At 48.1% G+C, this 72,089-nt stretch overlaps 1 long non-coding RNA gene across 1 annotated transcript; it reads left to right on the top strand.

Moving 5' to 3' along the window:
• Window positions 1–27,980: 27,980 nt before the first annotated feature.
• On the top strand, window positions 27,981–46,742 carry LOC116970717. The gene is made up of 3 exons (XR_004411284.1): window positions 27,981–28,093; window positions 34,983–34,990; window positions 46,725–46,742. It is a non-coding gene; the product is annotated as an uncharacterized LOC116970717 (long non-coding RNA).
• Window positions 46,743–72,089: the final 25,347 nt, after the last annotated feature.

Genomic DNA, 72,089 nt, shown 5'->3' with positions numbered 1-72,089 from the left:
TCATTTTAATCACAAAAATGTGGCAAAAATGCTGGAGGATTTACTTTCGACTATAGAGATGCAGCGCGGAAACAGGCCCTTCAGCCCATCACATCTGTGCCGACCAGCGATCGCCCTGTGCACTAGTACTATATTACATACTAGACCAAGTGCAGACCCGTTGGGTCTGTTCCCCGAACGTGCGGTTGTGGGGGGGGAGGCGGCATGCAGCGTCACACACACTAACAATCCCCCCCCCCCCCCGCACTCACGCTAATTACCCCCCTTGATATTATATTAATATTATTAATTTGCTCCTTTTACCCCATAATAGCCCTATCTACTGACGCATAGCCCCCAACTTGCAGTCACATCTAGAGAGGGGGGGGGGGGGGGGGGGGGGGTAGAGAGTGAGGGCAGAGAGAGAAGGGGCAGAGACAGAGAGAGAGACAGAGACACAGAGAGGGGCAAGAGGGATGGGGGGTGGAGAGGAGAGGGGGGGAGAGGAGAGGGGGGAGTGAGGGGGGGAGAGAGGGGGGGGAGAGGGGGGGGGAGGGGGGGAGAGAGAAGAGGGAGGGGGGAGAGGGGGGGAGGGGTGGAGAGGGGTGGGAGGGAGGAGAGGGAGGGGAGGAGAGAGGGGAGGGGGGGGAAGAGGAGAGAGGGGGGAGAGAGGAGGGGGGAGAGAGGAGAGGAGGGAGAGAGGAGAGGAGGGAGGAGAGGGGGAGAGGGAGGGGGGGAGGAGGGGGGGGGGAGAGATGAGGGAGAGAGAGAGAGGGTGCCTTTTTACTTCAACCCAAACAACCATTTGCAGGCAGTGCTTTTTTCCTCAAACTAACCATATTTTCATTTTCAAACCACATTATGCGTACTCACAGCTGTGGAGACATATGTTCAGTGTTATTCAGAGCTCTGATTGAGGCACACCACTTGCAGAGACTGATTGAGCCACACCACTTGCAGAGACTGATTGAGGCACACCACTTCCTGGTTTTATAGTCCCTCCCCCTCCCTTCAGCAGGGGCAGCAGAGACAATGGGGAATTTTGTAAAAACATTAATATCTCTGTCATTTTTCATCGACGGGAAAAATCCTCGGCACACATGCGGCGGAGGGGGGCTCTGAGCGAGGTGGCCAAAAATGACGGCCGTAGGTGGCGGCGTTCTCTCGGAAATCGCAGCACAGAAGGCCAAAAGCGGTCAAGAACAGAGATTTAGTAATATAAGATAAGATAGATTAAGGACAGTTTAGACTTTAGACTCGCAACGCGGAAACAGGCCCGTCGACCCACCGAGTCCGTGCCGACCAGCGATCACCCCGCACACTAGCACTATCCTACACACTGGGGACAATTTGCAATTTTTACCGAAGACAAACTTGGACGTCTTTGGAGTGTGGGAGGAAACCGGGGCACCCGGAGAAAACCCACACAGGTCACGGGGAGAACGTACAAACTCCGTACACAGGGCACCTGTAGTCGGGATTGAAACCAGGTCTCTGGCTCTGTAAGGCAGCAGCTCTACCGCTGCGCCACTGTACACCCCATCCGGGTGCTCCGGTTTCCGGACACGTCCCAAAGATGTTCACAGTATATTGGTCAAAAGTAGGAGAGTCCAACGCTTTTTGAGAAAATTCTTCAGCAGAATCATGAAATTGAAACTCTCCCTTCCCTCTTTGCTGTAAGCTGATGTACACTCAGTGATTAGGGGCCGCTGCCCCACAGCGCCAGGGACCCATGTTCGATTCTGACCTCGGGTGCTGTCTGTGTGGAGATTGCATGTTCTCCCTGTGACCAGGTGGGTTCCCTCCAAGTGCTCTGGTTTCCTCCCACATCCCAAAGATGTGCGGGTTTTGTAGGTTAATTGGCCTCTGTAAATTGCTCCTTGTGTATAGGGAGTGGATGAGAAACTGGGATATCAACAAACTAAGGTACACAAAAATGCTGGAGAAACTCAGAGGGTGCAGCAGCATCTATGGAGCGAAGGAGATAGGCAACGTTTCGGGCCGAAACACTTCTTCAGACCCAACAAACTAATGTGATCGGGTTGGTGGACGGCATGGACTCTGTGGGTCAAAGAGCTCTATCGCAAAAAAAAACCGAAAGAAAGAACTACAGATAGGCATAAAATACTGGAGTACCTCAGCGGGACAGGCAGCACCTCTGGAGAGAAGGAATGTGTGACGTTTCAGGTCGAGACACTTCTTCAGACTGAGAGTCAGGGGAAAAGGAAACTAGAGAAATGAAAAGGTACAAAGAACAAGAGAATGAAAGGTATGAAAAGAACAAATCAAGGATGATCAAGGAAAAGCGGAGCCCACAATGGTCCATTGTTGGCTGTGTAAGAGGTGATAACGAGGGGGTACGAGCAGTTATACTAAGCAGGACGACAATGAAACTAGGTGTACGACGAGGATGGAGGAGGGCCGGAGAGAGAGGGAATTGCAAGGGTTACTTAAAATTGGAGAAATCAATATTCATACCACTGGGTTGTAAGCTATTAACGAGAAAAAAAAAAGTGATATTTGCTCCTCCACCCGTTCCCTGTTTCAGCAGTCGAGACGAGACATTACCCGATATGCTCTAGTAAGAATAAAGGGTTGAGGTGTAGGAATGTTGGCTTTCATTTTCCTTTATTCTTGTCTGCTTTCTGCCACGGTAATAAGATGTCAAGGCATGATGGATTTCTTTCGAGCTTCAATGCGATTAAATCTCACACCACCCCCTGGGCACATTTTTTTGGATTCGATTTTGGCTTTGGCTTCACGTTCTATCATTGAGTTGATCTGCAGCAATCCTGCTATATTACCCCTCCCCCTCCCCCATATTACAGACCAGGATGAAGATGACTATCAGCTAGTCCTCCGGAACTTAGCTGGGCTGATGCAATCAGATAGAACCGAAAGTCCTGCTCGAAGTATGTCAATTTCACGGGAGGCAGACAAAGAGGAGCACAATCTGAATAATTTTTCACCTGAGAACAAATGCCAAGGATTAGATGATGCACTATAGCTTTCGGGTGAGAGCAGGATTTTTTTCAAGGAGATTTAGTTTAGATTCGAGATACAACGCGAGTCCACACCGACCAGCGATCCCCGGTTACACTGGCACCCACTGCACACTAGGGACAATTTACAGTTTTTACCAAAGCCATTTAACCTACAAATCTGTATGTCTTTGGAAGTATTCCGACTCGAAATGTCACCTATTCCTTTTCTCCAGAGATGCTGCCTGACCCACTGAGTTAAGGGCCTGTCCCACTTTCACGACCTAATTCACGACCTCTGCCGAGTTTGCCCTTGAATGAAGATGGATCCAAAGTACCTGTTCAACTCATCTGCCATTTCCTTGTTCCCATAATATATTCACCCTTTTCAGTCTTCAAGGGTCCAACTTTGGTCTTAACTAATTTTTTCCTCTTCACATACCTAAAGAAGCTTTTACTATCCTGCTTTATATTCATGGCTAGCTTACCTTCGCACCTCATCTTTTCACCCCGTATTGTCTTTTTGGTTATCTTCTGTTGTTCTTTAATCATTACCCAATCCTCTTGCTTCCTGCTCATCTTTGCTACGTTGTATTTCTTAGCTTTAATTTTTATACTGTCCCTGACGTCCCTTGTCAGCCACGGTCACCCCTTACTCCCCTTGGAATCTTTCTTCCTCCTAGGAATGAACTGATCCTGCACCTTCTGTATTATTCTTAGAAACACCTGCCATTTTTGTTCCACTGTCATCCCTGCTGGTGTATCTTTCCAGTCAACTTTGGCCAGCTCCTCCCTCATGGCCCCATAGTCCCCTTTATTCAACTGCAACACTGACACCTCCGACATCTACCCTTCTCCCTCTCCAATTGTAGATTAAACCTGACCATGTTATGGTCACTGCCTCCTAATGGCCCATTAACCTCGAGGTCCTTTATCAAATCCGGTTCATTACATAACACTAAATCCAGAATTGCCTTCTCCCTGGTAGACTCCAATACAAGCTGTTCTAAGAATCCATCACGAAGGCACTCTACACAGTCCCTTTCTTGGGGTCCAGTACCAACCTGATTTTCCCAGTCTACCTGCATGTTGAAATCTCCCATAACAACCACAGCATTACTTTTACTACATGCTAATTTTAACTCCTGATTCAACTTGTGCCCTATGTCCAGGCTACTGTTTGGGGGCCTGTAGATTAGTCCCATTAGGGTCTTTTTACCTTTACAATTCCTTAGTTCTATCCATACTGACTTCACATCTCCTATTTCAATGTCACCCCTTGCAAGGGACTGAATTTCATTCCTCACCCACAGGGCAACCCCACCCCCTCTGCCCACCTGTCTGTCTTTTCGATAAGAGGTATACCCTTGGATATTCAGTTCCCAGCCCTGGCCCTCTTGCAGCCATGTCTCAGTAATTCCCACAACATCATACTTGCCAGTTTCTAACTGAGCTTCAAGCTCGTCCACTTTATTCCATATACTTCGTGCATTCATATACAGTACTTTGACCTCCGTATTCACATCCCCCCTCTTAATTGGCCCTGACTTTTCTCTGTTGTCCATTCTCAAGCTTTCCTTCCCATTAATTCGAGAATCTTTTGTAATTTTTCCCGTAGCCACCTCCCCTTCAACTCCTTCTTTATACTCCCAATTTGTCAATCCCTCCCCCCCACAATTTAGTTTAAACCCACACGTGTAGCCCTAGCAAAGCTGCCTGCCAGAATGTCCGTCCCCCTCCGTACTGTATCTATAAAGTCTAAGGTGGTCTAAGACTCTATTCTCGATATTTTAATATTTTTATGTTAAGGGCGGCACACTGGAGCATCATGTAGAGCTGTCGTCTCACATCACTGGAGACTCGCTTTCAATCCTGACCTCGAGTGCTGTCTGTGTGGAGTTTGCGCGTTCTCCCTGTGACCGGGTGTTCCGGTTTCCTCCCATATCTTAAAGACGTGCAGGTTTGGAGGTTAATTGGGCCTTAAATCGTCCCTGGTGCGTGGTGAATGGCTCGGAAAGTGGGACAACATGGATCTAGCGTGAATGGGTAATCGATGGTCGACACGGACTCGCTGGGCCTGATTCCATGCTGTATCTCTAATCTAAACTAAACAGCACCCAAAGGAAATAGTGCAAGAAAGAACTGCAGATGCTGGATAAAATCGAAGGTAGACACAAAATGCTGGAGTAAAGGGCCGGTCCCACTTGGACGGCCTAATCCACGAGTTTAGAAGGCCCCAGACGAGTTGAAAAAAATGTCAAGGTCGTGTTGACTCGCCGAAGTAAAAGACCTCCTACGACCTCCTACGACTATGTCTACGACCTCCTACGACTATGTCTACGACCTCCTACGACCCCCCTCGACCTCAGTCTTCCACACCTAAGACCAACTACGACTAGCTACGAGTGGAAAATGATCACATGATAAAATGATGTCATATTTGCATTTTTTTTCTCGGGTCAGTTACCGTCCTACCACTACCTACGACTACCATCACCACTTACTACGACCTACCTACGAGTAAAAAGTATAACTTTTTTCCATGCCAACCTTTTTTTTACTACTTCCCACTGTACGAGGTAATTCAAGAGCTCTCCCGAGTTTAAAAAAAATCAAACTCGTGATAAAACATTTTTTATAAGGCTGGAAAAAACACCGCAACCTACTTGAGGCCACGAGTACGCGGAGACCACTCACGAGCATGAGGAAGAGTTACGAAGACCTCCTACGACCTCATGACGACCATGCTGCGAGTATGAGTCAAGGGCAACCTCGGCAGAGGTCGCCAATTAGGTGGTGAAAGTGGGACAGGGCCTTTAACTCAGCGGGTGAGGCAGTATCTGCGGAGAGAAGAAATGGGTGACGTTTCGGGTCGAGACCCTTCTTCAGTCTGGAGAAGGGTCTCGACCTGATACATCACCCTCTCCTTCTCCCCAAAGGAAATAGGTCTGTTTGTCTGTACCACCTCTCTTTTCATTTAATTTGCCCACTTTCTTCTGCAAAGAAGATCACTCCCCCATACTTTAATAATTTTCCAATGGTAACTGACATCGTTGGTACCGCTAAAGGACCTGTCCCACTGTACGAGGTATTTCAAGAGCTCTCCCGAGTTTAAAAAAAAATCAAACTGGTGATAAATGTACGGAGCGGGTACGTCGGAGCTCGGGACATCTCTTAGCGGCTCGTAACGTTAACGGCAGGTACTCGGGAAACGTGGTAATCTCGTGAAGATTTTTCAACATGTTGAAAAATGTCCACGAGAGCCCCGAGTACCTACGAGCGACCATTACCGTAATTCTCCGAGTTCGAATCAGGGGAAACTTGGGAGAACTCTTGAATTAGCTCGAACAGTGGGACAGCCCCATAACTCTGAACTCACATGTAAGTCACAGCGAGCACTCCGCATTCTCCACATCGAATTCTGTACAAATTATGAGGTTAGTTTTTATTCATCTTGGGGAGTCACGATGTTTCTCAGCAACATCTGCTTTGTTTCCGCAGCGTTTGGAGTTGTAAATGACTAAAGCCGCGCTGTCAGATCCAATTAGCAAGGTTATCTTTCCTGCTGTTCACCGTGCTGTAAATTCTGCGTCTGCCACAGTTCCCCGGTGGGTACGATAAGTTAAAATTACCAACCTATCCACTTGCTGAAAATGTCCAAACATGGGCGGCACGGTGGCGCAGCGGTAGAGTTGCTGCCTCACAGCACCAGAGACCCGGGTTCCATCCCGACAACGGCTGCTGTCTGTACGGAGTTTGCACGTTCTCCCCGTGACCTGCATGGGTTTTCTACGAGATCTTGGGTTTCCTCCCACACTCCAAAGACGTACAGGCTAATTGGTAGGCTAATTGGCTTGGTATAAATGTAAAATTGTCCCTAGTGCGCGTAGGATAGTGTTAAGGGCCTGACCCACGAGCATGCGACCGGCATGCGGCAAGCGCGACCAAACCGGAAGCGGGGGCCGCGCGGAGGTCGAGTGATCTCCGTACAGGGCCGGTCCCACCAGCATGCGCCTGCATGCGGCGAGCGCAACCAAACCGGAAGCGGGGGCCGCGCGGAGGTCAAGTGAGTGACGTGAGGTTCGAGCGAAGTCCGCGGGAAGTTTGCGTGTGACGTACGGCGTCGAGGCGGCTTGCGGGCCGGCAGGCAGTTGCTGCGCGGAATTTTTGAACACGGTCAGTTTTTCGGAGCCCCGCGTGATGTCAGGACCAGCCCCGCTAATTCCATATGGCTCCGGTGATCGAAGTGGGACTGGCCCCGCGAGGCCGTACGTCTCAAGCGACCACTTTAGGTCGCGCTGGCCGCATGGAGTCGCATGCTCGTGGGACAGGCCCTTTAGTGTGTGGGGATCGCTGGTCGGTGCGGGCTCGGTGGGCCGAAGGGCCTGTTTACGTGCTGTGTCTCTAAACCAAACTGAACTACTCAGTGAGCCAGGCAGCATCTGTGGAGGGAATGGACACGTGACGTTTCATGTCTGGACCCTGCTTCATACTGACCAGACCTTTAGAGATGCAGCGCGGAAACAGGCCCTTCGGCCCACTGGGTTCTATACTGCCCTGAAAAATGTTTCTACGGTGGATTGCACCAGGGGTCATATTGTGTTATCACATGCCCATTGGCTGGCTCTCAGGCTGAGGACAGACTAAAGCCTCTTAAAATGGTGTTTAAAAAATGAAAGTAGACACAAAAGCTGGAGTAAATCAGCGGGTCAGGCAACATCACTGGAGAAATGGAACAGGTCACATTATGGGTCAAGACCCTTCTTCAGACTGAGATTTGGGGGAGAGGGAAACAAGATTAATAGAACACATTACCAGGTTCCCAAATAAGAGATAACATTTCATAAGGTCATAAGTGATAGGAGCAGAATTAGGCCATTCAGCCCATCAAGTCTACTCCGCCACTCAATCATGGCTGATTTATCTTTCCCTCTCAACCCCATTTTCCTCCCATAGCTCAACAATCATTGTGTTTTAAGGGCCAAGAGGGACCTAAAGATGCCACTGGTATAAACATTTATTTGATAATATTCGCTATCAAATAGATTGAGTGAGATTCAGACTGAACTTGTCATGATCATAGAGTCACACAGCGCAGAAACAGATCCATAGGCCCAACTTGCCCACAACTAGAGAATGAAAACAGAATATTCCAGACAGTGAACAGATGATTGAGGGCCAGCATGGACTCGGTGGGCCGAAGGGCCTGGTTCTATGCTGCATCTCTGAACTAAAATGAACTAAATTACTGTCCTCATGACCACCCAGATCTTCAGTTTCCTCCCCCTCTCCAAAGACGTACATGTTTGGAGGTTATATGGCTTGCTATAAATGTAAATTGTTTCTCGTGCGTGTAGGATAGTGTTAATGTGCGGGGTTCGCTGGACTTGGAGGGCCAAAGGGCCTGTTTCCGCGCTGTATCTCTAAACTAAACTAAATGGCCACTGTAGTCCAGAGTCGATGGTCTGAGCTATCGGGAGAGGTTGGGGAGGCTAGCACTCTATTCTCAGGTGGCTGAGTGGTGATCTTATAGAGGTGTGTAAAATTGTCAGAGGGGTAGATCGGGTGAATGCAGGGAGTGCCTTTTACCCGGGGCAATGAACCTACAAACCTGCACGTCTTTGGAGTGTGGGAGGAAACCTGTGCACCCGGAGAAAACCCACGCAGGTCACAGGGAGAACGTACAAACTCTATGCAGACAGCACCCGGAAGTCAGGATCAAACCCGGGTCTCTGGCGCTGAAAAGCAGCAACTCTAACCGCTGCGCCACCCCTTATTTTGTCTGCCCAAAAAGGGTTCCATTTCTCCAGGGATGCTGCCTGACCCGTTGAGTTACTCCAGCACTCTGGTGTCTTTTTCTTCTCCGTGCCTCAGTCAGGTTTGCCGTGTGACCTGGACAGAAATTTGGCAGTGCTTGCCTTCCCAACCATTGCTACTCTTGGCCTGTGCAGGAATGGGGGGGGGGGTGGCAGGAGGCGACGGGGTCTGCCAAAGCACGCCATTAAAAATAAAGATTAAAGACTTCATTCAGGAACTTGAATCCTTTTGAAAACGAACCTTTCACTTCTTTGTGGTGCCAAGTCAAAATGGATATATCTTTGGCAAGGTGGACACCACTTACTAGCATTCATGTTTTCAATGTGATCAGAAGGAATGCATTTTAATCTATGTTAATAGTAATGGGCAGTGGTGCAGCGGTAGAGTTGCTGCCTCACAGCACCAGAGAACCGAATTTGATCCTGACGGTACACATAAATGCTGGAGAAACTCAGCGGGTGCAGCAGCATCTATGGAGCGAAGGAAATAGGCAACGTTAAGGGCCGAAACCCTTCTTGCTGTCTGTACGGAGTTTGTACGTTCTCCACGTGACCTGCGTGGGCTTTCTCTGGGATCTCCAGTGTCCTCCCACACTCCAAAGACGTACAGGTTTGTAGGTTCATTGGCTTGGTATTGCCCCTAGTGTGTGTAGGATAGTGTTAATGTGTTGGGGGGGGGGGGGGAAGGATTGCAACCTTCACGTGGTCCACCCTGTTTCGACTAATGCAATCAACCTGACGTGCACAAACAAATAGATCAAATAGAACAATTGACCTACAACTTGAGGCTGTGCACGCCATACGCAAGAAGAAGAATGTGCGGGTATCGCTGGTCAGCATGGACTTGGTGGGCCGAAGGGCCTGATTCCTCGCTGTATCTCTAAAAAGTAACGCTGTCTGAAGAAGGGTTTCGACCCGTGACGTCTCCATTCCTTCTATCCAGAGATGCTGCCTGTCCCGCTGAGTTACTCCAGCATTTTTGGGTCTATCTTCAGTGTAAACCAGCATCTGCAGTTCCTTGCTAAACAAACATAATTTCAGTTTGCCCAGGAGATGGATTAAATATTTGAAGGATCAACAGAAGACACCTTAGCCTTCTTTCATGAAAGCCAGATGTCTGGCAGGACAACAGTGTTACACAATGCCGCATCATGGGATGGCCATGTCATCTGCTGCACTTATTAAAAACAAATGGCAAGTGGAACAGAGGCCGAGAGTGGATCAAAACCACCTTCTTGGACGAGATCTTTGGACGCAGCCACAGAAAAACAGCTGGGTTCGTTTCTGGAGAAATCTGCAACTTTGAACTCGAGATCACGGGCGGCTCGGTGGCGCAGCGGTAGAGTCACTGCCCCACAGCGCCCGAGACCCGGGTTCCATCCCGACCACGGGTGCTGTCTGCACAGAGTTTGCACGTTCTCCCCGGGACCTTCGTGGGTGTACTGTGGTGCTCCGGTCTCCTCCCACACTCCAATTATAGGTTAATTGGCTCAGTAAAATTGTAACTTTTCCCTAGTGTGTGTGTAGGATAGTGTTAATGTGCAGGGATCACTGGTCGGTGTAATGGACTGAAGGGCTTGTTTCTCAACTGTGTCTCTAAACTAAACTAAACTAAACTAAATCATTTGCCCTGACTCCTGCTACTTGGTGAAGAGAGATGTCCCTCTTTGTGCCATAGCATTTGCTCTTTGAGGAGTATTCAGGATGCCTTTGTCTAATTCAGTTCAGTTGAGTTTATTGTCACGTGTACCGAGGTACAGTGAAAAGCTTTTGTTGCGTGCTAACCAGCCAGCAGAAAGACAATGCATGATTACAATCGAGCCGTTCACAGTGAACAGATACATGATAAATGGAATCACGTTTAGTGCAAGGTAAAGCCAGCAAAGTCCAATCAAAGATAGTCCGAGGGTCTCCAATGAGGTATTGTACTCTTCTTAGTGATAGGACAATTCAAATGCCTGATACCAGCTGGGAAGAAACTGTCCCTGAATCTGGAAGTGTGAGTTTTCACACTTTGGCCGGGGTGCGACTGGTCCTTGATTATGCTGCTGGCCTTGCCGAGGCAACGTGAGCAGTGCCGGATTTAGATGAAGAGAGGCCCTAAGCTATTTCACGTGAGGCCGCCCTCCCAATCCCCCCCCCCCCCCCCACGACTAGAGGAGCATGACTACCCGACAGTGACAGTGTGACACTTTTAGATCCTACTGTATGTTGTCATTGAACAGTTGTTTTTAAAATACATATTGGATTCACCGTGGAGCGGGCGATGCCTTACCTGGAGGGGTGGTGGGTGGTCAGGGGCTAGGGGGGTATGAGGACTGTGATGTGGGTGGGGAAGAGCTGGGGTCACATGGTTTGAGGGGGATGGGAAAGACCCAATGGAACAGCCACTGGGATTACCAGGGTTGGGGGGAGTGGGAATCTGCAACGTGGAAACTTCAGGCCCGGTGCTGAGTCCAGGCTGCAGGAAAGGTGACGGCTGTGGGCTGCTGGAGGGCGGTGGAGTGGCCAGAGTCAGCAGGCAAAGAGTAGGATGTCCTGGTGGGCGGATGTTTGGTGGGGCGGCGAGGTTCGACGGATCCGGTGAGGCAGCGAGGTAAGTAGGTCCCTCTAGATCTCGAGGCCCTAAGCTTAAGCTTGTCTAGCTTATACGTAAATCCGGCCCTGAACGTGAGGTGTAGATGGAGTCAATGGAAGGGAGGTTGGTTTGTGTGACGGTCTGGGCTGCGTCCACATATGCAACAAGGCTCTTGCTGGCAGCGTTAAGCACGGGCGTTTTGAAAATGAGAAACAATCACCAAGCAAATTGCCAAATCTTCTCAAGTTTAGCTGAACTTAATTCTTAAGTGATTGTGTAATTGTTATGTGTACTTGCTGGGAATCCGCCATTTTAAGCTTGGCTGGCCAATGCTTCAAAAGTGTTCATATATTTCACTTAGAGTCAGACAGCGTTGAAACAGTGTTGGTACAAGTTGGCCCAACTTGCAAACACCGCCCAACATGTCCCATCTACACTCGTCCCACCTGCCTGCGTTTGGTCCATATCTCTCTAAACGTGTCCTATCCATGTACCTGTCTAATTGTCTCATAAACGTTGGGATAGTCCCTGCCTCAACTACCTCCTCTGGCAGCTGGTTCCATGCACCCATCACCCTTTGAGTGATTGCATGATGGTGTTCCAATTGCACGGATATTCATCTAAATCCAATCCCAACGTGCAGGAACCTCCAGGGTTGCGATGTTTTGCCAGTAATTTGTAATGTAAGTAAGGAGTCCAGCTGCCAACCAGAATGAAACCCAATGGATGCTGGAAGATCCTCCAGGTGCCCAATGTGGTCCTCCAGATGCCCAGTATGGTCCTCCAGATGCCCAGTATGGTCCTCCTGATGCCCAGTATGGTCCTCCTGATGCTCAACCTGGTCGGCCTGGTGTACAATGTGGTCTTCCACATGCCCAATATGTGGTCTTCCATTTGCCCAGTGTGTGGTCCTCATGAAACCCAGACCTGAACCCGGGTCTCTGGCACTGTAAGGCCCCAATTCTACAGCTGCACCACTGTGCCTTAGTGAATTTAGTTTAGTTTAGTTTAGCGATACTGTGCGGAAACAGGCCCTTCGGCCCAACGAGTCCGCACTGACCAGCGATCCCCGCACATTAACACGATATTAACACAAGGAGGTAGCCCTAGAAATCGTGCATGCATTGGTGATAATTTTCCAATGTTCTCTCCAGTTCCTGTGGACTGGAGGGTAGTCAATGTAACCCCACGTTTTAAGAAAAGAGGGAGAGAGAGAACGGGGAATTATAGACCAGTTAGCCTTACATCGGTAGTGGGGAAGATGCTTGTCGATTGTTAAGGATGTTACAGCAGCGCATTTGAAAAGCAGTGACAGGATCGGTCAAAGGCAGCATGGATTTATGAAGGGGGAATCATGCTTAACTAATCTTCTGGAATTTTTTGAGGATGTAACAAGTAGAATGGATAAGGGAGAGCCAGTGGATGTGGTGTATCTGGACTTTCAAAAAGCCTTTGACAAGGTCCCACACAAGGGATTAGTGTGCACAATTAGAGCACATGGTATTGGGGGTAGGGTATTGACATGGATAGAGAAGTGGTTGGCAGACAGGAAGCGTAGGAATTAACGGGTCCTTTTCAGAATGGCAGGCAGTGACTAGTGGGGTGCTGCAAAGCTCGGTGCTGGGGCCCCAGTTATTTACAATATATATTAACAATTTAGACGAGAGAATTAAAGGTGACATCTCCAACTTTGCAGATGACACAAAGCTGGGTGGCAGTGTGAGCTATGAGGCTGCAGGGTGACTTGGATAGGTTGGGTGAGTGGGCAGATGCATGGCAGATGCAGTATAATGTGGATACATCAAGATTCAAGATTCAAGAGAGTTTATTGTCATGTGTGCCAGATAGGACAATGAAATTCTTGCTTTGCTTCAGCACAACAGAATATAGAAGGCATGAATACAGAACAGATCAGTGTGTCCATATACCATTGTAGAAATATATACACACATGAATAAATAAACTGATAAAGTACAAATAAACAGATAATGGGCTATTAATGTTCAGAGGTTGTTTGAGTTGAGTTCAATAGCCTGATGGCTGTGGGGAAGTAGCTATTCCTGAACCTGGACATTGCAGTCTTCAGGCTTCTGTACCTTCTACCTGAAGGTAGCAGGGAGATGAGTGTGTGGCCAGGATGGTGTGGGTCCTTGATGATGCTGCCAGCCTTTTTGAGGCCGCAACTGCGACAGATCCCCTCGATGGAAGGAAGGTCAGAGCCGATGATGGACTGGGCAGTGTTTACTACTTTTTGTAGTCTTTTTCGCTCTTGGGCACTCAAGTTGCCGAACCAAGCCACGATGCAACCGGTCAGCATGCTCTCTACTGTGCACCTGTAGAAGTTAGAGAGAGTCCTCCTTGACATACCGATCTCTGTAATCTTCTCAGGAAGTAGAGGCGCTGATGTGCTTTCTTTACAATAACATCAGTGTTCTCGGACCAGGAGAGATCTTCGGAGATGTGCACGCCCAGGAATTTGAAGTTCTTGACCCTTTCCTACCCCTTCCAAAGTCCACAATCAGTTCCTTGGTTTTGCTGGTGTTGAGGGCTAGGTTATTGTGCTGGCACCATTTGGTCAGTCGGTTGATCTCACTTCTATACTCTGACTCGTCCCCATCAGTGATACGTCCCACAACAGTGGTGTCGTCAGCGAACTTGATGATGGAGTCCGCACTATGACCGGCTACGCAGTCATGAGTATAGAGTGAGTACAGCAGGGGGCTAAACACGCAGCCTTGAGGTGCTCCCATGCTGATTGTTATCGAGGCTGACACATTTCCACCAATACAAACAGACTGTGGTCTGTGAATGAGGAAGTCGAGGATCCAATTGCAGAGGGATGCGCAGAGACCCAGTTCTCAGAGTTTGGTAACCAGCTTGGAGAGGATGATTGTATTAAATGCCGAGCTGTAATCAATGAATAACAGCCTGACATATGAGTTTTTGTTGTCCAAGTGGTCCAGTGCGGAGCGGAGGGCCAGCGAGATTGCATCCACCGTTGATCTGTTGTGGCGGTACGCGAACAGCCAGTTGGTCCGCACAGGTTTTTAGAACACGACTCGGTATACCATCAGGTCCAGGCGCTTTTCGGGGGTTCACCCCTCTGAAGGATTTTCTGATGCAGGCCTCTGTGACTGTGATTGAAATACCATCACAGCGAATGGGGGCTCGAGAAGGCACATCAGCCTTCTCCCTATCAAAGCGTGCGTAAAACGCATTGAGCTCGTCAGGGAGTGATGCTATGCCGACATCCGAGCTACCTCCTGATTTCGCCTTGTAGGAGCTGATTGCATTCAGGCCCCGCCACAGCTGCCGAACATCTGTCTCATCCTCCAGCTTGGAGCAGAAATCCCTTTTGGCCTTTTTGATGGCTTAAATGTGAGGTTATCCACTTTAGTGGCAAGAACAGGAAGGCAGATTATTATCTGAATGGTGTCAGATTACGAAAAGGGGAGGTGCAACGAGACCTGGGTGTGCCTGTACATCAGTCACTGAAAGTAAGCATGCAGGTGCAGCAGGCAGTGAAGCAAGCTAATGGCATGTTGGCCTTCATTGCGAGGGGATTTGAGTTTAGGAGCAAGTAATTGTACAGAGACCGCACCTGGAGTATTGTGTGCAATTTTGGTCTCCTAATTTAAGGAAGGACATTCTTGCTATTGAGGGAGCGCAGCATAGGTTCACCAGGTTAATCCCCGGGATGGCGGGACTGACATATGTTGAAAGAATGGGTCAACTGGGCTTGTATGCACTGGAATTTAGAAGGATGAGAGGGGTTCTTATAGAAACATATAACATTCTTAAAGGATTGGACAGGCTAGATGCAGGAAAAAATTTCCCGATGCTGGGGGCGTCCAGAGCCAGGGGTCACAGTTTATAAGGGGTCGGCCATTTCGGACTGAGAAGAGGAAAAACTTCTTCACCCAGAGTTGTGAATCTGTGGAATTGTCTGCCACAGAAGGCAGTGGAGGCCAATTCACTGGATGCTTTCAAGAGAGAGTTAGATGTAGCTGTTAGGGCTAAAGGAATCAAAGGATATGGGGAAAAAGCTGGAATGGGGTACTGATTTTGGATGATCAGCCATGATGAGATTGAATGGCAGTGCTGGCTCGAAGGGCCGAATGGCCTACTCCTGCACCTATTTTTCGATGTTTCTATGCTTCTACTATCCTACGTACATTTATACCAAGCCAATGAACCTACAATCCTGCACGTATTTGCAGTATGGGAGCACCCGGAGGAAACCCACGCAGGTCACGGGGAGAAGGTACAAACTCCATACAGACAGCACCCGTAGTCAGGATGGAACCCGGGTCTCTGGCGCTGTGAGGCAGCAACTCTACCGCTGCGCCACCGTGCTGCAGTGAATTAATACTGAGGCAGTACATGGGGAAATAGGTCTCAAGTTACTTTAATTTGCACAAATTAAAGGTGGAATAAAAGGTGGTTAATTACCACTAACCATTATCCATGAACATTTCCGCGTCCTGCAGGACCCTGTGCATTCTACTATTCTGCTGCACAGACTCATTTCTTACAGGTCACTGCTCCTATTGGGAAGTGTATAATTAAACCCCATTAATAATGGTGAACCACACCCAATGATGATTTTATTTCGTGCCCTCGTTACTGTGGCAACTAGCTGGTAAGTCGCGTGGAGTGGTTTCTGCAGCCATTCCATTCACATTAAAGCAACTACAGAACTCCAGCTTTGTGAGAGTGCCCGAGCTGCTGAGCTACTCCAGCATGTTGTGCCTTCTCCACCGTTTGGAGTATGCGTTTGTACAACGGCGGCACGGTGGCGCAGCAGTAGAGTCGCTGCCTTGCAGTACCAGAGGCCCCGGGTTCGATCCTGACTACAGTGGCTGTCTGGGTGGGGTGTGTACGTTCTCCCTGGGATCGTGTGGATTTTTTCTGGTTGCTCCGGTTTCTTCCCACATCCCAACGGTGTGCAGGGTTCGTAGACTAATTGGCAACTCTGTAAATTGCCCCTAGTGTGTCGGGAGTGGATGTGAAAATGGGATAGCATAGAACTAGTGTGGGTAGCTGGGCGAGAGTCAGCCTGGACTCAGTGGGCCAAAGGGCCTGTTTCCACGCTGAATAATTAGAACTGGGAACTAAAACCAGATTTCACTTCGGAAAGTGTTTAAGAAGGAACTGCAGATGCTGGGAAATCGAAGGTACACAAAAATGCTGGAGAAACTCAGCGGGCGCAGCAGCATCTATGGAGCGAAGGAAATAGGCAACATATTAAAAGGATTTGTTCTACAAAATTTGGATTCGTTCAAAAGGCCGCACTTAAAGGCCTAGAAGGCCGCAGGCTCCCCACTCCTGATCTTGGAAGGCCCACGATCTCACCAAAAATCATCCCACCGGTAACAAATGACTAGAAGCCATTGCCGACGTGAGGCTGATGGCGAAGGCACTGTAGCTTTGAGGTAGCAAGCCTAGCAACACTCACACACAAGATGCCTTGCAGAGAGCTACAAGATGTCCTCTCATGAAGAGCGAGTGTACTTTGTCTTGTTTGATTTGGAACAAAACGGACACCACCTCATTTATTTGAGTTTGGATCAGGTGATCTTTATTTCCCAAGCTTCAGAACGGGACCTGCCAATAATTTGATCCCAGCGCGATCTCTTTACAACAAATATTTGCCCGAGAGTTGGAGAGTTTATTCAGAGCTTTCGCCCTTGGTAGTTAACACAAAGTGCTCTTGTGTTTTGGCTAGGTTTGATTCCACCAGCGCTCTCAATGAATGCACAGCCGAACACTGTTTCTATTTTTGTGTCGCTTTGCCTTTTGTTGACACTTGGTGTAAAGTACACACTGAGTCTAGCCACAAACCGAAGAGTACTTTGTGTACTCTGCTGAAAAATGTTTAATCAAGCATCAAATATCTGAACTCTGAAAATACTCTTAATTGAATAATGGAGATACGGACGGACAGATGCAGCGAAGAGAAATCTTTTCCAACGAACATGGGCTACAATTAACACGTTTATCATTTCTGGCCCATTTACAAGATTACCTCAGGTACTTACAAAAGTTAATTGCCTTGTGCATCTATCTCACTTCAAAGTTTAAGGCATGGGTAAACATATCAAGCAGTCAGCGACCAATCACACGGGACAGATAAAAGGCTTATCAGCAAACAAGAAAGGAACAAGAAGTGAAATCACTTCTTCCTAAAATGCAAATCTTAGCTATTAATAGCTATTGGCTTAGAACGTTATAAGCTCACAAGAGCAGAATTAGGCCATTCAGCACATCAAGTCTACTCCACCATTCAATCATGGCTGATCTATCTCTCCCTCCTAACCCCACTCTCCTGCCTTCTCCCCAAAACCCCGATACCTGTAATATTCAAGAATCTGTCAAACTCCACCTAAAAAATATCCATTGTTTTGGCCCCATTTTGGGAGCTGATCCAGGATATGTTCATATGCAAATATTAGGCCTCATTTTAGGCCCAAAAGAGAATAGCATGGATTAAAATCTGCCACAGTTTAATAAACTATAGTCATAGAGTCATACAGCGTGGAAACAGGCCCTTCAGCCCAACTTACCCACACTGACCAACTTGCCCCATCTACACTCATCCCATTTGCCTGCATTTGGCCCATATCCCTCCAAACCTGTCCTATCCATGGACCTGTCTAATTGTTTCTTAAACGTTGCAATAGTCCCTGCCTCAACTACCTCCTCCGGCAGCTCGTTCCATACACCCACCACCCTTTGTGTGAGAAAGTTACCCCTCAGATTCCTATTAAATCTTTTGCCCTTCACCTTGAACCTATGTCCTCTGGTCCGCAATCTACCTCCTCTGGGTGAGAGACTCTGTGCACCTACCCGACCTATTCCTCTCATGATTTTGTACATCTCTGGAATTCTCTGCCACAGAAGGTAGTTGAGGCCAGTTCATTGGCTATATTTAAGAGGGAGTTAGATGTGGCCCTTGTGGCTAAAGGTATCAGGGGGTATGGAGAGAAGGCAGGTACAGGATACTGAGTTGGATGATCAGCCATGATCATATTGAATGGCGGTGCAGGCTCGAAGGGCCGAATGGCCTACTCCTGCACCTATTTTCTATGTTTCTATGTTTACACCTCTATAAGATCACTTCTCATCATCCTGCACTCCCAGCAATAGAGTCCCAGTCTGCTCAACCTCTCCCTATAGCTCTGGCCCTCTAGTCCCGGCAACATCCTCGTAAATGACCTCCAGTCCTGTTTCCACGTTGGTTTGATAAACATTGTAGATTTTCCTGACAATCTATATTTGCGGAGCGCACAGTTGGATGTATTGTTCAGCGACCGGATGCATTCCTCTCATGATTTTATACACCTCTATAAGATCAAAGATTGGTCTGCGACTTCATAGTTCACAACTATATAACCATATAACCATATAACAATTACAGCACGGAAACAGGCCATCTCGGCCCTACAAGTCCGTGCCGAACAACTTTTTTCCCTTAGTCCCACCTGCCTGCACTCATACCATAACCCTCCATTCCCTTCTCATCCATATGCCTATCCAATTTATTTTTGAATGATACCAACTAACCTGCCGCCACCACTTCCACTGGAAGCTCATTCCACACCGCTACCACTCTCTGAGTAAAGACACTCTCTGGTTGAAGAATTTTTTTCTCATGTCAGTCCTAAATGGCCTACCCCTTATTCTTAAACTGTGACCCCCTGGTTCTGGGCTCCCCCAACATCAGGAACATTGTTCCTGCATCTACCCTGTCCAATCCTCAAAGAAATTTATATGTTTCGAAGAGATTGCCTCTCATCCTTCTAAATTCCAGCGAATACAAACCCTGTCGAACCACTCTTTCATCATACGTCAGTCCCGCCATCCCGGGAATTAACCTGGTGAACCTACGCTGCACTCCCTCAATAGCAATAATGTCCTTCCTCAAATTAGGAGACCAAAATTGCCGTCTCACCAGGGCCCTGTACAACTGCAGCAGGACCTCCTTGCTCCTAAACTCAATCCTCTCACAATGAAGGCCAACATGCCATCGCCTTTCTTCACTGCCTGCTGTAGCTGCATGCTTCCTACATATACCGGTGACTAGACTCAGAACTATTTCATTAATCGTGAAGGGCTTCGGCACATCCTGAAGTCATGAAATGTGATATACAAATGCAAGTGTTTCTTTCATTTTCAGTGCCAGATATTCTTTATAGTGAGGGCTTGATATGAATCAGTAAATTGTTTGCTATGCCAAATACATTGTAATTTCTGACCAGTTATCCAGGAATATTATCTGTCTCTTAACTGAATCAGGGCTTTAAAATGCTGAGGGATAAAAAAAAAAATAATATGAGAATACCAGTCTATTTAACTTGGACAGTGATTGAGGACAGTTTAGGGACCAGGACTATGATAGCAGCAAATCTTAAGTAGAGGAGAGAGCGCAATCCTTCCCCCACAAATAGATTGTGGAATTCTCTGCCTCAGAGGGCGGTGGAGGCCGGTTCTCTGGATACTTTAAAGAGAGAGCTAGATAGAGCTCTTAAAGATAGCGGAGTCAGGGGATATGGGGAGAAGGCAGGAACAGGGTACTGAATGGGGATGATCAAGCATGATCACATTGAATGGCAGTGCTGGCTCGAAGGGCCGAATGGCCTACTCCTGCACCTATTGTCTATTGTCTACATGAAAATGCCATCTATAGGACACAATTAATGAGACTGGAATAGTGCAGGTATAAGTTTAGAATGATCTAATGGCTGATCGTGTACCTGTTCATAGGTTCATGTTCATAAGTGATAGAAGCTGAATTATGCCATTCGGCCCATCGAGTCTCATCCGCCATTCAATCATGGCTGATCTATCTCTCCCTCCTAACCCCATTCTCATGCCTTCTCCCCATAACCCCTGACACCGTACCAATTAATGGTCTGTCCATCTCCGCCTTAAAAATACCCACTGACTTGGCCTCCACAGCCGTCTGTGGCAATGGTTTCCACAGATTCACCACCCCCTGACTAGAGAAATTCCTCCTCACCTTTCTAAAGGTACATCCTTTTATTCTGAGGCTTTGGCCTCTGGTCCTAGACTCTCCCACTTAGTGGAAGCATCCTCTCCACATCCACTCTATCCAGGCCTTTCACTATTCGATGTCCTTTAAATGTTGGTGTTGTAGAAATAGGTAACTGCAGATGCTGGTTTGTAAAAAAAAAGACACAGAGTGGTGAAGTGGATCAGGCAGCATCTATGGGTAATGTGGATAGGTGCCGTTTCTGGTTGGGACCTTTCTTTGGACTGATTGTGGGGGTGCAGAAAGCTGGAAGAGAGGGGGACAGGGCAAAGCCTGGCAAGTGATGGGTGGGGGGGGGGGGGGGGGGGGGATATTTTGATAGGCAGATGGTTGGATAAAGGCCAGAGATGAAAAGATAGAAGGTCTTTGGGGACGATGAGCCATGATCACAATGAATGGCAATGCTGGCCCGAGGGGGCGAATGGCCTCCTCCTGCACCTATTGTCTATGTTTCTATGTTTCTAAGGTGTGAGACAAAAGGATCGAAGAGTTGCGAATTGTAAAGCTGGAGGAAGGAATACAGGTGGAAGGGGAAGGGGAGAAGAGAATTTGATGGTAGTCCAGGTGAGTGAAGTGGGGTGGGAAAGGGGTGGTTGGGGAACGGCGTGAGGGGTTCAAATTTGACTAAAATTGGACAATTCAATATTCATGCCGCTGGGCTGTAAGCTGCCCAAGCGGAATATGAGGTGCTGTTCCTCTAGTTTGTGTGTGGCTTCACTCTGATAATGGAGGAGGCCCAGGACAGAAAGGTCAGTGTGGGAATAGGAAGAGGAGTTGAAATGGCTAGCAACCGGGAGATCCAGTAGGCTACTGAGTGCAAGCGTTTGGTGAAACAGTCACCAAGTCTATGCCTGGTTTTACCAGTACCTGCTTCAACTACCTTCCCCGGCATTTTGAGATCCTTCTTCACTACCCTGGTCATCTTTTGTGCCTTCTAGGGACTTATGTAGCCTAGTTTAGTTTAGATTAGAGATACAGCGCGGAAACCGCTGATTTGGGATGTCACAGAGTTGCTGCCTTACAGCGAATGCAGCGCTGGAGACCCGGGTTCGATCCCGACTACGGGTGCTGTCTGTATGGAGTTTGTACGTTCACCCTGTGACCTGCGTGGGTTTTCTCAGAGATCTCTGGGTTCCTCCCACACTCCAAAGACCTACAGGTTTGTAGGTTAATTGGCTTGGAAAATGTAAAAATTGTCCCTAGTGGGTGTAGGATAGTGTTAATGTGCTGGGATCACTGGTCAGCGCGGACCCAGTGGGCTGAAGGGCCTGTTTCCGTGCTGTATCTCTAAACTAAGCTAAAGAGGCCCTTCGGCTTACCAAGTCCACACCGACCAGCAATCCTCGCACATTAACACTACCCTATACACACTATGGACAATTACCAATCCAATTAACCTACAAACCCGTATGTTTTTGGAGTGTGGGAGGAAACCAAAGATCCCGGAGAAAACCCACGCAGGGCATGTGGAGAATGTGTCCTACACCACCATCAAGGATGCCTATCGCTCTATTCCTCGCCCTCACTTCGGTAAATCCGACCATACCGCGGTGCTGCTTCTTCCTGCCTACAGGCAGTAATTAAAGAGCGCACCCCCCAGAGGTGAGGACAGTACAGAGCTGGTCGGGGGGGGGGGGGGGGGGGGGGGGGGGGAGCAGAGGAACAACTCCAGGACTGTTTGGAGTCTGTAGACTGGGCAATGTTCAAGGACTCAGCAACGGACCTGAACGAATATGCCACAGTCGTTACAGACTTCATTAAGAAATGTGTGGAGGACTGCATCCCTACAAAAACCTTCCGAGTGTTTCCCAATCAGAAACCTTGGATGAACTATGAGATCCGCACTCTTCTGAAGAACGGGCATTCATGTCTGAAGATACCAAGGACTACAAGAAGTCCAGATACGACCTTAGCAAGGCCATCACAGAGGCCAAAAGGGACTTCTGCTGCAAACTGGAGGATGAGACAGATGTTCGGCAGCTGTGGCAGGGCCTGAATGCAATCACCTCCTACAAGGCGAAATCAGGAGGCAGCTGAAATGTCAGCGAAACATCACTCCCTGACGAGCTCAATGCGTTTTACGCACGCTTTGATAGGGAGAACACTGATATGCCTTCCCGATCCCCCATTCGCTGTGATGGTATTTCAGTCACAGTCACAGAGGCCGACGTCAGGAAATCCTTCAGAGGGGTGAACCCTCGGAAAAGCACCTGGACCTGATGGTATACCCGGTCGTGTTCTAAAAACCTGTGCGGACCAACTGGCTGGAGTTTTTACGGACATTTTCAACCTCTCACTTCTGAGTCTGAGGCTCCCACCTGCTTTAAAAGGGCATCAATTATACTGGTGCCCAAGAAGAGTAAGGTGACGTGCCTCAATGACTATCGACTGGTGGCACTAATGCCGGTGGTGATGAAGTGCTTCGAGAGGCTAATCTTGGCGCAAATCAACTCCTACCTCGACAAAAACCTGGACCCACTGCAGTTCGCTTACCGCCACAACAGATCAACGGTGGATGCGATCTCGCTGGCCCTCCACTCCGCTCTGGACCACTTGGACAACAAAAACTCATGTCAGGCTGTTGTTCATTGACTACAGCTCAGCATTTAATACAATCATCCCCTCCAAGCTGGTTACCAAACTCTTAGAACTGGTCTCTGCGCATCCCTCTGCAATTGGATCCTCGACTTCCTCATTCACAGACCACAGTCTGTTCGTATTGGTGGAAATGTGTCAGCCTCGATAACAATCAGCACGGGAGCACCTCAAGGCTGCGTGCTCAGCCCCCTGCTGTACTCACTCTATACTCATGACTGCGTAGCCGGTCATAGTGCGAACTCCATCATCAAGTTCGCTGACGACACCACTGTTGTGGGACGTATCACTGATGGGGATGAGTCAGAATACAGAAGAGAGATCGAGCAACTGTCCATATGGTGCCAGCGCAATAACCTGGCCCTCAACACCAGCAAAACCAAGGAACTGATTGTGGACTTTGGAAGGGGTAGGATGGGGACCCACAGTCCCGTTTATATCATCGGGTCGATGTTGGAGAGGGTCAAGAGCTTCAAATTCCTGGGCGTGCACATCTCTGAAGATCTCTCCTGGTCCGAGAACACTGATGCAATTATAAAGAAAGCACATCAGCACCTCTACTTCCTGAGAAGATTACGGAGAGTCGGTATGTCAAGGAGGACTCTCTCGAACTCCTACAGGTGCACAGTAGAGAGCATGCTGACCGGTTGCATCGTGGCTTGGTTCGGCAACTTGAGTGCCCAGGAGCGAAAAAGACTACAAAAAGTAGTAAACACTGCCCAGTCCATCATCGGCTCTGACCTCCCTACCATCGAGGGGATCTATCGCAGTCGCTGCCTCAAAAAGGCTGCCAGCATCATCAAGGATCCACACCATCCTGTCCACATACTCATCTCCCCGCTGCCTTCAGGTAGAAGGTACAGGAGCCTGAAATCTGCAACATCCGGGTTCAGGAATAGCTACTTCCCCACAGCCATCACGCTATTAAACTCCTCATACAAAACTCTGAACATTAATAGCCCATTGGACTTTATCTGCTTATTTATGTGTATACTGTATATATATATTCAATGGTATATGGACACACTGATCTGTTCTGTGTTAATTTATGCCTACTATATTCTGTTGTGCTGAAGCAAAGCAAGAATTTCATTGTCCTATCTGGGACACATGACAATAAACTCTCTTGAATCTCTTGAATCTTGAATTGGATACATAATTGGCTTAATGGTAAGAAGCAGACGATGATGATGAAAGGTTGTTTTTGAAAAAAAATATTAAAGGACGAGTCTTCTCCCCTCTCCCATCTGACAAGAGGTACAGAAGTGTGAAAACGCACACCTCCAGATTCAGGGACAGTTTCTTCACAGCTGTTATCTGGCAACTGAACCATCCTACCACAACCAAAGAGCAGTGTTGAATGAATGAATGAATGAATAAGTTTATTGGCCAAGTATTCACATACAAGGAATTTGCCTTGGTGCTCCGCCCGCAAGTGACAACATGACATACAGTGGCAACTACTATCTACCTCATTGGTGACCCTCGTACTATGTTTGATCGGACTTTGCTGGCTTTACCTTGCACTAAACGTTATTCCCTTATCATGTATCTGTACACTGTAAATGGCGATTGTAATCATGTATTGTCTTTCCGCTGACTGGTTAGCACGTGACAAAGGCTTTTCACTGTACCTCAGTACACGTGACAATAAACTAAACTAAACTGAACTAAGTAAACTAAAGTAAAATGATCTAATCTGCTCCACATCCCTCTATTCCCTGCAATTCCACGTGCCTGTCTAAAAGCCTCCTTTATATCATATCTAATAGAACTAGTGCAAACATTTGTTTGATGGTCAGCATTGACGCGATGGGCCAAAGGGCCTGTTTCCATGCTGTATCTCTAAACATTTGTGGCGGCACGGTGGTGCAGTGGTAGAGTTGCTGCCATGCAGCGCCAGAGACCCTGGCTCGATCCTGACTACGGGTGCTGTCTGTACGGAGTTTGTACGTTCTCCCCGTGACCACGTGGGTTTTCTCCGGGAGCCCCGGTTTCCCCACAAACTCCAAAGACGTATAGGTTTGCAGAATGATTGGCTTGGGTAAAATTGTAATTTGTTCCTGGTGTGTAGGTTAGTGCTAGCATACGGGGTGATCGCTGGTCGGCGCGGACACGGTGGGCCAGAGGAACTATTTCCGCATTGCATCTCAAAACTAAACTAAAATGAATCAAGTACTTGCTTTGCAAACAAATTCTGCATCCACACTAGAGACTAAGGCTGTGATTCTCAGCATGTTTTGTGGTGTTGTGCTATCAGTACATCGAGTTAAACCTTAGTCAAGAGATACAGCGCGGAAACAGGCCCTTCGGCTCACCGAGTCCACACTAACACTATCCTACACACATTTTACAATTACATTAATGCCAATTAACCTCCAAACCTCTTTGGAGTGTGGGAGGAAACTGGAGCACCTGGAGAAAACCCACGCAGGCCACGGGGAGAACGTACAAACTCCGTACAGACAGCACCCGTAGTCAGGATCAAACCCGAGTCTCTGGCGCTGTGAGACAGCGCTCTACGCTCTAGTGTACGGGGTGATCGCTGGTCAGCGCGGACTCGGTGGGCCAAAGGGCCTGTTTCCGAGTTGAATCTCAAAACTAAAGTGAATTAAGTACTTGCTTTGCAAACAGATCGTGAGACTAATTCGCAGTATATTTTATGGCATTCTGCCATTAGTACATCGAGTTAAACCTGGCTCTGCAAGTAGCCCTGAGTTATTGCAGCAATTTGACCTTCTCTACCTCTGTGCACCCACGTTACAGCTCGGGGGGCCATGGAGGCTGGCGAGGGGCGATCTGTTTGTCTGCGGGTGATGCAATGCAGCTTCATCGCAGTTGTTGTTCCCCTGCGCGCGGCTTGCAGCAAGTGAGTCTGGCTCCCGAGAGAGGTTCCTGTACTCACAGTCCATGCGGCAGCTATCCCTCACCGTGACATGTGCTTGTGAAATACTGCAGCAGGCCCTGCCTGCAGCAGGCAAGCAATCCTCAGGAAAATGATCCACACACGCCAATTTAACCCATCCACGCCCAACTGTTTAGGTTCGCTGATCGTGGCGTCCATACCTACTGCCGCTTTCAACATTCCTGCTCCTTCAAAAGGAACGGAACTCATTTCACACAAGAGTCAAGAGTGTTTTATGGTCATATGTCCCAGATAGAACGATGACATTCCTGCTTGCTGCAGCACAACAGAATATTTAAATGTAGTACTCTGTAAACAATATAATAACCGAGAAAGGCCAACATGCCATTCGCTTTCTTCACTGCCTGCAGGTACAGCAGGCAGTGAAGAAAGCGAATGGCATGTTGGCCTTTATAACAAGAGGAATCGAATATAGGAGCAAAGAGGTCCTACTGCAGTTGTTCAGAGCCCTAGTGAGACCACACCTGGAGTAATGTGTGCAGTTTTGGTCCCCTAATTTGAGGAAGGACATTCTTGCTATTGAGGGAGTGCAGCGTAGGTTTACAAGGTTAATTCCCGGGATGGCGGGACTGTCATATGCTGAGAGAATGGTGCAGCTGGGCTTGTACACTCTGGAGTTTAGAAGGATGAGAGGCTATCTCATTGAAACATATGATTGTTAAGGGCTTGGACACGCTAGAGGCAGGAAACATGTTACCGATGTTGGGGGAGTCCAGAAACAGGGGCCACAGTTTAAGAATAAGGAGTAAGCCATTTAGAACGGAAACACTTCTTCTCACAGGCGGTGGAGGCAGGTTCTCTGGATGCTTTCAAGAGAGAGCTAGATAGGGCTCTTAAAAATAGTATGTGTGTGTGTGCATAGCAGACTCAGGGGATATGGGGAGAAGGCAGGAATGGGGTACTGATTGGGGATGATCAGCTATGATCACATTGAATGGCGGTGTGTATGTGTGTGTGTGTGTGCGTGTGTGTATATGCGTGTGTGTGTGTGTGCGTGTGTATATGCGTGTGTGTATATGTGTGTGTGTGTGTGTGTGTGTGTGTGTGTGTGTGTATGCGCACACACACACGGAACGAGCTAGAAGGGGAAGTTGTAGCCATGGGTTATGGAAGCCAGGACAGGGAGCAGTGCAGCCAGGAACGGTCCCTTCGGCCAATAATCTCCATATTGTGCTGAACATGGCGCCAAGAAACACTAATCTCATCTGCCTTATCCCTCCGTTTCCTGCAAATCCATGTGCCTATCTGAAAGCATCTTGAATGCCACTACCATATGTTCCTCCTCCGAAACCCCCCCGACCCCCGAACCTCCCCAGTAAAAGACATTTAGACAAGTGCATGGATAGGAAATGTTTAGAGGGCTATTGGACAAATAACAGGAAAAATGGGACGTTCAGAAATAAAAACCTGGTTGTCATGGATGAACAATCCGAGTCATAGAGTGATACAGCATGGAAACAGGCCCTTCGATCCAACTTGCCCACACAGGCCAACAATGTCCCAGCTACACAAGTCCCACCTGCCTGCGCTTGGTCCATATCCCTCCAAACCTGTCCTATCCATGTACTGTCTAACTGTTTCTTAAACGTTGGGATAGTCCCTGCCTCAACTACCTCCTCTGGCAGCTCGTTCCATACACCCACCACCACCCTTTGTGTGAAAAAGTTACCCCTCAGATTCCTATTAAATCTTTTCCTCTTCACCTTGAACCTATGTCCTCCGGTCCTCGATTCCCCTACTCTGGGCAAGAGACTCTGTGCATCTACCCGATCTATTCCTCTCATGATTTTGTACACCTCTATCAGTCTGTCCAACCTATCCTCTGACTACCTCTAATCGGACCGTATTGGCTTTAAGTTGCACTAAACACTATTCACACAATTCCCTTTATCATGAATCTGTACACTGTGGATGGTTCGATTGTAATTATGTATTGTCGTTCCACTGAGTGGTTAGCACGCAACAAAAGCTTTTCACTGTACCTCGGTACACGTGACAATAAACTAAACTAAACTAAACTTCTTCCTGTAGTTAATACCCCAAAATCCTACCCTCTTAACCAGTCCAATCCATGCACCTGACCAAATGTCTCTTAAACGTGATGGTAGTCCCTGCCTCAACTACCTCCTCCGGCAGCTTGTTCCGTACACCCACACCCTGTGTGTAATATGATAACTCCTCAGGTTCCTATTAAACCTTTCCCCCCTCACCTTAAACCTACGTTCTCTAGTTCTCGATTCCCCTCCTCTGGGCAAGAGACTCTATGCGTCTACCCGATCTATTCCTCTCATCATTTTATACACCTCCGTTAGATCGCCCCTCATTCTCCTCCGCCTATTTTCCTCACAAACCTACATTCTATGTTCCACATTGAATGGTTTATGCAACTTCAGGCCTGACAGGTTCTAAAAATACATATTACATTGTATTCATTTTTTGTGTGTGACCGTGGCAGAACTATTTAGTTCAAGTCGGTGCATGAGCTGCGCTGGTGCGTTTTAGCCTTGCAGCAAGAGCCTCGTCTGTGCTTTGTGTTTCTGCATTTTGCTGCATTCCTCTTTCTGGAGTTGCGTGACACAAAGACTGTATTGACATTGGCTTCACACACGTCGCCCTACCTCCAGACTGCTGAGCATTGCGGGGGTTATCCCACGCCACCTGAAATATGCTGACTCTGCATCGTTAGCAGAATCTTGTCAAGAAAGTAATTTATTCGCTGCTTGGCATTCCATATTTTGCCACGTTGACTCGGCAGCTGTTGAGAGATGTCGGGCCGTTCTTGTGGGCGGGGTGGCGACGAGCTGTTAACTTTTCAACCGTTCCAGCCCTATTTGCAGCTCTCTCTCTCTCTCTACAGCTCGCTAATTAAAAAGAAGCAGTTCCACCATTTTTCTCACTTTCGTCAATTTCAGGAACCATTATAATGCTTTCGTCCCTGAGGTCAGGGCGGCAGGGTGGCGCAGCTGGTAGAGTTGCTGCCTCGCAGCGACAGAGACCCGGGTTCAATCCTGACCTCGGGTGCTGTCTGTGCAGAGTTCGCACCTTCTCCTTGTGGCCACCCGCATTAGTTTCCTCCGGGTGCTCCGGTCTCCTCCCACATCCCAAAGACGGGAGAGTCATGGAGAACAGGGGAGAGAAAAGACTTTGCCTTCCATCACAGTGGGTCCACTGTGATGGATGTTTGTGTGAACTAAATTGTGTGTATGTCTAGGAATTGTCTTTGTTTGTATGGCTGTGGAAACAGAATTTCGTTTGAGCCTCACTGAAGCTCAAATGACAATAAATTGTATTGTATTGTATTGTATTGGTTAAATGTTTGGGAAGGAACTAGCGATGCTGGTTAACATTGAAGATAGGCACAACACGCTGCAGTTTATGCCCCTGTCCCACTTAGGAAACCTGAACTGAAACCTCTGGAGACTTTGCCTCCCACCCAAGGTTTCCGTGCGGTTCCCAGAGGTTCCCGGAGGTTTTCGCCAGTCTCCCTGCCTGCTTCCACTACCTGCAACCTCCGGCAACCACCTGCAACCTCTGGGAACCGCACGGAAACCTTGGGTGGGGTGCAAAGTCTCCAGAGGTTTCCGTTCAGGTTTCCTAAGTGGGGTAAAACTCAACGGGCCAGGCTGAACCTCTAGAGAGAAGGAATAGGTGACGTCTCGAGTCGGAAACTTCAAAACGTCACCCATTCCTTTTCTCCAGAGATGCTGCCTGACCCGCTGAGTTACTGCAGCATTTTGTGCCTATCTTCAGGTTTGTAGGTTAATTGGCTCTGGAAATTGCCCCTAGTGTGTAGGATGTGAAAGTGGGATAACATAGAACTCGTGTGCAGGTAATCGATGGTCAGCATGGACTTGGTGGGCCGAAGGGCCTGCTTCTGAGCTGCATCTCTAAACTAAACTAAACAAAAATAAACTAAACTAAACTACTCTAAGGTACACAAAAATGCTGGAGAAACTCAGCGGGTGCAGCAGCATCTATGGAGTGAAGGAAAGCCAAAGCCCGAAACGTTGCCTATTTCCTTCGCTCCATAGATGCTGCTGCACCCGCTGAGTTTCTCCAGCATTTTTGTGTACCTTCGATTTTCCAGCATCTGCAGTTCCTTCTTAAAGTACACTAAATTAGGTAATCCAATACTCCTGCAACTATTGCAGTGTTTACTACTTGATCCAGCTACCTACACAATACAACATAATGGAACTAGAAGTGGCCATGGATCAGGATGCTTCTCTTTCACCTCTGAAACCTGGTCTACTCTGGTCTACGTTTTCCAATTGCACAGCAAACAGAGGACTATTTATTTTATATGGGTTACTGGGTTGTATAGTCTGCCCTACAATCAGAACATCTGGGCTCTTCTTCACGCCTTCCGAGTGGTGTGAGCTGAACCTGTTTCAATCCAATGAAAGTGTGAAATCAGCCTTTATGGCAAATTAACTGCCTGCCGTGGACAAGCTGAGCTGAGAACCAGATTTGTCATTCTGAAGCAGTAGACTGCGATCCGAGATTTGGTAGAAATTCACAGTTGGGGCAAAGTATTCAGTGTATTGAAATACTTAAAGTGCTGGAGTAACTCAGCTGGGTCTGGCAGCCTCTGTGGAGAAATTAGACAAGTGTTGTTTTGGCCCGGGACTCTTTGTCTTTGTGTCTTTCTTTGGTAAACCAGCATCTTTAGTTCTTTGTAACTACTGTATGTACTGTATCATAGAGTGATACAGTGTGGAAACAGGCCCTTCGGCCTAACTTGCCCGCACCGACCAACATATTACATTTACAGTAGTCCCACCTGCATGCGTTTGGCCCAAACCTCTCTTAACCTGTCCTATCCTTGTGCATGTATAACTGTTTCTTAAACATTGCGATCGTACCTGCCTCAACTACCTTCTCCGGCATGCACCCACCACCCTTTGTGTGAAAAGGTTACCCCTCAGGTTCCTATTAAATCTTTCCACTCTCACCTTATACTTATGGTTCTTGAGCCTCCTACTCTGGGCAAGAGACTCCACCCGATCTATTCCTCTCATGATTTTGTACACCTCTATAACATCACCCTCCATCCTCCTGCGCTCCAAGCAACAGAGTCCGAGCATGCCCAACCTCTCCACGAGTCCTGGCAACATCCTCGCAAATCTTCTCTGCACCCTTTCCAGCTTGACAACGTCTTTCCTATAACGTGGTGCCCAGAACTGAACACAGTACTCTGCGGGTGGGAGATTGCAACCTTCACGCGGTCCCCCCTGTTTCGACTAATGCAATCAACCTGACGTGCACAAACAGATAGATCAACAAGTTGACCTACAACAAGTTGGCCTACAACTTTAAGCTGTGCACGCCATACGCAAGAAGAACACACTATTCTAAATGCGGAGAGAGGAGGAGAACTTCTTCAAAGTAGGCATACTTTGAGGAGATTTCGCAGTGGAGTAGACAAAATGTTTAAGAAGGAACTGCAGATGCTGGAAAATCGAAGGTAGACAAAAATGCTGGAGAAACTCAGCGGGTGAGGCAGCATCTATGTAAATAGGCACCGTTTCGGGTCGAAACCCAGTCTGAAGAAGGGATTCGACTCGAAACGTTGCCTATTTCCTTCGCTCCATAGATGCTGCCTCACCCGCTGAATGTCTCCTGCATTTTTGTCCACCTTCGATTTTCCAGCATCTGCAGATCCTTCTTAAACAAAACTCTAAATGTGGTCTCACCAACATCGTATACAACTGCAATGTGACCTCCCTGCTTTTATTTATTACCAACAGACACCAAAACACGCACTGATCCTTGATTAGAACTGATACGAGGTGTGACAAAATGTGAAGACGTCAGTGATAATGGAACAATGAAATGTGAAACCCCCCATAAAAATATATCAATTGCAAACACCACATGCAGCTTTTAAAATGTTGTGCGAGTGCAAAAGGCAGCAGTGTAAAGTTATTGAAATATTTGTTAAATAACGCTAACTGAATTCCGTATTTGTTATAAGGCTATAATTTAGCTCTGACTGTGTTGTGAGATATGCTATACAACGCACCACCCACAGTGAAAGATAAAAACATTGAGACTCTCCGTGTCTTCTTGTATGTGCTCCATGCTGTTCTGAAACGTTTTGCAGACAGATAAATTTATGTTGCAGCAATCTCTCCTGTTGGCCTGCTCTTTATCTCACTGTGTTTAGTGAGAGTTTGCACGCCTGTACACAGCAGTACCCTGCTCCGGCCTTTCTAATCTAAGGAGGCAGGACTGCACGGTGCATGCCAAAGGATTACTTTAGTTTAGTTTAGAGATGGAGTGTGTAACGGAGGCTTCGGCCCACCGAGTCCTCGGTGATCCCCGCACATTAACACTATCCTACACACCCTAGGGACAATTTTACACATACACCAAGTCAATTAACCTACAAACCTGTACGTCTTTGGAGTGTGGGGGGGGAAACCAAAGATCTGGGAGAAATGCCACGCAGGTCACGGGGAGATCGTACAAAGTCCGTACAGACAGCACCCGTAGTCAGGATCGAACCCGGGTCTCTGGCGCTGTAAGGCGGCAACTCTACCCGCTGCACCACCGTTGCCGCTCTATTGAGCGATTAGGAGTAAATCGACCAATTTTTCCTTGTCGATAGAACACAGAGCAATGAGCATACGGTGCAGGAACAGGCCCTTCGGCCCACAATGTTTGTGCCAATTTAAACTAATTTCATCTGCTTCCACATGGTCCTTATCCCTCTATTCCCTACATAACAATGCGCCTATCTAAAATATTTGCCTTAACCACCAGGGCGACACGGTGGTGCAGCGGTAGAGTTGCTGCCTCACAGCGCCAGAGACCCGGGTTCTATTCTGACTACGGGTGCTGTCTGTACGGAGTTTGTACGTTCTCACTGTGACCTGCGTATGTTTTCTCCGTGGTGCTCCGCTTTCCTCCCACACTCCGAAGACGTACAGGTTGCAGGTTTATTGGCTAGGTATGAGTGTAAAACTGTTCCTAGTGTGTGTACGATAGTGTTAGTGTACGGGGATCGCTGGTCGGCATTGACATGGTAGGGGGAAGGGTCTGTTTCCGCGCTTGGTCTCTAAACTAAACAAAAGGGGAGAAGGCAGGAGAATGGGGTTAGGAGGGAGAGATAGATCAGCCATGATTGAATGGCGGAGTAGACTTGATGGGCCGAATGACCTAATTCTGCTCCCTTCACTTATGACCTTATGAACTTATGAATTGATTGCAGCCTGACCCACTGAGTTACTCCAGTTGTCAGTTAGTCAGCTGATCTACATCGGTGAGACCAAGCGCAGGCTTGGCGATCGCTTCGCCCAACACCACCGCTCAGTTCGCAATAACCAACCTGATCTCCCGGTGGCTCAGCACTTCACCTCCCTCTCCTATTCCGAATCCGACCTTTCTGTCCTGGGCCTCCTCCATGGCCAGAGTGAGTCCCACCGCAAATTGGAGGAGCAGCACCTCATATTCCGCTTGGGTAGCCTACGCCCCAGCGGTATGAAGATTGACTTCTCCAATTTCAGGTAGTCCTTGCTTTCTCCCTCTTTCCCCTCCCCTTCCCAGCTCTCCCACAGCCCACTGTCTCCGCCTCTTCCATTCTTCTTCCTGCCCCCCCCCCACCCCCACATCAGCCTGAAGAAGGATCAAGACCCATAACGTCGCCTATTTTCTTCGCTCCATAGATGCTGCCTCACCCGCTGAGTTTCTCCAGCATTTTTGACTACCTCGATTTTTCCAGCATCTGCAGTTCTTTCTTATACTCTGAGTTACTCCAGCACTTTGTGTTTTGCTCAAGATTCCAGCATCTGCAATTACTTGTGTCTTCAATCCCCCATCATTTTTCTCCCATGTATCTTTTTCTTTCAAAACAAGCTCATCAGACTGGGAGTTACTAGTGGTGGTGTTATGCCCCTGTCCCACTTAGGAAACCTGAACAGAAACCTCTGGAGACTTTGCGCCCCACCCAAGGTTTCCATGAGGTTCCCGGAGGTTCCCGGAGGTTTTTGTCAGTCTCCCTAATGGTCGAAAGTGGTTTCCGCTTCTTCTATGTTCCGGCGATTATTTCAAAAAATTCAAAACCGGCCTTGACTAAAAATAGGTTGCCGTTTAAAAAATCGGTAATTTTTTAGTCGAAGTCGGTTGCGATGCTAGTTGAAGGTGGTTGCTGGAGGTTGCAGGTGGTTGCGGGAGGTTGCAGGTAGTGGAAGGTAAGACCTCCCTGGTGGAATAAAACTGGTTGAAAAAAAGGTTAATATTAACATAAGCATGTGACCTCTGTCACTCCTGGGCATGCTCAATCATAGTTGCAGAGTTATTTTAGCAGAGGAAAGTTTTCTTTTCTTACAATAAAAGCCTCCCAGGTTTAAAAAAAAAATCCATCTGAACAATGAGAGCAGGGAAGGAACAAGTTAGTTGGATGTTACTAAAAGTACACCTACTGCTGTCAGCAACAGCCCTTTTGCTTCATCAACCTTTCAAGAAGTAGATGTTCACTGACCTGCTGCAAATCCCACTGCCTGCTATTTTAGCCGAGGTGTTAACACATTAGATAAAGTAATTCGCAATGCGATAATAAGGATGGAGCCGATGAGATTATCAACAGTACCTATGACCTGTTCATAGGCAGAGGCACATGGAACGCGTGCTTCAAATCGGCTAGTATTTAGTTTCCATGGCAACTCATGGGCAATCCACAGCCAGAATGGCCTAGAATCTCATTGGGCGGTGGCGCAGCGGTAGAGTTGCTGCCTTACAGCGAATGCAGCGCCGGAGACCCGGATTCGATCCCGACCACGGAGACGTGCTGTCTGTGCGGAGTTTGTACGTTCTCCCCGTGACCTGCGTGGGTTTTCTCCGAGATCTTCGGTTTCCTCCCACACTCCAAAGACGTACAGGTTTGTAAGTTAATTGGCTTGGTATAAATGTAAAAATTGTCCCTAGTGCGTGTAGGATAGTGTTAATGTGCGGGGATCGCTGGTCGGCGCGGACCCTGTGGGCCGAAGGGCCTGTTTCCGCGCTGTATCTCTAAACTAAACTAAACTAAGTGACTTGGGGGAAATAGCAGCGGATAAAGTGGTTGGAAACGATGCTCTGGAAAAGTAAATGAAATGAAGGGTTGCAAGAATATAGTTCAGTTTAGTTTAGTTTATGGTCACATGTACCGAGGTACAGTGAAAAGCTTTTTGTTGCGTGCTAACCAACCAGCAGGAAGACTATACATGATTACAATCGAGCCGTCCACAGTGTGCAAGGCATACTATCAGCAATCAGTAACTTCCCTTCCAATTCCACACTGACCTTTCTGTCCTGGGCCTTGTTCATTGTCAGAGTGAGGCCCAGCGCAAATTTGAGGAACAGTACCTCATATTTCACTTGGGCAGCTTACACCCCAGCAGTATGAGCATTGGCCTTACTAACTGATCTCTCGTTTTCACACCTTATCCTTCCATATCTCCCCATGTCTCCCTCTCCCCTGATTCTCGACCCAAAACGTCAACCATTCCTTCCCTCCAGTGATGCTGCCTGACCCGTTGAGTTACTCCAGCATACCGCGTCTATCTTCAGTGTAAACCAGCATCCGTTGAGAGGTACTGCATGCAAACAGGCCCTTCGGCCCACCGAGTCTGCGCCGACCAGCGATCTCCGTACACGAGCACTATCCTACACACCTACTCAAGTCTGAAGAAGGGTTTCGGCCCGAAACGTCGCCTATTTCCTTCGCTCCATAGATGCTGCTGCACCCGCTGAGTTTCCCCAGCAATTTTGTGTACCATCCTACACACTTAGTTTAGTTTAGAGATACAGCGTGGAAACAGGCCCTTCAGCCCACCGAGTCCGCACTGACTGGCCTTCTCCCCGTACGCTAACACTATCCTACACACACTGGGGACAATTTACAATTTTTAACAATCTTTACCGAACCCAACTTCCCCAACAAAACTGTACGTCTTTTGAATGTGGGTGGAGAACACAACACCAGGAGAAAACCCACGTGGTCAAGGGGAGGAACACACAAACTATATACAGACAGCACCCGTAGTCAGGATCGAACCCGGGTCTCTGACGTTGTAAGGCAGCAACTCTACCACTGTGCCACCATGCCACCCGCTATTGGACAATTAAATGCCTAGGTAGAGTGAATGTGGAGAGGATATTTCCACTAGTGTAAGAGTCTAGGACCACAGGACACAACCTCAGAATAAGTTCATGTTCATAAGATAGTGGAGTCAGGGGATATGGGGAGAAGGCAGGAACGGGGTACTGATTGGGGATGATCAGCCATGACCAAATTGAATGGCGGTGCTGGTTCGAAGGGCTGAATGGCCTACTCCTGCACCTATTGTCTATTGTCTATAAGTTAGAGGAGCACTATTGGGAGACACGGTGGCATAGCGGTAGAGTTACTGTCTTGCAGCGCCAGGGACCCGGGTTCAATCCTGACTATGGGTGCTTGTCTGTACGGAGTTTGTACGTTCTCCCTGTGACCTGCGTGGGTTTTCTCCAGTTCTTTGGTTTCGTCCCACACTCCAAAGACGTACAGATTTGTCGATTAATTGGCTTGGTATACAGTAAGTGTAAATTGATGCTAGTGTGTGTGGGATAGTGTGGGGATCGCTGGTCAGTGCAGACTCTTCGGCCCATCAAGTCTACTCCGCCATTCAAACAAGGCTGATCTATCTCTACCTCTTAACCCCATTCTCATCATAACCCTTGACACCCATACTAATCACAAATCCATCTATCTCTGCCTTACAAATATCCATTGATGACCTCCACACCTTCAGTGGCAATGAATTCAACAGATTCACCACCCTCTGACTAAAGAAATTCATCCTCATCTTCTTCCTAAATGAACGTCCTTTTATTCTGAGGCTGTGACCTCTGGTCCTGGACTCTCCCACCAGTGGAAACATCCTCTCCACATCCACTCTATCCAGGCCTTTCACTATTCGGTAAGTTTCAATGAGGCCCCCACCTCATTCTTCTAAACTCCAGCGAGTACAGACCCATTACCGTCAAATGTTCATCATATGTTATCCCATTAACTCCTGGGATCATTCTCGTAAACGGACGTTTCTTTAGTATGAAGATGAGGAGGAATTTCTTAACTGGAAGTTCAATTATTATACCCAAAGGAAAATTTCCCGTAATGGCTAAAAACGGCATTAGTTGATAACAGTCATCTATAATATTTGAGTCATTTTTTTTCCTTTAAATCATCTCCGATTTAGTGTTTTTTTCCCCGGAACTATCTTTTCCTGGGAACTTAATTACAATGCAGGATTAAACCACATTGCAGTGATTTTACTCTCAGATGTCATTGAACTGATAAAGCAAAATATCACATCACCATCAGAACCTCATCAAAGCAAGATGTTTCTTGGAGCTGACTCTGCTTTCGTTGAAGCATCTGAATCCCACTTCAGGGATCACAACCCTTGTTTAGTTTAGTTTCGTTTAGTTTAGAGATACAGCGTGGAAACAGGCCCTTCAGCCCACCGAGTCCGCACTGATTGGCCATCTCCCCGTACACTAACACTATCCTACACACACTGGGGACAATTTACAATTTTTAACAAAGGCAATAAACCCTCAAACCTGTACGTCTTCGGAATGTGGGAGGAAACCGGAGCATCTTTTTCACACAGAGAGTTGTGAGTCTGTGGAATTCTCTGCCTCAGAGGGCGGTGGAGGCCAGTTCTCTGATACTTTCAAGAGAGGATCTAGATAGGGTTCTTAAAGATAGCGGAGTCAGGGCATATGGGGAAAAGGCAGGAATGGGGTACTGATTGTGGATGATCAACCATGATCACATTGAATGATGGCGCTGGCTCGAAGGGCCCAATGGCCTACTCCTGCACCTATTGTCTATTGTCTATTGTCATCTGGGAGAAAAAACACACGTTTGCAGGAAGAATGTACAAACATTTGGCCCATCAAGTCTACTCCGCCATTCAATCATGGCTGATCTATCTCTCCCTTCTAAAGGCCCTGTCCCACTCTCCCGAGTTACTCACAAACTCCCCCGAGTTTTCCCCTTGATTCGAACTCGGAGAATTACGGTAATAGCCATTCGTAGGTACTCGGGGCTATTTTTTTAAACTCGTGGACATTTTTCAACATGTTGAAAAAACGTCCCGACTTACCTGATGCCCCGAGTTCCTATGGCTGGCATTACGAGCCGCTACGAAACATCTACGGACTCCTACGGGCTCCTACGGACTCGCCCATCGACATTTCCCGAGTTTGAATCAAGGGGAAAACTCGGGAGAGTTCGTGTGTAACTCGAGAACGTGAGACAGGGCCTTGACCACATTCTCCTGCCTTCTCCCCGTAACCCCTGACACCTGTACTAATCAAGAATGCCTTAAAAATATCCACCGACCTGGCCTCCACAGCCTTCTGTGGCAAAGAATTCCACAGATGCACCACCCTCTGACTAAAGAAATTCCTCCTCATATCCTACCTAAAGGAATGTCCTTTATTCCTGAGGCTGTGACCTCCAGTCCTAGACTCTCCTACTAGTGGAAACATCCTCTCCACATCCACTCTATTCAAGTCTTGAACTATTCAGTAAGTGTCTGTAAGTCACTGGGAGTGTTTGGACTCATGGTATAAAATATTTCCCCCCTCAGGCTTCCTCTGTCAATGTCTCTTGTTCATGTTTGAAGGACATATCTAAAGATGCAAAACCAGATTGTGTGACAATGCTGGGAAAATGAGCTGGGCTGGTACAGATTCTGGCATTGTGGTCATGAATAAATTGCTGCAAGGGTATTAAATACACTGCTCAGGAATGATACACTGACTCACTATACTGTATTTGTGTAGTGTGCAGACAATGGGATAATTGCTGAACTTGTTAACGAGAATCATGAAATTAGCCTTGATCTGTAATCTTAGCCCAAGCAGAGCAGCTTTTTGTAGTACACCTGCTTTTTGTTTCGACACAAGGAACTGCAGATGCTGGTTTACAAAAAAAACGACACAAAGTCTGAAGAAGGGTCCCGACTGGTAACGTCACCTATCCACGTTCTCCACAGATGCTGCATGACCCGCTGAGTTACTCCAGCACTCTGTGAAACGTCACCTTTCCATGTTCTTCAGAGATGCTGCCTGACCCGCTGAGTTACTCCAGCACTCTGTGAAACGTCACCTATCCATGTTCTCCACAGATGCTGCATGACCCGCTGAGTTACTCCAGCACTCTGTGAAACGTCACCTATCCATGTTCTCCACAGATGCTGCCTGACCCGCTGAGTTACTCCAGCACTCTGTGAAACGTCACCTATCCATGTTCTCCAGAGATGCTGCCTGACCCGCTGAGTTACTCCAGCACTCTGTGAAACGTCATCTATCCATGTTCTCCACAGATGCTGCCTGACCCGCTGAGTTACTCCAGCACTCTGTGAAATGTCACCTATCCACGTTCTCCACAGATGCTGCCTGACCCGCTGAGTTACTCCAACACTTTGTGTCTTTTCCTGCTTTAGTTTAGTTTGGTTTAGGAATACAGCATAGAAATAGGCCCATTGGCCCACGCTAATCTGACAGCCTGACGTGTTATGGAGACTAACAAGCTTTGATCCTTCGAACAAAGAGAAATTTGGATCTGATTAAGTAATTCTAACAAGAGTGAATATGTTCGTGTATTATCAGATTGCTGTTTGCATGCCACCTATGAACCACTGCATTGTATAAATTTTCTGTGTATTTACCTCAGGAATACATTTAAGTGTATCTCGGTACATTCAAGTGTACCTCTAGGATGGTCCCTAGAGTTAGGATAGAACCAGAGTAGCAGTACAGTTGCTTCATCACAGCGCCAGAGACCTGGATTTGTTCCTGACTATGGGTGCTGCCTGTACGGAGTTTGTATGTTCTCCTTGTGACCGTGTGGGTTTTCTCCGGGTGCTCCGGTTTCCTCCCATGCTCCAAAGACGTACAGGTTTGTAGGGTTAATTGGCTTGGTATAAATTGTAAATTGTCCCTGGTGTGTGTAGGATAGTGTTAGTGTGCAGGGATCGCTGGTCGGTGCGGACTCGGTGGGCCGTAGGGCCTGTTTCCGCAATGTATCTCTAAACTAAACTAAACTAAATTAAAGGTGCTACCCGACCTGCAGAGTATTTCCAAGTTTAGTTTAGTTTAGAGAATCAGCGCGGAAACAGGCCCTTCGGCCCACCGGGTCCGCGTCGACCAGCGATCCCCGCACATTAACACTATCCTACACCCACTAGGGACAATTTTTACATTTACCAAGCCAATTAATCTACAAACCTGTACGTCTTTGGAGTGTGGGAGGAAACGGAAGATCTCGGTGAAAACCCACGCAGATCATGGGGAGAACATACAAACTCCGTACAGACAGCACCCGTAGTCGGGATCGAACCCAGGTCTCTGGCGCTGCATTCGCTGTAAGGCAGCAACTCTACCGTTGCACCACCGTGACTGTGTTAAATGGATCTCTTTGTGTTCAGATGTGACTAGACTACAGTAGCCCTAAGACATACAGGTTTGTAGGCTAATTGCCTTGGTATAAATGTAAATCGTTCCTAGTGTGTGTGTAGGATAGTGTTAGTGTGTGCGGGATCACTGGCTGGTGTGGGCTCAGTGGGCCGAAGGGCCTGTTTCCACGCTGTATCTCTGAACTAAACTAAACCAAACTGGTAGATAGACACAAAAAGCTGGAGATACTCAGCAAGCCAGGCACATTGGTCAGCGTGGACTCGGGCGGGTTTCCACGTTGTAACTCTAAGCTAAACTAAATACAGACGCAACCTATGCAGCTTCTGACTGAGGACAATGTGTCTTCGAGGCTCAGCATGGGTATGGATTATGAGGAAGCCCATTACATTCTAGAAAGATAAGGGGGGGGACCTCATTGAAACTTGCCGAATAGTGAAAGGCCTGGTTAGAGTGGATGTGGAGAAGATGTTCCCACTAGTGGGAGAGTCTAGGACCAGAGTTCACAGCCTCAGAAATAAAGGACGTTACTTTAGGAAGATAAGGAGGAATTTCTTTAGCCAGAAGGGTGGTGAATCTGTGGAATTCATTGCCACAGACGGCTGTGGAGGCCAAGTCAGTGGATATTTTTCGGGCAGAGATAGATAGATTCTTGATTAGTCTGGGTGTCAGGGGTTATGGGGAGAAGGCAGGAGAATGGGGTTTGGAGGGAGAGATAGATCAGCCATGATTGAACGGCGGAGCAGACTTGATGGGCCGAATGGCTTAATTGTGCTCCTATCACTTTTGACCTGATGACTTACAAGCCCCCTCACCCTGTAGGCATTTCCCCAGCACATAGGCAATGAAGGCTATACCTGAGGCCTTGTTCCTGAGGCCTTGTCCCTGAGGCCTTGTCCCTGAGGCCTTGTCCCTGAGGCATTGTCCCTGAGGCCTTGGAGATCCAAATGCCCTTCTGTTGTCTGAACTAGTTGAATGTTGCTGCTACAGGTGGCAATCTCTATTGTAGTTATGGCTACAGATTAGATTGTTGCACAAAGTACATGTGCTAACAATTGTGGTCGCTGTACAATACACCACCTAACTGTGTGATCAGCAAATATAGAATGAAGGTTAAGAAAATGTACATCAAGCAAGTTTGAGCCTGAGCTATAGGGAGAGCTTGAGTAGGCTGGGTTAGAGGGGTTTGGAGGGATTTACAGGGCTTTGGAGGGGTTAAAGTGGTTTAGGGGGGTTTAGAGGGGTTAACAGGGGTTTAGAGGTGTTTAGATGGGTGTATATGCGTTTACAGGGGTTTAGAGTGATTTTAGAGTTGTTTACAGGGGTTTACAGGGGTTTACAGAGGTTTACGGGGTTACAGTAGTTTAGAGGGGTTTACAGGTGTTTGCACATGTTTAGAGAGGATGAAGGGCGATCTTATAGAGGATGAGGGGTGATCTTATAGAGGTGTACAAAATCATGAGAGGAATTGATTGAGTAAACGCACACAGCCTCTTGCCCAGAGTAGGGGAATCAAAAACCAGAGGGCATAGGGTTCAAGGTGAGGGGGGGAAGATTTAATAGGAACCCGAGGGGTAACTTTTTCACACAAAGGGTGGCAGGTGTATGGAACGAGCTGCCAGAGGAGGTAGTTGAGGCAGGGAATATCGCAACATTAAATAAATATTAAGACAGTTATGTGTAGGAAAGAACTGCAGATGCTGGTTTAAATCGAAGGTAGACACAAAATGCTGGAGTAACTCAGTGGGACAGGCAGCATCTCTGGAGCGAAGGAATGGGTGACGTTTCGGGTCGAGACCCTTCTTCAGACTGATATATAAGACAGGTACATGGATAGGATTGGTTTAGAGGATGTGGACCAAACGCAGGCAGGTGGGTCTAGTGTAGATAGGACATGTTAGTTGGTGTGGGCAAGTTGGGCCGAAAGGGCCTGTTTCCACGCCGTAAGAATGTGTGACTATATGGTACATGTGATTACAAACTAAATAAAGTATGGTATGTGTAGGAAGGAACTGCGGATGCTGGTTTACACCAAAGATAGACACAAAATCCTGGAGTAACTCTCAACCCGACCCTTCCTTCATCAAACTCTGATGAAGTCATAGGACGAGCCTGAAGAAGGATCTCGACCAGAAATGTCACCTGGTCCTTCTCTCCAGAGATGCTGCCCCTGTCCCGCTGAGTTACTCCAGCACTTTGTGTCTGAGCCGAAGTGTGTTCTATGGCGGTAAATGACAGAGCCACCTGAAAGACTGAGGTAAAACAGGGTCTCTGGGTGCTAGTAGGGGGGGGGGGGGGGCTGTGAAGAGGAGGGGGGAGAGAACAAAGGCGGACCTGGTGTGGGGGAAACTCCGTGAGGGAAGGGGAGGGGGGGGGGGGGGAGGGGGGGAGGGGGAGGGGGAGGAGAACAAAGGAGGACTTTGTAACTCTGTCGTTGCCCTTTATGTGGTGCCTCTTTGCATACCTTGGGGACGCAAAACAAAGGATATCACTGTGACTTGTCACATGCGACACTAAACCATTCATTCATTCATTCATTCATTCATTCATTCATTCATTCATTCATAGTCTCATAGCCCACATCTCTCTGACCAACATAAGTGGATAGGGTGGGAAGGAAGGCATGCAACATGCTTGTGTTCCTCAGTTGCACATGGAGTATAAAACTTGGCAAGTGATGTTGCAGCTGTGTAAACTTGGTTTCAGCCACATGGGAATACTGTGTGCAGTTCTGGTCGCCGCACTAGAGGAAGGATGTGGAGGCTTTGATCTTGTAGAAGTGTATAAAATCATGAGAGTACTAGATCGGGAAGATGCACAGAGTCTCTTGCACAGAGTAGGTGAATCGAGGACCAGAGGACATAGGTTTAAGGTGGGGGGTGGAGGGGGGGGGGGGGGGGGGGCGAGGTGAGGTGGGGTGGGGGGAAAGATTTAATGGGAACTTCAGGGATAACCTTTTTCACACAAAGGGTGGTGGGTGTATGGAACGAGCTGCCAGAGGAGGTAGACAAAAATGCTGGAGAAACTCAGCGGGTGAGGCAGCATCTATGGAACGAAGGAAATAGGCGACGTTTCGGGTCGAAACCCCTTTTTCAGACTCAGACTGCCAGAGGAGGTATCGCAACGTTGAAGAAACAGTGAGACAGGTACATGGTGGGATACGGGCCAAGTGCAAACAGGTGGGACTAGTTTAGCTGGGACATGTTGGCCGGTGTGGGCAAGTTGGGCTGAAGGGTCTGTTTCCACGCTGTATTACTTTATGACTATGAGTTTGGAGAGGATGCAGAACGGGTTCACCATGATGTTGCCTGGATTGAAGAATATTAGCTCCAAGGAGAGGCACAGATCACTGCGTGTGCTGGAATCTTGCGCTAAATGGTTTTGGTTTTAGTGTGGTTTATTGTCACGTGTACACCGAGGTACAGTGAAAAGCCTTTGCCGCGTACATGATTACAGTCAGGTGTTCACAGTGTACTGATAAAGGGTAAAGTGTACAACATTTAGTGCAAAAAACAGACTGATTAAAGATAGATCAAAGATTCTCCAATGAGGTCAATGGGAGGTCAGGGCCCAACTCTAGCAGGTGAGAAGACAGTACAGTGGCCTGATAACAGCACGGAAGGAACTGCCCCCTGAATCATTGGGTCAGGCAGCATCTGTGGAGGGAATAAATAGATGACATTTTGGGCCGGGACTCTTCTTCAGACTGATAGACCAGTCTTCAGTTGAAAAATGAAAGGCCCGGATAGAGTGGATGTGGAGAGGATGCTTCCACTCGTGGGAGAGTTTAGGACCAGAGGTCGTAACCTCAGAATAAAAGGCCATTGCTTTTGGAAAGAGATGTGGAGACATTTCTTTTGTCAGCGGGTGGTGAATCTGTGGAATTCATTGCCACAGAAGGCTGTAGAGGCCAAGTCAGTCGATATTTTTAAGGCAGAGATAGATAGATTCTTGATTAGTGCGGGTGTCAGGGGTCATGGGGAGAAGGCAGGAGAATGGGGTAAGGAGGGAGAGATAGATCAGCCCATGATTGAATGGCTTGACAGGCTGAATGGCCTAATTCAGCTCCTACCACATGAACTTATGAACTCAGTCTTAAGCTTAGGAGCAGGGAGGTTCTACTGCAGTTGTACAGGGTCTTGGTGAGGCCACACCTGGAGTATTGCGTACAGTTTTGGTCTCCAAATCTGAGGAAGGACATTATTGCCCTAGAGGGAGTGCAGAGAAGGTTCACCAGACTGATTCCTGGGATGTCAGGACTGTCTTATGAAGAAAGACTGGATAGACTTGGTTTATACTCTCTAGAATTTAGGAGATTGAGAGGGGATCTTATAGAAACTTATAAAATTCTTAAGGGGTTGGACAGGCTAGATGCAGGAAGATTGCTCCCGATGTTGGGGAAGTCCAGGACAAGGGGTCACAGCTTAAGGATAAGGGGGAAATCCTTTAAAACCGAGATGAGAAGAACTTTTTTCACACAGAGAGTGGTGAATCTCTGGAACTCTCTGCCACAGAGGGTAGTCGAGGCCAGTTCATTGGCTATATTTAAGAGGGAGTTAGATGTGGCCCTTGTGGCTAAGGGGATCAGAGGGTATGGAGAGAAGGCAGGTACGGGATACTGAGTTGGATGATCAGCCATGATCATATTGAATGGCGGTGCAGGCTCGAAGGGCCGAATGGCCTACTCCTGCACCTAGTTTCTATGTTTCTATGTATTCACTGGAATTTAAAAGGATGCGAGGGAATATTATAGAAACATATTAAATAAGGACTGGACAAGCGAGATGCAGGAAAAATGTTCCCAATGATGGGGGAGTCCAGAACCAGGGGCCACAGTCTAAGAATAAAAGGGAGGCCATTTAAAACGGAGATGAAAAAAAACCCTTTCACTCAGAGAGTTGTGTACCTGATAGAAGTATAGACAATTATGAGGAGCATAGGTTGGGTAGATTCTTAAGAGTCTTCTTCACAAGGTTGCAAATGCCAATTAAGAATAAAGGGTAAGCCATTTCCAATGCCGATGAGGAAACACTTTCTCACACAGAGAGTTGTGAGTCTGTGGAATTCTCTGCCTCAGAGGGCGGTGGAGGCCGGTTCTCTGGATGCTTTCAAGAGAGAGCTAGATAGGGCTCTTAAAAATAGCGGAGTCAGGGGATATGGGGAGAAGGCAGGACCGAGGTACTGATTGGGGATGATCAGCCATTGAATGGCGGTGCTGGCTCGAAGGGCCAAATGGCCTACTCCTGCACCTCTTGCCCCCCTCTCCCACTCTCTCCCTCCTCATTGCTCTCTCCCTCTCCCCCACTCTCTGTCCCTCTCTCTCCCCTCCTCACTCTCTCTCTTCCCCTAGCTCTCTTTCCCTCTCTCTCTCCGTCTTCCCCCTCTCTCTCTCTCCCTCTCCCTCTCTTTCTCCCTCTCCCCCACTTCTCCCTCTCTTTCACTCTCCCGCCCCCTATCTCTTTTTCCCCTGCGCACACTCTCTCTCTCCCTCCCCCTCCCCCCCCCTCCCCCTCTCTTTCCCTGCTCCTATAGACTTCCACCCACCCAGGCTGACCCATGATATCACCAGCAACAGTGTGCGTGGATTGGGCAGGTGATCAGCGCTGATCCGTGCCCGGAAATGTCAGCGTCCCTTATGCGTTGGAGGTAAGCAGCAGCCGTGAGATGACAGGGCCTGTAACGAAAGTGTGCGGAGTGAATGAGCCCTTTATATCACACCTCAGCAGTGTGCTGGCCCACTGCTCCCTTGGCAAAGCCAGCCCCACCGGCACTCTCATTCCATGAAGGAATTCTAAAACAAATACCAGAATACTCGTCTAAATTTCATAATCAACTTTTCAATTTATTCTGGCAAGTGCCTCAATGAGAGGGATAGTTCGGGGAGACGCACCAAGCTTGAAAGGGTGCGGAGAAGATTTACCAGGATGTTGCCAGGACTAGAGGGTCTGAGCTACAGGGAGAGGTTGAGTAGTCTGGGACTCTATTCCTTGGAGCGCAGGAGGATGAGGCGTGATCTTATAGAGGTGTATAAAATCATGAGAGGAATAGATCGGGTAGATGCACAGAATCTCTTGCCCACAGTAGGTGAACCGAGGACCAGAGGACATAGGCTTAAGGTGAAGGGGGAAAGGTGGGACTAGTGTAGATTGGCCGGCCAAACTTGCCCACACGACCAACATGTCGTCTACACTAGTCCCACATGCCTGCGTTTAGCCCATATCCCTCCCATATACATGTACCTGTCCAACTGTTAAACGTTTCAATAGTCCCAGCCTCAACTACCTCCTTCGGCAGCTTGTTCCATACACTCAATACCCTATGTGTGGAAAAATTTACCCCTCAGATTCCTATTAAATCTTTTCCCCTTTACCTTAAACCCAAGCCTTCATTTTCTTCCAAAATATAATCTGTTTAATTTAGTTTAGTCTAGAGATACAGCGTGGAAACAGGCCCTTCGGCCCACCTAGGCCACTCCAACCAGCGATCCCCGCGCATCAACACTAGCCAACACACACTGGGGACAATTGACATTTTTACCACGCCAGTTAACCTACCAACCTGTACGTCATTGGAACCTGGGAGGAAACCGGAGCCCCCGGAGAAAACCCACGCAGTCACCGGTATTACAGACAGAACCCGTAGTAAGGATCGAACCCGGGTCTCTGGCGCTGCAAGGCAGCAACTCTACTGCTGCCCATTTTCTTCCAACATCTCATCTGATATTTCTTCATCCAGCCAATTCTGTTGTTGAATTTAACATTGCGAACCTCTGCATGTAAACCTTTGTGAAAATGTCCAGGCAAAGTACTTCGAATCAAAATTCAAAAAAAGTGTAAATATTTGAATGTTAAAGGTTAAATTACCGATTGTATTTGCTGGGTTTGGTGCTCCTAAATCGCACACACTAACAGTGGAAGATTCAGTGCAAGGTCGTTTTAAGCCTGTGACATAAACAAAGGGAAAAGTCTGTCACTAAACTGTGGTGGGATTTTACGCGATGATATTTTAGTAAATACACCTTGGACGGCACGGTGGCGCAGCGGTAGAGTTGCTGCCTCACAGCGCCAGAGGCCCGGGTTCAATCCTGACTACGGGTGCTGTCTGTACGGAGTTTGCACGTTCTCCCCGTGACCTATGTGGGTTTTCTCCAGGATCTCCGGTTTCCTCCCACACTCCGAAGACGTAGAGGGTTTGTAGGTTAATTGTTTAGATTAGTTTAGTTTAGAGATACAGTGCCCTTCGGCCCACCGAGTCCACGCCGAACAACGATCCCTGTACACTCTTACTGTCCTATATACTGGGGACAATTTACACCCACACCAAACCAATTATCCTACAAACCTGCACGTCCTTGGAGTGTGGGAGGAAACCGAGGATGTCATAGAAAACTCACGCGTTCACGGGCAGAACGTACAAACTCCGTACAGACAGCACCCGTGGTCAGGACCGAACCCGGGACCTTGGCGCTGTAATAATGGATGGGATTTATATAGCGCCTTTCTAATACTCAAGGCGCTTTACATCGCATTATTCATTCACTCCTCAGTCACACTCGGTGGTGGTAAGCTACTTCTGTAGTCACAGCTGCCCTGGGGCAGACTGACGGAAGCGTGGCTGCTAATCTGCGCCTACGGCCCCTCCGACCACCACCAATCACTCACACACATTCACACACATTCACACACATTCACACACAGGCAAAGGTGGGTGAAGTGTCTTGCCCAAGGACACAATGACAGTATGCACTCCAAGCGGGATTCGAACCGGCTACCTTCCGGTTGCCAGCCGAACACTTAGCCCATTGTGCCATCTGTCGTCCCTGTCCCTAATGCCCCTGTCCCACTTAGGAAACCTGAACGGAAACCTCTGGAGACTTTGCGCCCCACCCAAGGTTTCCGTGCGGTTCCCGGAGGTGGCAGGTGGTTGCCGGAGGTTGCAAGTAGTGGAAGCAGGTAGAGGAGACTGACAAAAACCTCCGGGAACCTCCAGGAACCGCACGGAAACCTTGGGTGGGGCGCAAAGTCTCCAGAGGTTTCCGTTCAGGTTTCCTAAGTGGGACAGGGGCATTAGGCAGCAACTCTACCGCTGCACCACCGTGCCGCTTGGTATAGTTGACTTGGTGTAATTGTAAATTGACCCTAGTGTGTGTAGGATAGTGTTAATGTTCGGGGTAATTGCTGGTCGGCGTGGGCCGAAGGGCCTGTTTCCACGCAGTATCTCTAAACTGAACTAGAGCTTTCTTCCCGTGGGAGGGAGGGGAGGGGAGGGGAGGGGGACGGACAGAGGCAGCTGCCTGTTGCCGAGCAGATGTTGGAGAGGGAGGAGCAGCAAGGCCTCTGGGAAGCCTGCCAACCTCGGCAGCGCATTCCTAACGCCCAGCGTGAAGCCTCCAGTTCCTAGATTGGTGCAGCGATGACCAATAGTTTGTGCAGACTAGCCACAGACAGAAACATGTTGAGCTGGCAGCTTACAAACTGTGGCCTGCTGAGCAAGAACATTTTTTTCAAGAGCTACTTTTCTGCCTGCAGTAACTATGAGTTGAATTGAAAGAATCAACATGGAAACAGGCCCTTCAGCCCAAAATTGCTTTACCCGCCCCCTCTTCTACCCTCTCCCATCGGAATTGAATTTCTCCATTTATAGATTACTTGAAGAGGTAGATCGGACCGGCACGGAGGCCGGACTGAAGCCTGAACCCAGGACTAGATGAATAATGTCTGAGGAAGGGTTTCGGCCCGAAACGTCGCCTATTTCCTTCGCTCCATAGATGCTGCTGCGCCCGCTGAGTTTCCCCAGCAATTTTGTGTACCCTAGATGAATAATGTTCTCTGACCTATGGACCTATCTCCCAAGTTGTATTATTGATAGTTTATCCTATTTTTCTAATTTCTTTCTTTCTTTCTTTTTTTCTATCTATAAATATAAATAAATAATTAGAGGCAATGTTAATAGGTAACCGATAAAGGAGGATCCCAGCTACTTTGGTAACTGGGTCCCTGGAAACCTGGATACTTAACTTGTAACCGTTAAACAAAGTCTGTGCTGGTTTGGTTTATGATATGCAGTTGCCTCTAATAAAAATGTATTAAAAAACCCCCCAAAAAAACTATGAATTGAATTGAAAGAATCAACATGGAAACAGGCCCTTCAGCCCAAAATTGCTTTACCCACCCCCTCCTCTCCCCTCTCCCATCGGGCAAACGTTTAGTTTTGTTTAGTTTAGAAACACAGCATAGAAATAGGCCCTTTGACCCATGTGTCCACGGCAACCATCGATCGCCCGTTCACACTAGCAGTATATTATCCCACTTTCTCATCCACTCACTAGGGGCAACTTTACCCGAGCCAATTATCCTACAAACCCGCACATCTTTGGGATAGAGTCATAGAGAGTCGTAGAGCGATACAGCGTGGAAATAGGCCTTTCGGCCCAACCTTGTCATACTGACCAACATGTCCCTTCAACTCTACTCCCACCTGCCCATATCCCTCTAAACCTGTCCTAACTACTTACCTGTCGAAATGTTTCTTAAACGATGCTTCTTAAGTGCCACAATCATACCTGCCTCCACCACCAGCCCTGGCAGCACTCTCCCAGGCACCCACCTTCCTCTGTGTAAAACAAAAACCTGCTCTGCTCATCTGCTTAATAATTTGCTTCTCAAGTTAAAGCTGTGCCCTCTAGTAATTTGACATTCCCCAGCATGGAAGAAAGCTTCTGACTGTCTACCCTATCTATTGCCTCTCATTCATAAGTCCGTGTGATAGGAGCAGAATTAGACCATTCGGCCCATCAAGTGGGCCGAAGGGCCTGTTTGCATGCTGCAACTCAACAATCTGAAACGCTAAGTTCATAGGTTCATAGGTTGCAGGAGCAGAATTAGGCCGTTCGGCCCATCAAGTCCACTCCGCCATCCAATCATGGCTGATCTATCTCTCTCCCTCTCAAGCCCATTCTCCTGCCTTCTCCCCATAACACCAGACAGCCGTACTAATCATTTTGCTGGGGCCCGTTTCAGTTTCCCCAGTTTAAATGAAAAAATAAATAAATTGCCAGCCACGTGCGGGTGAAAGAAGCACAATTTAATTAGATTCATTAAAGATATTAGATACAAATGCAGCCCGCCAGTCGCTTTGAACAAGATGCGTATTGTGCTGGAATATATAAGGAGAATTCTGCTGGGAGTTGCGTTTAACTGTATACTCAATTAGGCTGGTTACTGCATGCTTTACCTAATTATGTCAGGGCAATTCCAGTAATTACCATGCACAAGAGCTGAAGATGATAGTTATTTTCCCTGTAGCTCATGGGCCAGAGCCCAAGCCACACACTGTGCCCTGCTTTACCCCAATTCGACTTCATTCCTCAAGCCTCAACTTTAATTCATTCATTCTAGCTGCACGCTAGAGGCAGAAAACATGATCCTGATGTTGGGGGAGTCCGGAACCAGGGGCCGCAGTTTAAGAATAAGCCGTTTAGAACGGAGACGAGGAAACACTTTTTCCACACAGAGAGTTGTGAGTCTGTGGGATTCTCTGCCTCAGAGGGCGGTGGAGGCCGGTTCTCTGGATACTTTCAAGAGAGAGCTAGATAGGGCTCCTAAAGATGACGGAGTCAGGGGATATGGGGAGAAGGCAGGAATGGGGTACTGATTGGAGATGTTCAGCCATGATCACATTGAATGGCGGTGCTGGCTCGAAGGGCTGAATGGCCTACTCCTGCACCTATTGTCTATTGTCTATTGGCCCCAACTTTACTTCATTCCAAGGCAGATCCACGCCCTGAACAAAATCTTCTTTCCTACGCGCACTTTGACCCAGCTGATCTGCAGATCGAACCCAAGATCCTTGTGTCGGAAGGAACTGCAGATGCTGGTTAGCACCGAAGGCGGACTCCAAAAGCTGGAGTAACTCAGCGGGACAGGCAGCATCTCTGGAGAGAAGGAATGGGTGACGTTACGGGTCGAGACCCTTCTTCAGGCTGAAACGCCACCCATTAATGAACTTTTCTCCAGAGACGCTGCCTGTCCCGCTGAGTTACTCCAGCTTTTTGTGTCTATTGTCTTCTTCTTGCATATGGCGTGCACAGCCTAAAGTTGCCGGACAACTTGTTCTATTTGATCTTATTTGATTGTGCACGCCGGGTTGATTGCATTCATCGAAGCAGGGCGGACCACGTGAAGGTTGCAATCTTCCACCCCGTTGTCTATGTAAGACCCCCGTATTTGACTTGTGGAAGCAGATTGTGCTGCTGGGCCCACTGGGATTCACCCAAATGTGCTGAGAGTAACGACAATGGTGACACTTTCTTTTCACATGTGTCTAGGTACAGTGAAATTCTTTGTTGCTCACAGTGTACACAAAGTTTGCCAAGTATGGGGCACCGACAGAGTAGTCATTATAGTCCCAATGGCCCCTCTTTGTTCTCTCAGCACCATCCCCCCCCCCCCCCCCCCCCCCCCTCCGCATTCTGTACAGACAGCACCTGTGGTCAGGATCGAACCTGCGTCTCCGGCACTGTAAAGCCCCTGTCCCACACACTAGGGTCAATTTACAATTACACCAAGCGGCACGGTGGTGCAGCGGCAGAGTTGCTGCCTTATGCCCCTGTCCCACTTAGAAAACCTGAACGGAAACCTCTGGAGACTTTGCGCCCCACCCAAGGTTTCCGTGCGGTTCCCAGAGGTTTTTGTCAGTCTCCTCTACCTGCTTCCACTACCTGCAACCTCCGGCAACCACCTGCAACCTCCGGGAACCGCACGGAAACTTTGGGTGGGGCGCAAAGTCTCCAGAGGTTTCTGTTCAGGTTTCCTATGTGGGACAGGAGCACAAGGCAGCAATTCTACTACTGCGCCACCGTGCCGCCCCCTTATTGTGCAGTTCTTCTGCACAACTCTCGATGTTTCGTAGACAGTTCACAGCACTTTGTGGGAATTAAGTACTGAAGAGATTAGTTTAGTTTAGTTTAGTTTAGTTTAGTTTAGTTTAGTTTAGTTTAGTTTAGTTTAGTTTAGTTTAGTGATACAGCGCCGAAACAGGCCCTTCGGCCCACCGGGTCCGCACCGGCCAGTGATCCCCGCACACTAACTCTATCCTATACACACTGGGTTAAATTTACATTTTTACCAAACCAATTAACCTACAAACCTGTACGGCTTTGGAGTGTGGGCGGAAACCGAAGATCTCGGAGAAAACCCACGCAGGTCACGGGGAGAACATACAACCTCCGTGCAGACAGCACCTGAATTCGGGATCGAACCCGGGTCTCGGGCGCTGCAAGGCAGCAACTCTACCGTTGCGCCACCGTGCTGCCCGTTAGAAAAGTGATACGTTTCCATTCCAGAGTTGTGTTTCTGCATCGCAAGCGTCAGGTAACTGTATACAATGGGGGCAAATAGGTCTCAGGTGAAGGGGAAAAGATTTAATAGGAATCTGAAGGGTGACCTTTTCACACAAAGAGTGGTGGAGGTATGGAACGAGCTGCAAGAGGAGGAAGTTGATACTGGGACTATCCCAACGTTTAAGAAACAGTTGGACAGATACATGGATAGGATAGGTTTGGAGGGATATGGACCAAATGCGGGCCGGTGGGACTAGTGTAGCTGGGACATGTTGGCCCGTGTGGGCGAGTTGGGCCGAAGGGCCTGTTTCTACACTGTATCACAATAGACAATAGACAATAGACAATAGGTGCAGGAGTAGGCCATTTGGCCCTTTGAGCCAGCACCGCCATTCAATGTGATCACGGCTGATCACGCTATGACTCTTTGACATTGCAACCTTTTTACAAACGTGTGGTCTCGCTTGCTGCAACTATTACGCAGGTCAAAGGTTAATTTTGTGTTTAAAAAACATGAATCAGAATCGTACTGTGTCCACTTTGGAAGCAGGCCTGTGGTTGATGGAACATTTTTCAAAATAAACCTATACATCTGAATACAATTATTTTTTCCATTTCCATTCACCTGGATGAAAGACGCATTTTAAGTGTTCACTGCTGTTGGACTAAATGCAATGAATTACATGAATGAACATTTCTTCCTGTTCATTATATTTTTTATAATGTTTACTCTCCACAATAAATATTTTGAGTTTACAGGAGAGCGTGGCTGTGAACTGCTTCTTGTCCAGTTTCAGATGCCTGTTTGTTCACGACCAGGTGATTTGCTGGCCTAAGTATTATTCAGCAATAGGAATCAATCACAAAGTGTGGGATGGGAACTGCAAAAATTGTCAGCGATCCAGCTTTAGACTTTACTCTATGGTCTATTGATACAGCACGGAACCAGGCTCACCGCCCCACTGGGTCCGCGCCGACCAGCGATCACCCCGCACAATAACACTATCCTACACCTTAGTGACAATATTACCAAAGCCAATTAACCTACAAACCTGTACATCTCCGGAGTGTGGGTGGAAAACAGAGCACCCGGAGAAAACTCACAGGGAGAAAGTACAAACTTCGTACAGACAGCACCCGTAGCCAGGATTGAACCCGGGTCTTTGGCACTGTGAGGCAGCAACTAATAATAATAATAATGGATGGGATTTATATAGCGCCTTTCTAATACTCAAGGCGCTTTACATCGCATTATTCATTCACTCCTCAGTCACACTCGGTGGTGGTAAGCTACTTCTGTAGCCACAGCTGCCATGGGGCAGACTGACGGAAGCGTGGCTGCCAATCTGCGCCTACGGCCCCTCCGACCACCACCAATCACTCACACACATTCACACACAGGCAAAGGTGGGTGAAGTGTCTTGCCCAAGGACACAACGACAGTATGCACTCCAAGCGGGATTCGAACCGACTACCTTCCGGTTGCCAGCCGAACACTTAGCCCATTGTGCCATCTGCAACTCTACCGCAGCACCACCGTGCCGCCCAACGCCTTTGTGAATATCTTCTCGCACCCTAATACATAGAGTCATAGTGCTGTACAGAACAAAAACAGGCCCTTCGGCCCACCTTGTCCACGCTGGCCAAGTTGACATTGTCCCATTTGCCTGTATTGGACCCATAGCCTTGTAATCCCTTCATATTCATATATCAGTCCCAGAACAGAAAGTGCTGGATTTACTCAGTGGGTTAAGGGCCTGTCCCACTCAGGAGACCTAAACAGCAACCTCTGGTGACATTGCCCGCCGCCCAAACAAAAAATCAAGGTCGAGGTGACCTGCAACCTCCTACCACCTCCCACGCATATGTTGAAAACCTTCCTCAACTATGAAGAAAACCGGCTTCGACTAAAAAATTATCGATTTTTAAAACGGCAACCTATTTTTAGTTGAGGCCGGTTTTAATAATGATGAAAAAATAGCAGCAACCTAGATAAAGCCTCGACCACGCGGAAACCACTTTCGACCATTAGGGAGAGTGACCAAAACCTCCGGTGACCTAATGGAAACCTTGGGCGACGGGCAAGGTCACCAGAGGTTGCTGTTTAGGTTTCCTAAGTGGGACTGGCCCTTAAGGCAGCATCTCTGGAGGAAGTGGATAGGCAACGTTTCAGATCTGGACCCTTCTTCCCCAACCCGAAACATCACCTATCCATGTCCTCCGGAGATACTGCCCGACCCACTTGAGTCACGCCAGTATTTTGTGTTCTAGTAAGATTCCAGCATCTGTAATTCCTTGTGCCTACATATATATATCCAAAGTCATAATCCCTTTCTTTGTTCTCAGTCCTCTCAAAAACAGCTTCATTTATTGTGAATGAATTCTATGTTTCACTAGAAAAATACACTTTTGGTCCAACCTTCTTTCCAGTATCTTTAGTTTAGTTTAGTTTAGTTTAGTTTATTTTAGAGATAGACCTCGGAAACAGGCCCTTTGGCCGACCGAGGCCGCATCGACCAGCGATCAGCCCATACAGTAGCACTATCCTATACACACACACACGAGGGACAATTTCCAGTTTTTACCAAAGTCGATTAACTCACAAAACTGTACATCTATGGAGTGTAGGAATTAACTGGAACAGTTCAGTTTAGAGATACAGCGCGGAACAGGCCCTTCGGCCCAACGAGTCCACACTGACCAGCAATCCCCGTTACACTAGCACGACCCTACACACACTATGGACAATTTACATTTTTACCAGGCCAATTAGCCTACAAGCCTGTATCCCGATCCACACTCAGTATCCCATTCCTGCTTTCTCCCCATATCTCCTGACTCCGCTATCTTCAAGAGCTCTATCTAGCTCTCTCTTGAAAGCATCCAGAGAATTGGCCTCCACCGCCCTCTGAGGCAGAGAATTCCACAGATTCACAAGCCTCTGTGTGAAAAAGTTTTTCCTCATCTCCGTTCTAAATGGCTTACCCCTTATTCTTAAACTGTGGCCCCTGGTTCTGGACTCCTCCAACATTGGGAACATGTTTCCTGCCTCTAGCGTGTCCAAACCCTTAAGGGGCTGTCCCACTGCGGTGATCTAATCCGCGAGTTCAGAAGAGTGTCTTCGACCTTCAAGCTCGAGGGCACTCGCCTGGAAAACCTCGAGCTGGATCGACCGACCGCACACACACGCACACGCACACGCACACATACACACACACACACACACACACACGCACACACACACACACACGCACACACACACGCACACACACACACACACATACACACGCACACACACACGCACACGCACACGCACACATACACACACACACACGCACACACACACACACACACACATACACACGCACACACACACGCACACGCACACGCACACATACACACACACACACGCACACATACACACACACACACACACACACACACGCACACGCACATGCACACGCACACATACACACACACACACACACACACACACACACACGCACACACACACGCACACGCACACGCACACATACACACACACACACACACACACACGCACACACACACACACACGCACACACACACGCACGCACACACACACACACGCACGCACACACACACACACACGCACACATACACTCACACACACACACACACGCACACACACACACACACGCACACACACACGCACGCACACACACACGCACGCACACACACACACACACACACACGCACGCACGCACGCACGCACGCACGCACGCACGCACACACACACACACACACACACACACACACACACACACACACACACACACGCACACACACACACAAACACATCGCGAAGGCGGGGCCAGGGAAAGCGGGGGAGCGCTCTCTAAAATTCACACCCGCGATGAATAGGAAGGTAAAAGATGGCTGCCACAGTTACGGTAAGTCCTTTAGAGAGCGCGGGGGAGGGGGGAATGTGAAGGAGAGAGAAGGGGAGAGAAGGGGCGAGAAGGGGAGAGAAGGGGAGAGAAGGGGAGAGAAGGGGAGGGAAGGGGGAAGAAGGAGAGGAGACACTTTTAAGAAGTTAGACAACTTATAATAAAGTTTAGCGGGCATTTAACATTACCGGTCGGTTTTCCTTGGTCCTGAAAATTCCAATGAGCCAATGACAATGCCCGGTCAGCGAAGGAGATTGCCTACGGCTGCCCTCGACTGCCTGTAACTAAATAGCGACCCCACCCCACTGCGCTACGAGTTAAAAAGAACCATGCCGACCAAATTTAAATCGTGGAAATTTTTTTAACATGCTGAAAGTTTTCCCGCGACCTAGCTGTGGCCGCGAGTATGCGGGAACTTCCCTCGAGCTTGAAGGAGAGTTCCAGTGACCTCCTAGGACCACGTGTCGACCATGCTGCGAGCTTGAGTCGAGGGCAAACTCTTCTAAACTCGCAGATTAGGTCGCCGCAGTGGGACAGCCCTTTTAATGATTTTATATATTTCATAAGATCCCCTCTCATCCTTCTAAATTCTAGAGTGTCTTGGCGAGGACTCTCTTGTAAAAGAGATTTTTAATCTCAATGAGACTTCTCCTGGTTAAATAAAGGTTAAAAGAGTATACAAGCCCAGCGTTAATGAAAATTAGACAGCTACGTCTTATGAACATGCATTAAAAATTGGTTAATGAATAGAAAACTGAAGAAGGGTCTCGACCCAAAACGTCACCTATTCCTTATTCTCCAGAGACGCTGCCTGACCCGCTGAGTTACTCCAGCATTTTGTGTCTACCTACAGCATAAACCAGCATCTGCAGTTCCTTCCTACACATTGAAGGACGGCACGGGAACAGACCATTCGGCCATTGAGTCTTCGACATTTACATTTACCTAACACAAATGCCACGTTATTCTTTCCACATTCCCATCAATTCCTCCCAGCTGCTACCTACATTCCTTGTGGCATTCGACAGTGGCCAATGATGGAATCGATAGGGTGAATACACGGAGCCTCTTGCCCAGAGTAGGGGAATCAAGAACCAGAGTGTAAAGGAGTTAAGTCTGACACACTGTAACTTTACTGAGTCTTTAATAAAGGCACATGTCAAACATGTCCCAGTACTGACTGCATCTAGTCTTCAGGCGTACTGGAACCAAGGGAGGAGCAAGGGGAAGATATCACAGTTATACTGAGATGACTGGGCGTGGTTAGTGGTATTGAGGTAGCTACATTATAGGTTGCATGCAGAAACCATCTACATCCTTTCCCTTAGAAATCTAAAATTAAAGTTATAACAGTGGCAGTGTGATTATACAACACATGCAAATTTAACCGAAATCACCGTAGCGGACAGGAGGTTTGACAACCCGACCCGAGCGTGTGCGTATAGCACCATCACCCTCCCCACCAGATAGAAGAGGAGGCGGAGCAGTAGCAGCCGGGAAGGAGAAAGTCGGCGGAGACCCGACCGGGAATGCGGGAGGTGACCCAACCGGCACAGGTGATCCAGGAGGAGGAGACGGGGGAGAAGGAGGAGAGGGAGAACGAGCAGGGGAGGAGATCATCTGCCCGGAACCAGGAAGCGTAGAGGGAGGAGAACGCGGCAAGCGAACTGACTGGGGCATGCAGGGAGCTGTGGGGTAATTAGTAATGACAGGCTCGAAACGCAACGGAGGAGCGTAGGGATCCGCAGGAGGAGGCTGAGGCTCGTTAACAGCCAACAGGTGCTGGCGGCTCCGGCGGTAGACAGTTCCGTCAAAGTCCACCAGGTAAGACCTCGGGGAATCGTCCACACCAACAACGGTTGCGAGTCGGGAGAATCCGGTGGCTGTCTGCATGCGGACGACCTGGCCAGGCAGGAGTGGTGAGAGCGGGCGGCAGGACTTGTCGTGGGAGCGGCGCTGTACATCATGCTTGTGAGCAACCCGTTGCTGGACGGCGGCAGGCTGGAGGACCTTTGGCACCAGGGATTGTTGGGCGATCGGCATCGGTGGGCGAAGCACGCGGGACATCAGACGCTGGGCAGGGGATCGCATGGTAGGGTCCCGTGAGATGTTGCGAAGGTTTAGTAGACCCTGATAGAAGTCACCATTGGAGAGACGAGACTGCTCGAGCAAATGTTTAGCACTGCGGACAGCTCGCTCGGCCAGGCCGTTGCTCTGCGGGTATTCGGGGCTGCTGGTATAGTGAGTGAAGTTCCACTTCACAGCGAAAGCCTGGAACTCTGCACTGGTGAACTGACGGCCGCATAGCATCGGGCCCGGCAAGGTTCAGCAGGAGCGAGGCTTTGACCGCATCAGGGTAGTTTCGGTGCACGATGTTGATGAAGTGGTTGTAGTCCATCACGAAAGTAGCCCATCGCTCCGCAATGTCAGCGTCAAAGACAAGGGGAGAGGGCTTGCGGCACGAGAATGCCATGGTAAATGGGGAATTAAACACTAGTAAAACTAGGAGCAAATAAAACCCGATAAACAGGAGGCGCGCGTTTAACTTACTGACACCATGTAAAGGTGTTACGTCTGACACACTGTAACTTTACTGAGTCTTTAATAAAGGCACATGTCAAACATGTCCCAGTACTGACTGCATCTAGTCTTCAGGCGTACTGGAACCAAGGGAGGAGCAAGGGGAAGATATCACAGTTATACTGAGATGACTGGGCGTGGTTAGTGTTATTGAGGTAGCTACATTATAGGTTGCATGCATAAACCATCTACACAGAGGACATAGCTTTAAGGTGAGAGGGGAAAGATTTAATAGAAACCTGAGGGGCGACTGTTTCACACAAAGGGCGGTGGATATATGGAACGAGCTGCCAGAGGAGCCAGTCGTGACAGATACTTAATTTTAAAAGGCATTTGGACAAGTACATGGTATGGGACAGCTTTGGAACGATATGGGTTAAATACAGGCAGGTGGGACGAGTGTGTGTTAACATGGGCACGTTGGGCTGAAGGGCCTGTTTTGGTGCTGCATGGCTCTGCGACACAATGATTAACCTCACGACTCACATGCCTTTGGTTTGTGGTAGGAAACCAGAGCAGCCGGAGGGAATTCACGTGGTCACAGGGAAAGCGTGCAGTGTCTGTATAGGACAGGATTGAACATGGGCTGTAGTAGCTGTCCAACCCTCCTACCCTGTGACTTATGACTCAGAAACTAAACATACTGCAAGCAGCATCTCTTTGGACCTGAAGACTGAGCCGAGCTTAAGGAATGTTTCCTACCTTAGAATGCAGACTAAACTTCAAAAATGCTTCTTCGGCTGCAGAAAATATTTCACCCTAATCTGAGACAATTCAGTTCAGTTTAGTTTATTGTCACGTGTACAGTGAAAAGCTTTTTGTTGCGTGCTAACCAGACAACGGAAAGACAATACATGATTACAATCGATCCATTGGTACCATTGGTATAGGTACATGATAAGGGTTTAAATGTTGCTGTAGGTGCGGAGATTTAAGAGTGTGGGGCGATTGTAATATGTGTTTGTAGATCTGGCACGCAAATAGTCAATGGACAACAGACAATAGGTGCAGGAGTAGGCCATTCGGCTCTTCGAGCCAGCACCGCCATTCAATGTGATCATGGCTGATCATCCCCAATCAGTACCCCGTTCCTGTCTTCTCCCCGTATCCCCTGACTCCGCTATTTTTAAGAGTCCCTTCTAGTTCTCTCTTGAAAGCATCCTGAGAACCGGCCTCCACCGCCCTCTGAGGCAGAGAATTCCACGTCTGGGTTGGACGCCATCTTGGAATGCTGGACAATGGAAGATGTTGTACAATTACGTATCTTTCAACTTATCCGAGTTGGTGCCCCAACAGCAAGGCAAAATTGTAGCCGCATCAGGTCTTGGATCTGAATCTCCTGGAAGAAACATTGAACCAGATGATGTGTTTAAGAAAGAACTGCAGATGGTGGAAAAATCAAAGGTAGACAAAAATGCTGGAGAAACTCAGCGGGCGAGGCAGCATCTATGGAGCGAAGGAATAGGTGACGTTTCGGGTCGAGACCCTTCTTCAGACTGATATGGGGGGGGGGAGGGTGGTGCGGGAAGAAGAAAGGAAGAGGCGGAGACAGTGGGCTGTGGGAGAGCTGGGAAGGGGAGGGGAAGGAGGGAGAAAGCAGGGACTATCTGAAATTGCAGGTCAATGTTCATACCGCTGGGGTGTAAACTACCCAAGCGAAATATGAGGAGCTGCTCCTCCAATTCAAAAAACAGGTGATGTTGTGAGTGGAAGGGTCTGCAGAAGGGTCTCGACCCAAAACGTCACCTATTCCTTTTCTCCGGAGATGCTGCCTGCTCCGCCGAGTTACACTGGCATTTTGTGTCTATCGTCAATGCAGTGAGTGGAAGTGGATCTAACCAGTAGAGCAACCTACTTGCACTCAGTCAAACCAGATTCATGTGCTGGAGCTTTGGCAGTGTTAGGTAACAATGGCAGCGCAGTGAGTTGCTGCCTCACGGCGCCAGAGACCCGGGTTCGATCTTGACTACGGGTGCTGTCTGTACGGAGTTTGTACCTTCTCCCCGTGACCGCGTGGGTTTCCCTCCAGGTGCCCCAGTTTCCTCCCACACTCCAAAGACGTACAGGTTTGTAGGTTAATTGGCTTCTGTAAATTCTCCCTGGTGTGTGTGGGTGTGCTGGTGAGCGGGGGCGGCTGGTCGGTGCGGACTCGGTGGGCCAAAGGGCCTGTTTCCACGCTGTATCTCTAAACTAAAACTAATCTAAATTCATCGCCCGTTCTCTGACACTCCCTGAAACAAATTCTTGCAGTTATTTTTCCCTCCTTCCCCACCCCTTCCCAGCTTTCCCCCTCCTTCCCCCCCCCTTCCTAGCTCTCCCACAGCCTACTGTCTCCGCCTCTTCCTTTCTTCTTCCCACACCCCCGCACCCCAACATCAATCTGAAGAAGGGTCTCGACCCGAAACGTCGCCTATTCCTTCGATCCATAGATGCTGCCTCATCCGCTGAGTTTCTACAGCATTTTTGTCTCCCTTTGATTTTTCCAGCATCTGCAGTTCTATCTTAAACTTGCAGGTATTTTGTTATTCATGTGTCAGTGGAGTCCATTATTATACTGAAATAAAGAGTTATTCTTCCCTTCGCATCCAAATAGATGATCAATGGAAATGGTGACAGAGATAGACAATATTTATTTTTATTTATTTATTTAACCTTTATTTAACCAGGAGAAGTCTCATTGAGATTAAAAATCTCTTTTACAAGAGAGTCCTGGCCAAGACAGGCAGCAGCACAGTTCCACAGTTACAGACAATAACTTAAAAACAACAGAGAACATATCAATAGAGTCACAGTCAAAACATCATCAAACAAAGCATGTACAGACAGAAGAGCCCGCTTCAACATCATTAAGAAGGGATTTAAATCTGTTTATAGAAACCAGCTCCTTAAGTTTTAGTTCATTCTGCAGCTGGTTCCATGCGAAGGAAGCAGCATAACTAAATGCCCTTTTCCCCAGTTCAGTACGGACTTTAGGTACAGTTAGTAAGAACAAGTCCTCAGAGCGGAGCTGATAAGTTCCTGTGCTTTTTAGAATTACATACTTCTGCAGGTATGAAGGAAGAACACCGAGGATAGTCTTATAAATAAGGATATGCCTATGATGGAGTCTGCGGGTGGACAGGGCAAACCATCCAACTTGAGCATACAAAGAGCAGTGGTGCATGAGGGTTTTAAAATTAGTAACAAATCTCAGTGCTCCGTGGTAGACCGTGTCCAAAGACTGTAGGCATTTTGAAGATGCATTCATATATAAAACATCACCATAGTCCAACACAGACATAAACGTTGCAGCAACAAGTCTTTTTTTGGCTTCAAAAGAAAAACAAGAAAAACAATAGACAATAGACAGTAGGTAGCTTCGGCCCGAAACTTCCTATTTCCTTCATTCCATAGATGCTGCTGCACCGGCTGAGTTTCTCCAGCATTTTTGTCTACCTTCGATTTTCCAGCATCTGCAGTTCCTTCTTAAACACTACTGGCTCCTCCTTAAGTCGGTGTTTCTTAATGTCCGCATGAAAACTACAGAAAATATGACAAAAGCCACAGAATAGAAACATAGAAACATAGAAAATAGGTGCAGGAGTCGGCCATTCGGTCCTTCAAGCCAGCACCGCCATTCAATATGATCATGGCTGACCATCCAAAAGTTCCTGCTTTCTCCCCATATCCCTTGATTCCGCTGGACCTAAGAGCTACTCTCTCTTAAATACATCCAGTGAATTGGCCTCCACTGACAATAGACAATAGGTGCAGGAGTAGGCCATTCGGCCCTTCGAGCCAGCACCGCCATTCACTGTGATCATGGCTGATCATCCACATTCAGTACCCTGTCCCTGCTTTCTCCCCATATCCCCTTGACTCCGCTGTCTTTAAGAGCTCTGACTAACTCTCTCTTGAGAGCATCCAGAAAATTGGCCTCCACTGCCTTCTGTGGCAGAGAATTCCACATGAACTGCAGATGCTGGAATCTTAAGTAAAACACAAAGTGCTGGAGTAACTCAACGGGGCAGGCAACGGAGGGAATAGATGGACAACGTTTCGGGTCGGGACCCTTCTTCAAGAATGCAGGAGAATGGGTTTAAGAGGGACAGATAGATCAGCCATGATTGGATGGCGGAGTAGATTTGATGGGCCGAACGGCCTAATTCTGCTCCTGGAACTTATGAACTTAGATTTTCAGATTTTAGAGATACAGCATGCAAACAGGCTCTTCGGCCCATTGAGTCCGAGCCGACCAGCAATCCCCCGTACACTAGCACCATCCTACACACTAGGGGCAATTTTACAATTTTGCAGAAGCCAATTAAGCTACAAATCTGTACATCTTTGGAGTGCGGGAATTTGGGAGGAAAGCGGAGCATCCAGAGAAAGCCCACGTGGTCACGGAGAGAACGTACAAACACAGTACAGACAGCCTCCGTAGTCAGGATCGAAACCTGGAACTCCGGTGCTGTTGGTAGTGACCTTAGGGAGTTATGAGTGTGGGTGCGGTCCCTGCCGAAGCTGGTGTCATTGCCGACACTACAGCGTCTATAGGCCCTGAACCCATGAAGAGCACAGTGAGCGGCCTCAATGAACATTGTACAGTAGCACTTACATCCAGCATAATAACGTGTTTTCAAGAGGTTGGTTAAGGTGTAAATCAACTCCAGTCTCAGATATAGTCCGGTTCTGCATCAGTTTGTCTATCGCGACATTGGATCAACACCCGACTCGTTTAGTTTAGTTCAGTTCAGTTTAGAGATACAACGCGGGAACAGGCCCTTCGGCCTACCGATTCCACACTGACCAGCGATCCCCGTTACACTAGCACGACCCTACACACACATTGGACAATTTACATTTTTACCAAGCCAATTAGCCTACAAGCCTGTACGTCTTTGGGGTAAACGAAACTAAATTAGACCTCAATCAGTGCACGTCAGCAACAACATCTCCTCTGACCATCAACACAGGTGGTCTCACCTTAAATCTAGGCCCTCCAGACATTGACATTTCCATCCTGGGAAAAATATTTTGCAAGAAAACTTGACGAATAGAGTGAGCATTTCAGCCCTGGCATTCATTCATATTAAAGGGAATTATTTAAATGTGGTTTGATCATAGTGGGCTTCAAGCAGTTGATAACTGATCTAACAAAGTGTCTGTGAAAAGTGCTGTGACATCTAGAACCTTTCCACTTCTGATCAAATGACTTGTGGACGAATGGCTGGGTAACGCCACACTTCCCCGGTCTAGTCGATTCGGATGTCCAAGCCGCTGAGGACTGGACATCCTCCAGTCCCGACGTTGGACGTCCATCACTGAACATCGGGCCGTCCGTAGCAGTGACAGCGGGGGGTTCGGGAGCTCCCAGACCACGGGAGGACAACGGAGGAGGATGACTGAATTTTGGAGCCTTCCCTCACAGTGGGAAACTTTGATCCCGCTGTGTGGGGACGTCCGTGTTAAAGACTATAGTGTTCTGTGCTCTTTATTATTGGTATGGCTGTATGGTGACCACACATTTCACTGTATCAATTGGTACATGTGACAAATAAATGTATCTTGTCTCTTGTATCTTGGAGTCACACCATGTCTTGCCTTTTGGGGAATTTTTAATCTGCCGAGGTTATTGACGTCAAGGATGGAGAAAGAATTGCGTTTCCTTTCTTGGCACCTCGTGTTACATCGGTAAATCCAAAGTAGAATCTGTGTTTTCCGTGGACGGGCAGCGTGATCTTAATCATGTATAGTCTTTCCGATCACTGGAGCGCACGCAACAAACAAGCTTTTCACTATATGTGCAGGGAGGAACTGCAGATACTAATGGGCCTGAAACACTTAGGCGACTTTTTAAGCGACTGCAGGAGACTATGCGGTCGCCACATGTTCGCGGATGATTGCCGGGGAGTCGCCTTCATGGTCGTGAGGAGTTCTTGCATTCTGGGAACTAGTCGCGGCCTCATTATGGTCGCCGCGAATTTTTCAAGATGTTGGAAAATTAGCGGCGACCAGAATGAAGCCGCCATGGAGAGTAGCGAGAATTCTCCTGCCGCAGGTGGGTCGCCGGGAGGTCGAAGGTTCTCGTAGGTTCTCGTAGGTTGTAGCCGGTGCTGACCGGAGAATTTCATTGGCTCATTGGGGGGAAAAAACGTAGTTTTCAGAACCAAGGTTAACCGACCGGTAATGTTAAATGTCCGCCGAGCTTCACAGCCGTGTATCTCTGGCTTCTTAAAAGTCTCCACTCCTTCTCCCCGCCTTCTCCCCCTTCTCCCCCCTCTTTTAAAGGACTTACGTGACCCTTCCCGTACACTGTGCTTTCACCGTCTTAATTACAGCGCCAACCTTCCTGTTCATCGCAGTGTGTGTCGATATCACCTTGGCTTTGTACCGTGTGAATTTCAAGTGTTCAAGTGAGTTTATTGTTATGTGTCCCTGATAGGATAATGAAATTCTTGCTTTGCTTCACTCAGACAGCGCTTGCCCTGTCCTCCCGCTGCATAACGGGCTGGTGAAGGAAGCGATGTATGTGTGTGTGTGTGTTCCACTCTGACAGTCACCGGCAGTCTCCTGAAAAATCGCCTAAGTGGGACAGGCCCATAAGACAGACACAAGAAGTTGGGGTAACTCATCCGGCCAGGCAGCATCTCTGGAGAGAAGGGCACAAATTCCTTTAGTCTGAAGAAGGGTCTTGACCCAAAATGTCACCTGTTCCTTTTTTTCCAGAGATGCTGCCTGACCCACTGAGTTACTCCACCATTTTGTGTCTATCTAAGAGCCTTTCACTGTACCTCGGCCCACGTGCCAATAAACGAAACAAAACATCAAAAGATACATTATCTGAAAATTTGCAATATTCCGACCTTAGTTTAGTTAAGTTTAATTTATTATTGTCAGCTGGAAATGGTGCAGAGAAGATGTACGAGGATGTTGCCAGGACGCGAGGGCCTGAGCTATAGGGAGAGGTTGAGCAGGCTAGGATTCTATTCCTTGGAGGGCAGAAGGATGAGGGGTGATCTTATAGAGGTGTAAAAAATCATGAGAGGAATAGATCGGGTGGATGAACAGAATCTCTTGCCCAGAGTAGGGGAATTGAGAACCAGAGGACATAGGTTTAAGGTGAAGGGGGAAAGATTTTACAGCAAATCTGGCAAAAAAACCCCGAAACTAAGCATCAAAAGGCACATTTTCTGAATATTTGCCTTAATCCAAACTTAGTTTAGTTAGGTTTAATTTACTGTTGTGTCACGTGGACCAAGATACATTGAAGGCTTTTTGTTGCATGCTATTCAGTCAGCAAAAAGGCTACACATGATTACAATCAAGCTGTCCACAGTGTACAGATACAGAATAAAGGTATTACATTTAGTGCAAGATAGTCCAGTAAAGTCCGGTTGAAGATAGTGCAAAGGTCTTGAATGGGGTAGATTGGAGGTCAGGACCGCTCTCCTTGGAATTCCCCCATTGCGGCATTTTGAATATTTCCGTTTCTCATGACAGTTGTCCTTGTGACATGTTGGGTGTTGATACAGCACATCATGTGTGTGTGTGTGTGTGTGTGTGTGTGTGTGTGTGTGTGTGTGTGTGTGTGTGTGTGTGTGTGTGTGTGTGTGTGTGAGTGTGTGTGTGTGTGTGTGAGTGTGTGTGTGTGTGTGTGTGTGTGTGTGTGTGTGTGTGTGTGTGAGTGTGTGTGTATATGTGTGTGTGTGTGTGTGTGTGTGTGTGTGTGTGTGTGTGTGGTGTGTGTGTGTGTGTGTGTGTGTGTGTGTGTGTGTGGTGTGTGTGTGTGTGTGTGTGTGTGTTGCTGTGTGCAGTGTGTGTGTGTGTGAGTTGTGTGTGTGGTGCTGGTGATGTTTGTGGGTGTGGTGTGGTGTGAGGTGTGTGTGTGTCGTGGTGTTGTGTGTGTGTTGTGTTTGTGTGCTGTGTGTGTTGCTGTGTGTGTGGTGTGTGTGTGTGTGTGTTTCTGTGTGTGTGTGTGTGTGTGTGTGTGTGTGTACTGTGTTGTGTGTGTGTGTGGTGGTGTGGTGTATGTGTGCTGTGTGTGTGTTGTGTGTGTGTGTAGGGTGTGTGTGTGTGGGGTGTGTGTGTGTGTGTGTGTGTGTGTGTGTGTCTGTGTTGTAGTGTGTTCTGTGTTAGGTGGGTGTGGTATGTGTGGTGTGTGTTGTATCCGTGTGTGTGTGTGTGTGCGTGGTGTGGTCGTGTGCTGTGTGTGTGTGTGTGCGTGTTGGTGTGCGTCGTGAGTTGTGTGGTCTGGTGTGAGTGTGTGTGTGGTGTGTGAGTGTGTGTGTGTGTGTGTGTGTGGTGTGTGTGTGTGTGTGTGAGTGTGTGAGTTGTGTGTGTGTATGTGTGTGTGTGTGGTGTGTGTGGTGTGGTGTGTGTGTATGTGTGTGTGTGTGTGTGTGTGTGTGTGTGTGTGTGTATGTGGTGTGTGTGTGTGTATGCGTGTGTGTGTGTGCGTGCGTGTATGTGTGTGTGTGTGTATGTGTGTGTGTGCGTGCATGTCTCTATGTGTGTGTGTGAATGTGTGTGTTTGTGTGTGTGTGTGTGTGTGTGTATGTGTGTGTGTGTGTGTGTGTGTGTGTATGTGTGTGTGTGTGTGTGCTGTGTGTGTGTGTGTGTGTAGGTGTGTGTGTGTGGCGTGTGTGTGTGTGTGGTTTGTGTGTGGTGTGTGTGTGTGTGTGTGTGTGTGTGTGTGTGTGTGTGTGTGTGTGTATGTGTGTGTGTGTGTGTGTGTGTGTATGTGTGTGTGTGTGTGTGTGTGTGTGTGTGTGTATGTGTGTGTGTGTGTGTGTGTGTGAGTGTGTGTGTGTGTGAGTGTGTGTGTGTGTGTGAGTGTGTGTGAGTGTGTGTGTGAGTGTGTGTGTGTGTGTGTGTGTGTGTGTGTGTGTGTGTGTGTGTGTGTGTGTGTGTGTGTGTGTGTGTGTGTGTGTGCGTGTGTGTGTGTGTGTGTATGTGTGTGTGTGTGTGTGTTCAGCTTTATGCTGAGATCCACCTCACCATCTTGTGATCATCTGGGCTGGCAGCAGAGACTAATGTCAGACAGCAAGATTTTCACCCACAGGGTCACAGGGGGGTAGACACAAAAATGCTGGTGTAACTCAGCGGGACTGGCAGCATCTCTGGGAAGAAGGAATGGGTGACAATAACTAAACTAGATGGGGCTTCTTCTTGGCCAGCAGGATGAGTTGGGCCGAAGGGCCTGTTTCGGTGCTGTGTGACTCTGTGACTCGATGACTCTGTGACACAACCCAGCAGAATCAGGTGTCGCAACAGGAGCAAAATGAATAGCCCATTCCGGTGATGTCAGCTGGGGGTTACAATTGTTGACGGCCATTTTGAAAGATCGCTCAGTGTTGTGGGAGATGCCAAAGAGGAACCCGCTGTTATATTCTTTCCAGCAGAATCCCCCACTCAATTTGACAAACTGCCTTGCATTTGTAAATTACAAAAAATTACTTGACTTCGGGTTAAAGGAAAACTTAAAAGGAAATAGCTGATTATCATCAGGGGAACCTAAGTATAAACTGACCTTTAATGACCCAGACATTACTAAATATAAATTTAAGGGAATAGTAGCTCATGTTCCCGCAGGCTATCTGGGAAGGATTTTCACCAGAGGGTCCATTCACATAGCAGTCAGAGTATTGAGTACAGAAGTTGGAGGTCATATTGCAATCATGGAAGACATTGGTGAGGCTGCATTTAGAGTATTGTGTTCAAGAAGGAACTGCAGATGCTGGAAAATCGAAGGTACACAAAAAAGCTGGAGAAACTCAGCGGGTGCAGCAGCATCTATGGAGCGAAGGAAATAGGCAGCGTTTCGGGCCGAAACCCTTCTTCAGACTGATAGGGAGTGGCGGGGAGAAGGAAGGAACAAGGAGGAGGAGGAGCCCGAGGGTTGGGGGTTGGGAGGAGACAGCCCGAGGGCTAAGGAAGGGGAGGAGACAGCAAGGGCTAACAAAATTGGGAGAATTCAATGTTCATGTCCGCAGGCTGCAGTCTCTCCAAGCGGAATATGAGGTGCTGTTCCTCCAATTTTCGGGTTTTGCTCGCTCTGGCCATGGAGGAGACCCAGGACAGAGAGGTCGTGGGTTCAATGTTGTTTTCTGTCTCTGTCTCTCTGTCCTGGGTCTCCTCCATGGCCAGAGCGAGCAACACCGGAGAGTCTGCATCCTGCATCCTGCGGGCATGAACAATGAATTCTCCCAATTTTGTAGCCCTTGCTGTCTCCTCCCATCCCCCAACCCTCCCGCAGAAGATAGTTGAGGCCAGTTCATTGGCTATATTTAAGAGGGAGTAAGATGTGGCCCTTGTGGCTAAAGGGATCAGGGGATATGGAGAGAAGGCAGGTACAGGATACTGAGTTGGATGATCAGCCATGATCATATTGAATGGCGGTGCAGGCTCGAAGGGCCGAATGGCCTACTCCTGCACCTATTTTCGATGTTTCTATGTTTCTATGTCTCTGGCGCTGCATTCGCTGTAAGGCAGCAACTCTACCGCTGCGCCACCGTGACTGGCTTGTTGTTAAGCTGGAAAGGGTGCAGAGAAGTTTTACGAGGATGTTACCAGGACTCAAGGACCTGTGCTATAGGGAGAGGTTGAGCAGGCTGGGACTCTATATTCCATGGAGCGCAGGAGGATGCGGGGTGATCTTATAGAGGCGTACAAAATCATGAGAGGAATAGATTGGGTAAATGCACAGAATCGCTTTTTCCAGAGTTGGGGAATGACTTGTACTTTTATCTGAGACGCTTATCTAAGATGTATCTAAGTATATATAGTGATGCTTGTACTGAACAGTATACAAAATTGGATTTCACTGTACCTCGGTACACGTGATGAGTGACGTATCGTACAATGCCAAAAGTGCCATCGCATCGTGTCTGTGCTGACGGATGTGGGCGCGCAATGCTGACCGTCCGTGTCGCCCGTGTCGTAAGTAAGCGCGTAAATTCACGAGGAGCAGTGAAAGGAATGCCGGCGTCACCCCTCGCCCCTTGCTTCATGTCCGGTGCCCAGCGACGCTGCCCTGGAGAAGGGAAGCAGGCGGAGATTGTGAGACTGCGAGGGAGAGTGGCCAGAGGTTGGGTTTTTTTGCACCATCTGCAGTTTGTAAAGTCAGAAGGAATTGCGACATCAAGGGGGAAGTTAGATGGGAATAGAAAGATTGAGTAATGAGGAAGCGTGTTAGCTTTAGCCACATCATCCTCACTAGTGTGGTTTAGTTTAGAGATACAGCGTGGAAACAAGCCCTTCCGTCAACAGCGACCAGCGAGCACACATACATTAGTTCTACCTGCACACTAGAAACTCGTCCTTGGTAGACAATAGACAATAGACAATAGGTGCAGGAGTAGGCCATTCGGCCCTTCCGCCAGGTTAGCAGATTCTAAAACTGAACTAAAACTCGGGTGGCACGGTGGCGCAGCGGTAGAGTTGCTGCCTTACAGTGCCAGAGACCCGGGTTCGATCCTGACTAAGGGTGCTGTCTGTACGGAGTGTGTACATTCTCCCCGTGACCTGCGTGGGTTTTCCCCAGGTGCTCCGGTTTCAATAGACAATAGACAATAGGCGCAGGAGTAGGCCATTCGACCCTTCGAGCCAGCACCGCCATTTCAATGTGATCATGGCTAATCACCCCCAATCAGTACCCCGTTCCAGCCTTCTCCACTGACTCCGCTATCTTTAAGAGCCCTATCTAACTCTCTCTTGAACGTATCCAGAGAACCGGTCTCCACCGCCCTCTGAGGCAGAGAATTCCACAGACTCACAACTCTCTGTGTGAAAAAGTGTTTCCTCATCTCCGTTCTAAATGGCTTACCCCCTATTCTTAAACTGTGGCCCCTGGTTCTGGACTCCCCCAACATCATCACGGACACGTTGCGATGGCACTTTTGGCGTGGTACGATACTTCACTCATCACGTGTACCGAGGTACAGTGAAATCCAATTTTGTATACTGTCTCTAGCGTGCCCAAACCCTTAATTGTCTTATATGTTTCAATATGAAACCCTCTCATCCTTCTAAAGTCCAGAGTGCACAAGCCCAGCCGCTCCATTCTCTCAGCATCTGACAGTCCCACCATCCCGGGAATTAACCTTGTAATTATGCTGCTAGTCTTGCCGAGGCAGCGTGAAGTGTAGATGCCGCACGCCGCAGCACTCGTGTGTAAGGCAAGGCAGCGCCTTTACCACCTCAGGCAATTGAGGAAATTCAGAGTGTCTCCGAGGATCCTCCAGTGCTTCTACGCAGCGGCTGTGGAAAGCATCTTGTCCGGAAATATTACCATCTGGTTTGGGAATTGCTCTGCCCAGGACATGAAGGCTCTGCAGAGAGTAGTGCGCTCGGCCGAACGCACTATGGGAACTTCACTTGCCCCCCTGCAGGAACTATACATCAGGAGGTGCAACTCCAGAGCCAATAAAATCATGGGAGACCCCTTCCACCCCTGCAACGGACTGTTCCAGCTGCTACGGTCAGGCAAACGCCTCTGTTGCCATGCGGTGAGAACGGAGAGGTTGAGAAGGAGTTTCTTCCCAGAGGCCATTCGGTCTGTAAACTCCTATCTCACCAGGGACTAACTTTACTGAACGTTTTTCCTTCCAATATTTAATATGTAAAAGAATATGTGTGTGTTCATGATTGTGTTTATAGTTTGTTTGGTTGTTTGTTTGTTTGTCTTTTTGCACAAAGTCCGCGAGCATTGCCACTTTTCATTTCACTGCACATCTCGTATGTGTATGTGACGAATAAACTTGACTTGACTTGAGATGGAGTCAATTTGTGTGATGGTCTGGGCTGCGTTTGCTTGAAGGGGCAGCACGGTGGTGCAGCGGTAGAGTTACTGCCTTGTGCGACAGGTTTTGTCACGTGC

Source organism: Amblyraja radiata, chromosome 3, assembly GCF_010909765.2.
Source record: "Amblyraja radiata isolate CabotCenter1 chromosome 3, sAmbRad1.1.pri, whole genome shotgun sequence".
NCBI classification, from domain to species: Eukaryota; Metazoa; Chordata; class Chondrichthyes; order Rajiformes; family Rajidae; genus Amblyraja; species Amblyraja radiata.
The sequence above is the reverse complement of the archived record's forward strand: the minus strand, read 5'-3'. Positions and strand labels throughout refer to the sequence as shown.